The sequence below is a fragment of the Macaca fascicularis genome, chromosome 8 (assembly GCF_037993035.2).
Source record: "Macaca fascicularis isolate 582-1 chromosome 8, T2T-MFA8v1.1".
NCBI lineage: Eukaryota > Metazoa > Chordata > Mammalia > Primates > Cercopithecidae > Macaca > Macaca fascicularis.
Window position 1 is genome coordinate 46,696,487 of NC_088382.1, and position 71,478 is coordinate 46,767,964.

Below are 71,478 nucleotides of genomic sequence, written 5' to 3' on the forward strand. Positions count from 1 at the left end.
GGCTTCTAAGTCGTGCCTCTCCCTCTGGGTAATAAACGCCTTGGGGGCAGGGACTCTGCAGTCTTGCTTACTGAGGCGTTTTCCAAAACAGGGACCGAGGCTCTGACACCCGTGCGGAGAGTGGCTGGCTGGCGCGGGAGTTTGGCAGAATGCGACTGGGGAAGGTGGGGCGGGGGAGGAAGGCTCCTAGCCTGCAGGGGCCTCTCTTCCGGCCGTTTCTCCTCCCGAGGACAAACACTCCCAATGCAGGGGCGCAGAGCGTTGGCTTCTTTCTTGGCCAGCTCCCCCAGGGCAGGGCCTAGCATGGCCCGGCCCGGCCCAGCCCCTGGGTTCCCCCGCCCGCGGCTCCCGGGCGCCTCCGCCTCCCGCGGTGACTCAGGCGGCGGTGACGGCAGCGGAGGGGGCATGACGGGCGCGCGGGCGTCCGTGGCGGAGCAGCGCAGGGCGGGGCGCGGCGGGCAGGCAGGGGCGGCCGAGCGGTCGGCGGGCATGAGCGGTGCGGGCAGGGCGCTGGTCGTGCTGCTGCTGGCCGCGTCAGTGCTGAGCGCCGCACTGCTGGTCCCCGGCGGCTCTTCGGAGCGCGATGCCCAGGCCGCGCCGCCTCGAGGTGAGTGCACGCCTCCTACCGCCGCCCGGCCGGCTCCGAGCGCGGCGTCCCCTTCCCGCGGCGCCGCCCCTACCTCCGTGCGCGGCGCCGAGGGCTAGGCCGGGCCGGAACCGCCCCCACGGCCCAGGCTGTTTCTGCGACTTCGCGGTCCCACGCCCCAGACCGGAGGCGGGACTTCGGGCTGCTGCGGCCGGGCCCAGCGGAGGCGGGGGAGGGGGCGGTTCGGGCCGCGGCGGAGTGGCACCTGGGCGCCCAGGCGGCGCCCACCCCTGCAGAACCTGCGTCCCGGCGCCTTCGGTCTAAACAGAGGCCTCGGATCGGGACGCTGGGAACTCCCCACACTGGCAGCCAGGAGGCGGGCCAGCCAAGGACCGGGGCGGGGGGGGCTCGGACTCCCCCTGCACCCAGTCCACTGTTCGCAGGGACTTAGAGCAGGGTCACTTCCCCGAGGGCCTAGCCCCCGAGGACGTGGCGCCGGAGCCGTGCGACCCATTGGCTTCAGCGGGTGGGAAGCCTGGGGCCGGGACGCGCTTTTACCCCGCGCTGGGGTTGAACCCGCGTAGATGTGCGGCGGGTGAGGAACCGCGGAGAAGGCGGTGGGGGCGCGGCCTGCATGCAGCCTGGTCCCGGGCGAGCCCTTCGCGCGTCTCGCCTCGGCGCGTTTTCCCTCCAGGGTGACTGGGAAGCCGCCGCCTCCGAGTCGGGGTCGCGGCCTGGGAGGGGCTGGGCTGGGCGCTTTTGCCGGGGCCCCGGGCTCCTGTCCAGTGCTCTGGCTTAAGAGGCGCTCAGCTCAGCCTGTGATTGCACAACTGGCTACAATGACAAATACAGATTCCAGGCCTCCATCTAGACCCCTGGACCGGGGAGCCCCAGGCCTTAGGAGGTCCTTCGCACACGCCCCTCCCAGAGGGGTCGGGCAAGCACCGCAAACCCCTTTGGGTAGAAGGGTCCACACCTGGGACGGTGGGAATCACCTGCTTTTCTTTCCCCTTTCGCGCCCTTATCTTGGTCATAATACGAAGTTTTAGTGTCTGTGTATGGAGTTCAAACGACCCCTCCTCCCCAGGCAGAAGCTGGAGGAGAAATGCGTCGTGAATTTTGGAAAAGCGGCTCAGCGGATTACATTTTGTGTGCTCCTTGATTCACCCAACCTGGATCTCCAGCCCTCCCCTCCTTTAAAATTGCAAGGACCCCGGGGAGGTTATGTAATCTGCCTGATCACAATTGTCAGGGACTGATCCCGCTGAACGCTCTTTGCATTTTAGCACCAGTATTAGCTTATCAAAGGGCACTTACTTTAGGTAGAGGTGATTTGTAAATAGTAATCACTGGTAGTGAAGGGAAGCCGCGTTGAGACCGCAAGCTTTTCCTGCCGCGTGGAGCCCATGTTTGGGCTGACAGCTTTCCTACTAAAAACGTCATCCATCATCTTCCTTTTTGAAAATTCAGCATGTACTTGAAAAAAAAAAAAAAAAGTAGACTATGTCTTTAAAAATATGCCCAGCTAAGATAACTCACGAGAAGAGAGCTAGACCAGAAATTAAATACTTGGAAAGGAAATAAAAGTGTAATACACAAGCAGCACATTTATCCCCGCTCTATTGGAAGGTGGCTTTATTTGGTTATTTGCCCACCAAGACGATGTAGACCAGAGGAGAGAGAAGGAATTAATTGTTCTTTTGTCGGTAACGCTCTGTGGGTATTGCCCTGGAATTTCTTAGGTCAGCTGCTGTGTGGGAAGGTGACAGCTTTTTCTTGAAGCTGAACATCAAGCTCAGTTTCGAGGTCATATTTGATGGCTTAGTAATCGGGTCCTTTGGTCGTGTCTGTAAGTGATACAGACTGTTGTTATTATTTTAAAATACCACATTCAAATAATGCAAAGTAAAACAAAAAAGGTGTCAAAATCCGCTGGCTTTACTCTGACAGTCTCTAGCTGTGGTTCCCTAGCTGTGTTCCTCACCCTCCGCTGCACAGTCGAATCCCTTTGGGAGGTTCGTTGTTTTTTGTGGGAAATTTAAAAAATCATGCTGATTGGGTAGAGATTCTGATTTAATTAGTCTGGAATGGGGCCAGGGCATTGTTAACTTTTGTTGTTTTTTTAGAGCTTCCTGAGGTAATTCTGACATTCACTGAAAACTGAGCCCCTCTGCACATTCCCAAATAGCATAGTTAGTAACAATGACAATGAAGAGCTTTCAGCCTAAAATTCATGTGGATAATCTAAGTATATAAAACAAGTACCTTATTCCGCTCACCACCAGAGGCTTAGAGAAACATGAGTACACACAGTAGTTATTCCATCTACGACGGGATGATGGTATGTGGAGAAATTACGAAGGAAAAGCTCATGGCTTCATCGTCTATTGGCCATGATCAAGTGTAGGAAAAAGTCTACAGAGAGTGACTAGAAATTTGAAAATGGAAGCCATTAAAACTGAAGAAGGGAAATGAAAACTTTTAAAACAATGATGACAAATTGACAAAAGATTTAATATTTTTGTCTGTAATGTAGAGAAGTTATGCAAATACCTCAGAAGGTGTCAGGGATTAAATAAAAGTGGTTAAATAAATAATTCAAGAATTCATATGAAAGGCACATACTGATGGTAAACATTTGGAAAACATGTTCAAACTAGTTAATCACAAGTTCAAAACTAAAATAATTAGGACGTGCCATTTTCTATCCACCAGGCTAACAAATGAGGAAAACATGGAAAAGGCTAATCAGGCTGGGCTGATAGGGAGGGATCTGTTGAGGCTCAGGAGACTGGTTAGCGGTTAGGTGCACAGTTAGACTGACCTCAGCTTAAATCCTGGCTGATAGTAGGTGACCTTCAGATGCCTCATCCCAGAATGGAGACACCAGGAGCTATTTCTTTTTCTTTTTTCTTTATTTTTTTTTTTTTTGAGACAGAGTCTCGCTCTGTCCCCCAGGCTGGAGTGCAGTGGGGTGAACTCAGCTCACTGCAAACTCTGCCTCCCGGGTTCATGCCATTCTCCTGCCTCAGCCTCCCGAGTAGCTGGGACTACAGGCGCCTGCCACCACACCTGGCTAATTTTTTTTTTTTTATTTTTTTATTTTTTTAGTAGAGAGGGCGTTTCACCGTGTTAGCCAGGATGGTCTCGATCTCCTGACCTCATGATCCGCCCGCCTGGGCCTCTCAAAGTGCTGGGATTACAGGCGTGAGCCACCACGCCCGACTCACCAGGAGCTATTTCACAGAGCTGTTGGGGCCTGGTGATTCTTTGGTAAGTGTGGTTCTTTGTATTATCTGGGAGATCTCAACCATCACAGTTGTCGTTAGAAATCAGCACGCCTAAATTGGAGAGAAATGTTGTAAAGCATATCAGAAGCTATTCAAAAGCCTGTTTTTGGTTAAAGATTTTACTCTTGGGCCAGTGTGGTGGCTCACGCCTGTAGTTCTAACACTTTTGGGAGGTCGAGGTGGGTGAATTACTTGAGCCCAGGAGGTTGAGACCAGCCTAGGTAACATGGTGAAACCCTGTGTCTACAAAAAAATACCAAAAAAAAAAAAAAAAAAAAAATAGCTGGATGTGCCAGCATGTTCCTGTAGTCCCAACTACTTGGGAGGCTGATGTGGGAAGATTGCTTGAGCCCAGGAGGTTGAGGCTGCAGTGGGCCACTGCACTCCAGTCTGGGAGACAGAGCAAGACTCTGTCTCAAAAAAAAAAAAAAAAATTAACTGGATGTTCCGATCCTGAAGAGGCTCTGTTGACCTCTGCATTGGTTGGATGTGGCCTGGATCACTATAACGTCCATGTGTTGAGCACTTGTTTTATTTCTGTGCCAACCGTTTCGTAGGTGGTCAAGTTTAGCTTTCCCAACGGTCTCATGAAGCACATACTCTTATGACCCTTAATTTATTGGTGAGGAACCTGAGGCAGGTTGTGGTTCAGATTCAAGTTTAAATTGAATTTATCCCACTATGTCATACTCCAGGTCCCAAACCTTGCTTCCATTGAAAGCTTTCCAGGAGACCAAAGAACAGAAAAAATGATTGTGAAAGCTTTCTTTGGCCTAGAGAACAAAAAACTGTAGTGGATTATTAAGAGTTTTATACTGCAGGGCTTGTCTTCACTGAGAGCTAAATAAGGGTAAATTAAGATAAACTTAAAAATGAGGGATTGAGGCCCAACACAGTGGCTCACACCTATAATCCCAGCACTTTGGGAGGCTGAGGTGGGCAGATCACGAGGTCAAGAGATCGAGACCATCTTGGCCAACATGGTGAAACCCCATCTCTACTAAAAATACAAAAATTAGCTGGGTTTGGTGGTACGTGTCTGTAGTCCCAGCTACTCGGGAGGCTGAGGCAGAAGAATGGCTTGAACCCAGGTGGTAGAGGTTGCAGTGAGCCGAGATCGCGCCACTGCACTCCAGCCTGGGTGACAGAGCAAGAGGGATTGAGCTGGCTATGTGAAGAATTCCCGATTCTGCCATTCAAATGAGTGACTAGGGAGCCCAGAGGAAGCTTTCCCATTACAAAATAGAGAACCGAGTTCTTACCTTCCTCATTGTGTTATTAAGTAGTTCCCCATTTTTTTCTTTTGGGTAAATTTACTTAGAGGATAAATTAACTTCTCTTTTATATAATATCATATAAACGGCCAGTTGGTTGAAATGAACCACTTTGCTTTGACTTTTGACAAGAGCAGTTCACTCTATTTTTCCTACCAAATTGGCACACATGATTTTAGAATGTGTGTCATCTTTCTGTCATCCTCAGAACATCATCTAGTGAACTGGTGAGCTGTGTGATGAGTGAATCCAGGAAGCAGTGAGTTTCTCTGCCCTTCAGACTGAGGCTTGTCTTAAAACTATCTCCTTACCCCTCTCCGATCTGCCATGAAAATTAGGAGATTCCAAACTCCGAAACAAAGTGATAGAAAGCAGCACTTCTTAAACTTTCGAGGCACGTGCACCCCACCCCTGGGCCTTGCTAACCTGTCTGACTCAAGTGAGTTCTGCATTTCTAACAAGCTGCCTGGCTACAGTCGCAGCTGAGTAACATGGTAGGGGAGAAAGCTTGAACTTTAGAGTCATACAAATTGGGTTCATATCAGTGATTTCATTGAAAAACCGTGACCACAGACAGTTAGGTAATTCTTGAGAGGCTTAATTTATTCATCTGTAAAGGGGGGGGGGAAATACCTAGCTCATGAGATTGTCATTACTGTAGGGAAACTACTAAATTCAGTACATGTCACATCTTAGCACTTGATGAATATAAGTTCCTCACACGATCCTTTGATGCACTAGATGTGAGTGGTGTTGACTGAATCCTCTTTTGTAGTAGAGACATCTGTGCAAAAGGAGACCTGCGTGTGTGTGCACATGCATGCACGCACATATATCTGCACATACACAAAGTAATGTGTGGGAGACCACAGAAATCCCAGAGTGTAGGGTTTTGAGAAGCACTACTGGAAGCAACTGTTCACATGAATGTACTTTGTCTCTAACACATCTTTCGGTTACCTTCTTTTTTTTTTTTTTTTTTAACTTTTCCTAATTTTTACCAGACTTAGACAAAAAAAGACATGTAGAGCTGAAGATGGATCAGGCTTTGCTACTCATCCATAATGAACTTCTTGGGGCCAACTTGACTGTCTACTGGAAATCTGAATGCTGTTATCACGTATGTATCAGTTCACACTCAGTTCTGTTTGCTTTGGGGCTTGTTTGATATGATCCTTAATGCTTTCATATCTAAAGCCCCTCACAAGTTAATTTCAGTTTTGCACCTAAGGAAACAAAGAAGCTATATAAAGAATCAGAAGAAATACAGTCAGAGGAGGATGCCTAGGAATGCACAGCATCCATTTTTATCTTTTCATCTACCCATCCTTTAAAAAAGCAGTTCTCAGGGATGAACAACCTTGATAGACTATGTTTTATTTTCCTCCCCTCTAGTGCAAAACCCTCTTGCTGGACCAGAGAAGGAAGGAGTGGGACACCAGGGTATTCTCCAGGGGCCAGCAGAGTGGGCAGCCAGCAGGAAGGTGCAAGTTGAGGGAGTGGCAGTTATTCCGAGGCCCTGCCTCCCTGATGATAACAAATGCGTTTTCTCTGAAGGTTTTACTCCTATTCTAGACCTTGTTGCTTTTAAGGACAAGGCTATTCTTTTATGTAAAATAAAATACTCTACTATGTAACCATAAAAAAAGAACAAAATCATGTCCTTTGTAGCAACATGGATGCAGTTGGAGGCCAATATCCTAAGTGAATTAACACAGGAACAGAAAGCTAAATACTGTATGTTCTCACTTCTAAGAGGAGCTAAGCATTGGGTACTCATGAACATAAAGGTGGGAACAGGAGATACTAGGGACTATTTGAGCTGCAGTACCCAAGCAGTACTGAAAAACTTGGGTACTACAGCCGAGCAGTACCTATATGGCTGAAAAACTACCTACTGGGTACTGTGCTCACTGCCTGGGAGACAGGATCATTCAGGTCCCAAACTTTAGTATCATGCAATATACCCATGTAACAAACCTGCACATGTGCCCCTAAATCTAAAATAAAAATTGAAATGATAAAATGTTTTTACTGGGCACAGTGGCTCACGCCTGTAATTCCAGCACTTTGGGAGACCGAGGCGGGTGGATCACCTGAGGTCTAATACCAGCTACGTGGGAGGCTGAGGCAGGAGAATCACTTGAACCCGGGAGGTGGAGGTTGCAGTGAGCTGAGATTGCACCGTTGCACTCTAACCTGGGCAACAAAAGCAAAACTCTGTCTCAAAAAAAAAAAATTTTATTGCCAAATTGAGAGCTTTATTATACCTACCATCAGAGGATGAATTTTAATTTATATTGGGTGACTGTTTACTGTAAATGCTTTAAAAAACAAACTTAAAATCTCCAGTGTGGGCACCAGCTGAAAAGATGATGGAGCAATAGGTGATACCTTCTCTATTTGAATAAACCTACTGAAAGCTCTGTAAAGTAATATGAAACAAGCAAAAGTCTATTAAGAAAAAGTAGCTTAAGACAAAGAAAAAATTTATTGGCCCACAAGAAGAACCTAAAAGAATCTTGAAAATAATCAACAATAGCTGAAATTAAAAAGTGACAGGAATCAGATACTTCAGTGAATGGGCAAAATGTCTTCTAAAGACAATAAGGGTCTAAAATCCACAGAAAAACAAGTTGAGCAGGGAAAAGACTGTTGTCAAGGTGTTAGGTGTAGGGCAAGTAAGACCATTATTAGAATAAAACAAATAGGGTCACTGGAGTACAACAATGATGCTATGGACAAATTAAAGAATTAAAAAAGAGGCCGGGCACCACCGTAATCCCAGCACTTTGGGAGGCCAAGGAGGGTGGATCACCTGAGGTCTGGAGTTCAAGACCAGCCTGGCCAACATGATGAAACCCCATCTCTACTAAAAAATACAAAACATTAACTGGGCATGGTAACAGGTGCCTGTAATCCCAGCTACTTGGGAGGCTGAGGCTGGAGAATCACTTGAACCTGGTGGGGGCAGAGGTTGCAGTGAGCCGAGATCGTGCCCACTCTAACCTAGGCAACAAGAGTGAAACTCCATCTCAAGAAAAAAAAAAAAAAAGAAAGAATTAAAAAACAGGAAAACAGACCATGCATGGTGGCTCACTCTTATAATCCTAGCACTTTGGGAGGCCTAGGTGGGCAGATCATGAGGTGAGGAGTTTGAGACCAGCCTGGCCAGCATGGTGAAACCCCATCTCTACTAAAAATACAAACATTAGCTGGGCACAGTGGTGTGTGCCTGTAATCCCAGCTACTTGGGAGGCTGAGGCAGGAGAATCGTTTAACCCCGGGAAGCAGAGGTGGCAGTGAGCTGAGATTGAGCCACTGCACTCCAGCCTGGGTGTCAGGGTGAGACTCTGTCTTAAAATAAATAAATAAATAAACAAACAAACAGAAGAATTAACTGCATGAGACTGTTTTAAGAAAAAAATTGCCAATTTATTTAAAAGAATGGAGATAATTATGTCAGGAAAATGTATAAAGAAGTGACACAGGGTTTGTATTTAATCATAGTAGCAGAAAATATCCCATTATAGTAAAAAAGATTTTAGCCTGGAAACTGGAAAGACACTTATGACCCTTTTAAGATTAACCAGAGACTGATAAAATTTGTCTAGATAGAAACTTTGAACATAAATTTTGAACTTTAATGATAATTTTAAAAATTTTAAGCAGATGTAGGTTTTAGGAAACACAAGCATGTAAAAAAATGCAAATGATAATAACTTTGTATATCAGTATACCAGATAATAAAAATCTGGGGCTGATGGAAGGATATCTTTAAGATATTTAAGGTGAAGATATGCCCAAGAGGTCAGTTACTAGCTGAGTTGAAGAATTTCCTGTTCTGTTTCCTTCTTTATCTTACTTCCTTAAAGTAGAAAGACCATTTATTTTATTTATTTATTTATTTTAAGACGGAGTCTTGCTTTGTCGCCCAGGCTGGAGGGCAGTGGAACGATCTCGGCTCATGGCAACCTCCACCTCCTGGGTTCAAGTGATTCTCCTGCCTCAGCCCCCCGAGTAGCTGGGATTACAGGCACCCGTCACCGCGCCTGATAATTTTGTATTTTTAGTAGAGACAGGGTTTCACCGTTTTGGCCAGGCTGGTCCTGAACTCCTGACCTTGTGATCCGCCTGCTTTGGCCTCCCAAAGTGCTGGGATTACCGATGTGAGCCACCGTGCCTGGCCAGCATTTAGTTTTTATAAGTAAGACGTTCTCAGTATGGTAAACAGTTAATGTTTCTGTATCTTTAAAATATTACTAAAAAAAGAAGACTGAGCCATGTCAGGTAGTTCACACTTGTAATCCCAGCACTTTGGGAAGCCAAGGCGAGATGATCACTTGAGGTAGGAGTTTGAGACCAGCTTGGGCAACAAAGTAAGATCTCATCTCTTTTAAAAAAAAAAAAAAAGAAAAAAGAAAAAAGAAACAAGACTGTACAATGTGGAAAATACGTAAAAAGAAGATATTGTGAATATTTAAAATTGCTTTTGAAAAGAGAAGAGCTATACATACATACATTGGTAAATAAAGTATTAAAAACTAAAATATATTATTGCACTCATAAAGAATACAATGAAAACTTGTACTTTTTGATGAAGTAGATGTTAGAATAAAAGGGGCTAGTTAAGCATTTGCATAAATAGTAAATACTAATACTAAAATATGAACACCCTAAATAAAAATAAATTTATGTGGGTCCCCAAAGTACATCAGAAATAATGGTAGCAGCTAATAATACAAAGCAAAGTCATAGTAGAGACAAATGATAAGATACTCTTATCAGGGCAAACATTTGAAGGTTTCATCATAGAGCTGGTGAACTGAGCTGAACAATGTCAGGGAGTGAGGTGGTTAAGAGCTTGGATTCTGCAGTCCGAGTGTCTGGTTTAAATCCCACCTCTGTCACTTGTGTTACTTTGGGTATGGGAGTTCTTACCTTCTCTCTGCTTCTCTTCCCCTGTGAAGCTGGAAAAATAATGGAACCTGCCCCTGAGCTCCCTGGGAGCGTTTCGTGACTGAGTACCTATAAGCTGAAGCAGAGCGAGACCTCTCCATGTGTCAGTATTACTGGCAATAGACATAAGTAACATATGTGGCAGAAATTAAATGAAAAAAGTAGATAAATTCAAATTCAAAAATTCCTGTATGTATTTGTTTCACAAAACACTCATCCTATGTTAAGTCAAAAGAGACTGAATAAATTTTAAAAAGCAGGGATTATATATATATTCTACCTCATACCTCTGCACAACAAAGAAACAAACTAATAAGGGTTATAATATAAATACGAGCATTTCTTAGAAAATCTTTAAATCAGGCCAAAGCAATTCCTATGAAAAAACGCATGTAAATGTTCATAATAATAAAGATGATGGTAATAGAAATCGCAGCTACTGTTTTCCTGAGGACTTGTTCAGTGTTTTAGGTCTGTCTCATTTAACTTACAACACTCCAATAGAGAGATTCTATGCAGGAGAGAGGATTTGCTGGAGATACTGAAATTAAGAAAAATAAAGTGACTTTTTTTGGGTTACCTAGCTGTTAGGTGGCAGAGCTACAATTCACCCCTCCTTGTAGCTTTGGAGGTTGGTCTTTATGTTAATTGGAAAGAAAAGGGGAGGCTAGACGCAGTAGTTCATACCTGTAATCCCAGCACTTTGGGAGGCCCAGGTGGGCAGATCACTTGAAGGTTAGGAGTTTGAGACCAGCCTGACTAACATGGTGAAACCCCGTCTCTACTAAAAATACAGAAATTAGCTGGGCATGGTGGTGGGCGCTTGTAGTCCCAGTTACTCGGAGGCTGAGGCAGGAGAATCACTTGAACCTGGGAAGCGGAGGTTGTAGTGAGCTGAGAGCACGCCACTGCACTCCAGCCTGGGTGACAGAGTGAGAGTCTATCTCAAGAAAGAAAAGGGGAAATGCAAAGCTATTCAGTAGGGATCTCAAGGTTTTTGAAAGCAAACAGTGTAATCTTCGAAACAAAAAGGAAAAGAAGCAATAATATTAATAAATACATAAGCTAGAAATTGAGAGCTGAATCGAAGTAAGAACAAGCTGAGAAATGATTTTTTTGTTTTTGAGGCAGAGTCTTGCTCTGTAGCCCAGGTTGGAGTGCAGTGGTGTGTGATCATGACTCACTGCACTCTCAAACTCCTGGGCTCAAGAAATCCTTCTGCTTCAGCCTCCCAAGTAGCTAGGACTATAGGCATGGACCATGACACTTAGCTAATTTTTTATTTAAAAATCTTTTGTAGAGACAGGGTCTTGCTGTGTTGCTCAAACTGATTTGGAACTCCTGGCCTCAAGTGATTCTCCTGCCTTGGCCTCCCAAAGTGCTAGAATTACAGGCATGAACCACAGATCTGGCTGAAAATGATACATTTTAATGAGAAAAATACAGGTTAAATGGAGAGATAGCCAATAAGCATTGATATCAAGACTAAACAGGAAAAATGACAGTGTTTCCCAAGTTAATTCATATACTTAACACAATTGTTGTTAATTTGTAAATAGAATCCGTTATGTAGTCTATATAAATAATTTCAAAATTCATATGGAAAAGTAAATGAGTCAGAGGATCAAAAGATGGCCCAAATTGGTCCAAGTATTGTGGGCTATTGTTAAGCTGATTTGACATTGTCTCCCCCAACAACCATGCTTGACTAGCTTAAAAGAAAAAAAAAAATGGCCCAAAAGAAGATTGGGCAATGTGGAGACTTGCTGTATTAGGTAAGATATATTGTGAGGCCATAATTGTTTATGTAGCCAAAAAAGAGAAATGAAGACTAACAGACCAATGTAAGTGTGAGAAGCAGAATCTAATTCGTGTAAGAACCTAGAGTATTATAACTAAGACCATGGGGAAAGGTATTTAAAATTACTGTATACCATGTATCAAGTACTCCAAGAGGATTCAAGTTAAAACATAAATGCACAAACTGAAAAAAATTTTAAAAGGCAGAATAGATTTTTAAAAAGTTTTATTTTTTTAATTGACACAATAATTGTACATATTTATGGGGTACAGTATCTCGAACTGCTGAGCTCAAGTGATCCCCCTGTCTCCCAGAGTGCTAGGATTACAATCCTCCCAGAGTGCTAGGATTACAGGTGTGAGCCACCATGCCCAGCCAATGTACATGTTGGGTAATATCAAGTTAGGGTAGTTAACATTTCCATCACCAAAACACTTGTCATTTCTTTGTGGTGAGATGGTTCAAAATCATCTCTTCATCTATTTTGTAATATACATTACATTATTGTTAACTGTAGTCACCCTACTGTGCCATATGTCACCAGAACTGATCCCATTCTAACTGTGACTTTACACCTGTTGACTAACCTCCCCATCTCCTCTTCCCTACTAACCTCTATTTACTTTCTACTTCTGTGAGGTCACATTTTTAGCTTTTACATGCGAATGAGATCATGTGGTATTTGTCTTTCTTGTCTTTCTTTGTCTGGCTTATTTCACTTAACATAATGTCCATTAGGCTTATCCATGTTGCTGCAAATGAGAGGATTTTATTCTTTTTTATAGCTGAATATTATTCCTCTGTGAATATATAGCACATTTCTTTGTCCATTCATCAGTTGATGGATAGTTAGGTTGATTCCATTTCTTAGCTATTATGAATAGTGCTGTAGTAAACATGGGAGTACAAGTATCCCTTTGACAAACTGATTTTCTTTCTTTTGGATCTATACCCAGTAGTGAGATTGTTGGATGATGTGGTAGTTTTATTTTAATTTTTAGGAACCTTCATATTGTTTCCCATAATGGCTGTACTAATTTACATTCCCAGCAACAGTGTGTAAGAGTACCCCTTTCTCCACATCCTTGCCAGCATGTGTTATTTTTTGTCTTTTTGATTGTACCCAATCTAAATAACTGAGTTGAGGTGCTATCTTATTGTGGTTTTGATTTACATTTCCCTGATTATCAGTGATGTGCATTTTTCATGTACCTGTTGGGATTTTTGTATCTTCCTTTTTTCCCCGATATATATATATATAGTTATATATGTCTTTTGAGAAATACCTACTTTGATTTATTGTCCATTTAAAAAATGAGATTTTTTTTGCTATTGAGGTATTTGAGTTCCTTATACATCCTGTCAGGTGAGTAGTATGTGAGTATTTTCTCCCATTCTATAGCTTGTTTCTTCATTCTGTGGATTGCTTCTTTCACTGTGCAGAGGCTTTTTTACTTTAATCCCATTTGTCTAGATTTGCTTTTGTTACCTATGCACCAATGTCATGCAGTGTTTCCCCTATGTTTACTTATAGTAGTTTCATAGTTGCAGGTCTTACATTTAAGCTTTTAATCCATTTTGAGTTGGTTTGTGAAAGATATGAGAGATAGGGGTCTAGTTTCTTTCTTCTACATGTAAATATCCAGTTTCCCAGTACCATTTATTGAAGAGACTGTGCTTTCCTCAATGTGTACCCTTTTGGTTTTTTTTTGGAGATGGAGTTTTGCTCTTTTTGCCCAGGCTGGAGTGCAATGGCGTAATCTCCGCTTACTGCTTACTGCAGCCTCCGCCTTCTGGGTTCAAGTGATTCTCCTGCCTCAGCCTCCTGAGTAGCTGGGATCACAGACACCCACCGCCATGCCTGGCTACTTTTGTATTTTTAGTAGAGACGAGGTTTTACCACATTGGCCAGGCTGGTCTCGAATTCCTGACCTCAGGTGATTTGCCAGCCTTGGCCTCCTAAAGTGCTGGGGTTACAGGCGTGAGCCACTGTGCCTGGCCATCTACTTTTTTGATGTAGGCATTTATTGCCATAAACTTCCCACTTAGAACTGGTTTTGCTGTATTTCATAGGTTTTGGAATGTTGTGTTTCCATTTTCATATGGAAGCAACATTTTTAGTTTTAAATTTCTTTTTACATTTTCTCAAGAAAATTTTAAATTTCTTTTTAAATTTTTTCTTTTCTGAGACGGAGTCTTGCTCTTTCACCCAGGCTGGAGAAAGGTGGCGTCATCTCAACTCACTGCAACCTCCACTCCCTGGATTCAAGTGATTCTCCTGCCTCAGCCTCCCGAGCAACTGGGATTATAGGTGCCCACCACCATGCCCAGCTAATTTAAAAAATTTTTTCGTTGACCCCTTGGTTATTCAGGAATATGTTGTTTAATTTTCATGGATTTGTACAGTTTCCAAAGTTCCTCCTCTTACTGATTTTTAGTTTTATTCCATTGTGGTCAGAAAGATAATTGATATGATTTTGATTTTTAAAATTTGTTTAGACTTGTCTGCTCCCTTTAGGTCTATTAATAATTGCTTTATATATTTAGTTATTCCAATGTTGGGTGCATATATATTTATAACCGTTACATCTTCCTGCTGTATCGATCATTTTATAATATGGCCTTTTATTTAATGGCCTCCTTTTTCTCTTTTTACAGTTTTTGGCTTAAAGTCTATGTCTTTCGTATTAGTACAGCTACTCTTGCCCTTTTTTTGTTTCCGTTTGCATAGAATACCTTTTTCCACCCCTTTTCTTTGAGTCTGTGTGTTCTTACAATTGAAGGGAGTCTCTTGTAGGCAGCATATGGTTGGGTCTTTTTTTTTTTTTTTTAAATCCATTCAGCTATTCTATGTCAGCAGAATACATTTTTGAATTAATGAAGCAATGGAAGAAATAACAAGCCAGATTAGTATGGCTATATTAAAAATTTAAAATTTATAATTGAAAACATAGCAGGATGAGACAGAAAGCACTAGAATGGAGAAATATTTGAGAGGTTTAAAAGTTAATATTATAGTATATGAGGACATTTTCTAAGATTATGTCAAGGGAACTTAGTATGTAAACAATGGTTCACACCATAGGAAACAAAATAACAAAATTATTGAATTATTTAATTTATGATCATTTTAAAATATAATCTTAATGCTGTGATATAAATAGTAACTGAACAAAAAATGATTCTAAAATCCTAGTAAAGCTGGTGAGAAATAAATATATTGCTTTAATTAGATTTATTTAACTAATATTTGGTCATTTGTAAGGAACCTATTAAAATGACAATTTTTTTTTTTTTTTTTGAGACGGAGTACGGAGTCTCGCTCTGTCGCCCAGGCTGGAGTGCAGTGGCGCAATCTTAGCTCACTGCAAGCTCTGCCTCCCAGGTTTGCGCCATTCTCCTGCCTCAGCCTCCTGAGTAGCTGGGACTACAGGCACCCGCCACCACGCCCGGCTAATTTTTTTGTATTTTTAGTAGAGACGGGGTTTCACTGTGGTCTCGATCTCCTCACCTTGTGATCCACCCGCATCGGCCTCCCAAAGTGCTGGGATTACAGGCGTGAGCCACTGTACCCGGCCTAAAATGACTATTTTTTATCCAGTAATCTTACCCTTAGAAATTTACCTTAGAGAAATAATTGAAAAGAATAAGAACTTTGGCCAGGCGTCGTGGCTCATGCCTGTAATCCCAGCACTTTGGGAGGCTGAGGCAGGTGCATTGCCTGAGTTCAGGAGTTTGAGATGAGCCTGGGCAACATGGCAAAACCCCCATCTCCACCAAAAAGTACAAAAAATTAGCTGGGCGTAGTGATGCATGCCTGTGGTCCCAGCTTCTTGGGAGGCTGAGGTGGGAGAATTGCTTGAGCCTGGGAGGTGAAGGTTGCAGTGAGCTGAGATCATGCCACTGCACTCCAACCTGGGTGACAGAGTGAGACCCCATCTCAAAACAAAAACAAAACAAAACAAAAAAGTAAAAAGAACCTGATATGTAGGTCTTTTAAAACACATAATTTATATAGCAAAAACAATAAATAGATTTAAAAGGCTTTGAAGCCAGCCTAAATACTCAAAAGTATTTGATGGACTATAATACATATATTAAGTTACAAATATGCAAATTAGATAAAATCATGGAAACTTAATATTAAATAAAACAACAGAATGCAAGACTTAATGTATGCTCTACTTATTCATTTGTGAAGTTTACCTGTGAAGATTGTACAATTCCATAGTGACACAGTGATTTTTTTTTTTTTTTGAGACGGAGTCTTGCTCTGTTGCCACGCTGGAGTGCAGTAGTACGATCTCGGCTCACTGCAACCTCCAACTCCCTGGTTCAAGCAATTCTCCTGCCTCAGCCTCCCGAGTAGCTGGGATTACAGGCATGTGCCACCACGTCCAGCTAATTTTTGTATTTTTTAGTAGAGACGGAGTTTCACTATGTTGGCCAGGGTGGTCTTGATTTCCTTGACCTCCTGATCCACCTGCTTCGGCCTCCCCAAAGTGCTGGGGTTACAGACATGAGCCACGGCACCCAGCCCAGTCATTGTTTTAATACAAAATAATAGATAAATTTAAAGTATTGAAATTTAGAGGTTTGTTTTACATGTATGAAGGAAAAGTCATGCCAGGATCTCCAGTTGGATATTTGTGTCCTCCAACAATCAACAGATGTTGAAAAACCCCTGGCAGTTGACCTGTTGTGCTTTTATTTACAGTGCTTGTTTCAGGTGCTGGTAAACGTTCCTCAGAGTCCAAAAGCCGGGAAGCCTAGCGTTGCAGCCGCCTCTGTCAGCACCCAGCACGGAGCTATCCTGCAGCTGAACGACACCTTGGAAGAGAAAGAAGTTTGTAGGTTTGTGCCTACTTTGTTGTGATCTAAGTGAAGTCTGAATTTTTTCTTTTTCTATTTTGGATTTAGCTTTTTTTCTCTTTACAATATTTTTCTTTATCTTTTCTGGTCTCTACCCAGGAACATGTATTATTCTGCCTTCATGACATTAGCAAAATCCAACTTCTTATTTTCTAATTTAACCACTTGTGTTAATTTTACCTAATCTTTGTAGACTGGAATACAGATTTGGAGAATTTGGAAACTATTCTCTCTTGGTAAAGAATATCCATAATGGAGTTAGTGAAATTGCCTGTGACCTGGCTGTGAACGAGGATCCAGTTGATAGTAACCTTCGTACGTATATGTTCTCTGCTGATTTTCACATTTGCATTTTCAGAGGTTTCAGTTTTTGAGTACTGTTTGTAAAGCAAAGCAGTCCGTGACACTTTCTGTAATTGAAAACCTAAATCTTAGATCATTGATGAGCATCTCTCCCCCGCAAAAAATCCATGTAAATTATAGGTTATTTATCCCGCTTAGATATGGTATATTTATAATATGTTTATTGTATTATTTGTATATAATAATAAAATTATGTGACATTAAAAATTATTTATTGGCCTGGCATGGTGGCTCATGCTTGTAATCCCAGCACTTTGGGGGCCAAGGCAGGCAGCTCACTCAAGCTCACAAGTTTGAGACAAGCCTGGGTGACGTGGTGAAACCCCATCTCTATAAAAAATACAAAAATTAGCTGGGCCTGGTGGTGCATGCCTGTAGTTCCAGCTATTTGGGAGGCTGAGGTGGGAGGATGACTTGATCCTGGGAGGTGGAGGTTGCAATGAGTGAAGATTGTACCACTGCACTCCAGCCTGGGTGATAGAGCCAGACCTTGTCTCAAAAAAAAATTATATAATATATCAATATATTCTCATAGTTTTTAGTTTAATTATGAAGCATTAATAAGCCAAAAAAGTTAATGCAGTGGAAAGAAACTAGAAATAGGGTAATCGACTATCAAATATCTCTCCTTGTTTTAGGAGCAAGGGTATAGTGTTTCCTGTATGTCTTCCGCTGACAGTCCAGAGGTCCTCTTAGGTTAAGGAGGGACCGTTCATTGTCTAATAACCCCGATGAAGAAAATCTGCCATTCGGCGCTCCCCATTAGGTAACAATGTATGTGCTGCCTTTCAAAAGGCAGTGACAAATCCCTGTGGCATGAACAAGTACTGTTCACAGGGAAGCTATTAAAGACTGTGAGGTTATATCAAAAGAATGCAGGGACCAATATGAAAGGGCCAATGTAGGACAATTTAAGCATTAAGAAGAGTAATATATGTAATTGAAGAAAAATAATGTATAAAAACCATGAGGTCATATGAAACTAAAATGAGCAAGGCCTGCCTTCCCAAACAAAACAAAAACAATGCTTTGTCTTTGTAGGTAACCAGAGCATCTGATGTTAACTAGGGTGATTTAAAACTCAGTTGAAAGGAGAGATTTAAGCATTTATTTTGCCCATTTTTTTTTTTTTTTTTTGAGACGGAGTCTCGCTCTGCCGCCCAGGCTGGAGTGCAGTGGCCGGATCTCAGCTCACTGCAAGCTCCGCCTCCCGGGTTTACGCCATTCTCCTGCCTCAGCCTCCCGAGTAGCTGGGACTACAGGCGCCCGCCACCTCGCCCGGCTAGTTTTTTGTATTTTTTTAGTAGAGACGGGGTTTCACCGTGTTAGCCAGGATGGTCTCGATCTCCTGACCTCGTGATCCGCCCGTCTCGGCCTCCCAAAGTGCTGGGATTACAGGCTTGAGCCACCGCGCCCGGCCTATTTTGCCCATTTTTAACTGTAATTCAGGGTAACAAAATAGTCCCTGTTGAGGGAAAATTCTGTGGAGAAGAATTCCAGGTAATAAATACAGCAAAAGGGCAGGATATATTGCAACCCCTAATGAAGTAAGTGATTCAGGCATATACCATATGAGTGGATGAAACCACAAGGTGAAGAGGAATTTTTACCAGCTAAGCACATCCACCAGTTATGGGGCAACTGCAGCAGGTGCACTTTCAGTGTTGGCCAGGAAGTTATTGTTAATTTCATATGACATTGTGGTTATATAACAAAAGGCCCCTTTCAAAGATATTTTTAGTTTTGAAATAGTTTTAGATTTGTAAGAAGTGTTGCAAAAAGAGTTCCCAAATATCCCTCACCTAGCTTCCCCTGAACTGTAAAATCACAGCATAATTATCCCACATACAATTACCGAAACCAGGAACTTAACATTGTTCTTAACATTGAACTTAATATTGATACAGTACTGATCGGGATTATTTTAATTTCTCTAAATGTTCTTTTCAATATCCTTCTCCAGTGCTGAATTTGATGTAGGATCCCACACTGCATTTAGCTTTCAGATCTCCTTCGTCTCCTCTAGTCTAGGACAGTTCCTCAGTCTTTCTTTGTCTTTCATGACCTTGATGGTTTGAAGGGTAATGTCTGGTTATTTTGTCAATTGTCCTTGATTTGGATTTGCTTGATGTTTGGTGTTTTCTCATGAATAAGTGGAGGTTTTGCATTTTTTAGTGGAATACGGGAAAAGCGAGCCTGGGTCCTTCTCAGTGCCTTGTGTCAGAAGGCGTACAGTGTCAGGCTGTCTTTACAAGGGCTTTAGAGACACATTCTGAAGTATGTAGGGATGAAATAACATGATATCTTGGATTCTTAAAGAAATACTTTAGCCAGAAAAAGCAGGACAAGGGGGTGGGTGGGTAGTTATAGATGAAGCAACAGGGACAATATCTTGACAATTCTAGGATCTGGGTGATGGGTTATATATAGGTTGATGGTACCATTCTTTGTGCTTTTGTTTATGTTGGATACTTTTTGTAATGACAGTTATTACTCCCTTCACGGTGAGCATTCTCAATTATTTATAGGAAATTCAGCATGAGAATATAGGCTTCCCTCATTGGTTTTCCTTTATAGATTAAATATAATGATGTGATGTCTTTGATGTTCATGATGACCTTTTTGGGGGCTAATGTGTTTTCTTCTCTTTTCTAGCTGTGAGCATTGCATTCCTTATTGGTCTTGCTGTCATCATTGTGATATCCTTTCTGAGGCTCTTGTTGAGGTAAGATATTTGGGGAGGATGCCACTGGAAAGGCAGAGCATAGAAATAACACATTCAGAAGGCGCAGCTGTCACCTTCAAGCGCCCATCATTCTTTGATGATATGAACATTTCTGTGTCCCCTATGTTCAACCAGTGCTAGGCTTCAGGGACTCATGTAGACTAAGACGTAGTCTCTGACTTTAGGGAAGTGATAATAAAGGTGATTATGGATTTTTGCCTTCTGTCCTCCCACATGGGTGAAGAGGAAGAAAATGCTTGAGAAATCATTATTTCCTAAAGCATCTGGCTTTTTAGCGAGCAGAAGTGGCTCGTGACAATTTTAGGAGGAGGTTGCTGCACTGGACTCCCCTCCCCTTCTCTGGCGCTGAGGCGCCTTCTAGTCCAGTTGCCCAACCTCTGCCAGCCCAGGCATCTGGTGGCACAGATGTGTGCCTGGTGGCTGTTCCTCTGGACCTTGCATGGACTCCCTGTCCCTTGGTTAGTTTGTTAGCCAACATGGAGAAGGGACTGGTCCTGCTCCGCATGGTGAACAGTGATTCTGGTAAGAGTGAATTAGTAGACTAGAAAAAGAAAGTAAAATGGATTTTAGTTAACTTCCAAGGGAAAGTTTTTTTCATGTTTTAAAAAGAATATGAGTGAATTTTCTCATGCTTATCTTGTTACGGTGTCAAGAAGAACCACAAGATTTTAGAATTAGAAGAATGAAAACCTAAACTCTAAGTTGACTCGTGGGAAACCCTGAAGCTTTGGGGAATTTCTGAACTGTGATACTGTAGCTTTGTACATCTTAGAAATAGTATAATTCTATGTATGAGGACCCCGACTGTGTATAGGGTAAAAGAACCACTTGTTGCCCAGAAGCCAGTGTGTAACCTAACTGTTTTTTAGGGATAGAGGAAGATTCTAGCAGTGGAGTTTCATTTCTTTGAGTTAAGGTATTATCTCATCAACCTTTTGATAAAATGCGAATGCTATTTCAGTGTATCAGGATGCTTTTCACATGAATGGATCTATTATGGATTTTTTTTTTTTTGAGACAGCCTCACTCTTGTCATCCAGGCTGGAGTGCAGTGGTGCCATTATGGCTCACTGCAGCCTCGACTCCCTGGGCTCAGGTGCTTCTCCCACCTTAGCCTCCTAAGTAATGGGGACTACAGGCATGCATCACTATGCCCAGATAATGGTTTTTGTTTTTGTTTTTTTTTTTTTGTATTTTTAGTGGAGATGGGGTCTTGCTATGTTGCCCAGGCTGGTCCTGAACTCCTGGACTCAAGTGTTACATCTGTCTCTGACCCCCAGAGTACAGGGATTATAGGCATGAGTCACCACACCTGGTCATGTTACATGACTTTTTGAAGTAATTGATAGCTAGGCCGGGAGCGGTGGCTCATGCCTGTAATCCTAGCACTTTTGAGAGGCCAAGGAAGGTGGATCACTTGAGGCCAGGAGTTTGAGACCAGCCTGGTCAACATGATAAAACCCCATCTCTACTAAAAATATAAAAAGTAGCTAAGTGTGGTGACGGGTGCCTGTAGTCCCAGCTACTCGGGAGGCTGAGGTACAAAAATTGCTCGAACCTGGGAGGCGGAGGTTGCAGTGATCTGAGATTGCGCCACTGCACTCCAGCTGGGGAGTCTCAAGAAAAAAAAGTAATTGATAGCTGAGATCAAGCATTTTCAAAGGGAAGAAATTCCACCTTGCCCCATGTGGAACTGAAACTACTCAGCACATGATGCTGCCCTTCCAGCCTGCGGGCAGAATACTCTTCTTGATAAAGCAGGAGTCCCTTATTCCTCACCCCCTGGTTTTCCAACACAACCAGGGAGGTTCAGATGACTGTGAGCCAAAAAACAACCAGAAAAAGTCAAGAGAATAAAGAGCCTCCCTCCTTTTCACTTAGGCAACAGGCATGAACAAGAAAATTATGTTTTTTTGTTTTATTTTTAAAACTGTTAACTTTTCCCTTTCACCCTTCTTTATTTTTTTATTATTATTATTTTTTGAGATGGAGTCTCACTGTTGCCCAGGCTGGAGTGCAGTGGCGCGATCTCTGCTCACTGCAACCTCTGCCTCTGTGTTTCAAGAAATTCTCTGCCTTAGCCTCCCGAATAGCTGGGATTACAGGCGTGTGCCACCACGCCCAGCTAATCTTTTTGTTTGTATTTTTAGTAGAGATGAGTTTTCAGCATCTTGGCCAAGCTGGTCTTGAACTCCTGACCTCCTGATCCACCTGTCTCGGCCTCCTGAAGTGCTGGGATTATAGTTAATGAGCCACCATGCCTGGCCACACTTCTTTAGATGTGTCTGTTTTAACATTTTGCATGTGATGGTGATGTTATCCATGTTGAATAAACTAGAAATGAGAGTTGAGTTGTGAGGGAAAAAGAGTAATTGCAAATGTATGCCTTGGATGTATGGATTATGTTTGGATACTGAATCGAACCACTGAACTGTAAAAACATGTATGAGACAGGGAAACTGAACTGATGATATTAAGGAATTACTGCTAACATTTAAAAATGTGATAAGGGTATTGTGGTTATGTTTAGAAATAAAAATAGTCCATATCTATTAGAGATACATACTAAAGTGTTTATGCCTGAAATTATATGATGTCTAGGATTTTCTGAAAAACAATCTAAGGCAGGAATGAGGGACAGTGGGTGAGAGGACAGATGAAGTAAGACTGGCCATGTGTAGGTACTTGTGGAAGCTGGATGATGGAGGTCCATTATTCAGGCAAACCCTTTGTTACTGTGCTTTGCTTTATTGCACTTCACAGATGTTGCATGTTTTACAAATTAAAGGTTCGTGGCAACCCTGCATCCAGCAATTCCTTTTTTTTTTTCTGAGACATGGTCTCATTCTGTCTCCCAAGTTGGAGGGCAGTGGTGCCATCACAGCTCACTGCAGCCTTGACCTCCCACACTGCAGCCCTTTTGATTTAAAGTGAGAGACATGCAGCCGGGCATGGTTTCTCATTCCTGTAATCCCAGCACTTTGAGTGGCCAAGGCTGTCGGATCGCTTGAGCTCAGGAGTTCGAGACCAGCCTGGCCAACATGGTGAAATCCCATTTCTACTAAAAATAGAAAAATTAGCTGGGTGTGGTGGCGCACGCCTGTAATCCCAGGTACTCGGGAGGCTGAGGCACGAGAATTGCTTGAACCCAGGAAGTGGAGGTTTGCAGTGAGCTGAGATTGCGCCACTGTGCTCCAGCCTGGGTGACAGAGTGAGACTCCATGTCAAAAAATAAAAAAGTGAGAGACGTGCAACTCTTTCTTTTACTCACTTAGAAGCCATTGTAGGGTAATTAATTGGCCTAATTTCAATATTGTTGTATCTGAACGAATAGAGAGGCCCAAAGAGAGGGAGGGAGATGGGGAAACAGTCAGAACATACTCAACACTTATTGACCTTATTGACCTCCCAGGTGCAAGCAATCCTCCCACCTCAGCCTCCCAAGTAGCTGGGACTAGAGGCATGTACCACCACTATAATTTTTTTTTTTTTTTTAGTAGAAATGAGGTTCTCACTGTGTTGCCCAGGCTTGCGTTGAGTAACTCTGTTGGCACCATTTTTCCAACAGCATGTGCTCACTTCTTGTCTTTGCATTACATTTTGGTAATCATTATAATATTTCAAACTTTTTCATTAATATTATATCTGTTATGGTAATCTGTGATCAATGATCTTTGATGTTCCTACTGTAATAGTTTTGGGATGCCATCAACCCCACCTATATAAGATGGTGAACTTAATTGGTAAGTGTTGTGTGTATTCTGACTGCTCCACGCACTGACTGTTCCCCCATTTCTCTCCCTTTCTTTGGGCTTCTCTATTCTTTCAGATACAACAGTATTGAAATTAGGCGAATTAGTTACCCTACAATGGCTTCTAAGTGTTTGAGTAAAAGAAAGAGTTGCGTGTCTCTTATTTTAAATCAAAAGCTAGAAATGATTAAGCTTAGTGAGGAAGGCATATGGAGGGCCATGACAGGCTGAAAGCTGGGCCTCTTGTACCAAACAGTTAGCCAAGTTGTGAGAGTTATTGAAGAAAATTAAATGTGCTACTCCAGGGAACACACAAATGATAAGAAAGTGAAACAGGCTGGGCTTAGTGGCTCAGACCTGTAATCCCAGCATATTGGGAGGCTGAGACCAGACGATTGCTTGAAGTCAGGAGTTTGAGATCAGCCTGGCCAACATGGCAAAATCCCATCTCTACTAAAAAGACAAAAGTTAGCTGGGCATGATGGTGTGCGCCTGTAGTCCCAGCTTCTCTGGAGGCTGAGGCCAGAGAATCGCTTCAACCTGGGAGTTGGAGGTTGCAGTGAGCTGAGATTGCTCCACTGTACTCTAGCCTGGGCAAAGGAGCTAGACTCTGTATCAAATAAATAAATAAATAGAAAAAAAAGGAAAATGAAACAGCCTTACTGCTGATACGGAGAAAGTTTGAGTGGTCTCGATAGAGGATCAAACTATTCCCTTAAGCCAAAGCCTGATCGAGAGCAAGGCTCTCGCTCTTTTCAGTTCTGTGGAGACTAAGAGAAGTGAGGAATCTGCCGAAGAAAAGTTGTAAACTAGCAGAGGTTGGTGCAGGAGGTTTAAGGAAGGAAGCCGTCTTCATAACATAAAAATGCAAGGTGAAGCAGCAAGTGCTGATGGAGAAGCTGCAGGAAGTTATCCAGAAGATCCAGCTGAGATCATTGATGAAAGTGGCTACACTAACAACACAGTTTCAATGCAGATCAAACAGCCTTCTATTGGAAGAGGATGCCATCTAGGACTTTTAAAAGCCAGGAGGGAGAATTCAGAGCTTCACAAGATAGGCTGACTCTCTTGTTTAGGAGCTAATGCAACTGGTGACTTTAAGTTGAAGCCAATGCTCATTTACCCCTTCTGGAAATCCTAGGGCACAAGAATTATGCTAAGTCTCCTCTGCCTGTGCTTAATAAATGGAACAGCAAAGCCTGGATGACAGCACGTCTGTTTACAGCATGGCTTACTGACTATTTTAAGCCCACTGTCGAGACCTACTTATCAGAAAAAAATATTTCTTTCAAAATATTATTGGTCATTGACAATGCAGCAAGTCCAATGGAAATGTACAGGCAGATGAATGTTGTTTTCATGCCTGCTAACACAATATCCATTCTGCAGCCCATGGATCAAGGAGTAATTTTGATTTTCAAGTCTTACTATTTAAAAAATAGGTTTTATAAAGCTATATAGCTGCCATAGATAGTGATTCCTCCAATGAATCTGGGCAAAGTCCATTGAAAACCTTCTGGAAAGGATTCACCATTGTAGATGCCATTAAGAAATTTGTGATTCATGGGAGGAAGTAAAATTATCAACATTAGCAGGAGTTTGGAGGAAGTTGATTCCAGCCTTCATGGATGACTCGGGGGTTTAAGACTTCAGTGGAGGAAATAACTGCAGCTGTGGTAGAAATAAAGAAAACTAGAATTAGAAGTGAAGCCTGAAGATGTGACTGAATTGCTGCAATCTTATGACAATACTTGACAGATGAGGAGTTGCTTCTTACAGATGAGCAGAGGAAGTGGTTTCTCAAGATGGGATCTATTCCTGGTAACCATGTTGTGAACATTGTTGAGATAACAAGAAAGGATTTAGAATATCACGTAAATGTAGTTGATAGAGCAGAGGCAGAGTTTGAGAGAATTGACTCTAATTTTGAAAGAAGGTCTAACTGTGGGTAAAATTCTATCAAACAGCATTGCATGCTACAGAGAAATCTGTGAAAGGAAAAGTTAATGTGGCAAACTGTATTGTCTTGATTGCGGAAATTGCCACAGCCACCTCAACCTTTGGCAGCCACCACCCTGACCACTCAGCAGCCATCAACATGGAGGCCAGATCCTCTACCAGCAAAAAGATTAGGACTTGCTGAAGGCTCAAATAATCATTAACTTTTTATTAGAAATATATTTTTAAATTAAGGTGTGTAAACTGTCTTTTTGTACATAATGGTATTGCACACTTAATAGACTAGAATATAGTGTAATATATAGCTTTTATGTACACTGGGTCACAGAAAATTTGTGTGAATCACTGTATTGTGATATTGGGCTTATTGTGGTGGTCTGGGACCAAGCCTGCAGTGTCTCGAGCTATGCCTATACTGGTTTCTCTGCTTCTGTATATGCTGAACTGTTCATGACCAAAAAATAAAAGGGGAAAAAATCCTATGCCCTGAATAATTTGTTTATGCCAGGATAGGGTATACTTTTCAAACGATTTTTTTGCAGGTAGAAATCTCATTTTTAAGAAAAACCAGTTAATATATTTATCTTTTGTTAGTCATGTGAAAAAATTTAATGTCATCTGGATTTCTTTCTTTTTTTTTTTTTTTTTGTGGAGACAGAGTCTCTCTGTGTCGCCCAGGCTGGAGTGCAGTGGTGCCATCTTGGCTCACTCCACGCTCTGCCTCCCGGGTTCCTGCCATTCTCCTAACTCAGCCTCCCAAGTAGCTGGGACTACATGTGCCTGCCACCACGCCTGGCTAATTTTTTTGTATTTTTAGTAGAGATGGGGTTTCACCCTGTTAGCCAGGATGGTCTTCATCTCCTGACCTCGTGATCTGCCCATCTCGGCCTCCCAAAGTGCTGGGATTATAGGCATGAGCCACCGCGCCCGGCCTGGATTTCTTTTTGAATTAAAGCAACCATATTAAAAAAGAACCCAGTACATTAACTATTTGAATAGGTTTTTGCTTTTTGTATTTAATAGTTTATCTTTTTTTTTTTTTTTGAGACAGAGTCTCACTGGCTGGAGTCCAGTGATGTGATCTTGGCTCACTTCAACCTCCCTCCACCTCCTGGATTCAAGCGATTCTCCTGCCTCAGCCTCCTGAGTAGCTGGGAATCCAGGCGTGTACCACCACGCCTGGCTAATTTTCGTATTTTTAGTAGAGACACGGTTTCACCATGTTGGCCAGGCTGGTCCCGAACTCCTGACCTCAAGTGATCCACCCACCTCGGCCCCTCAAAATGCTGGGATTATAGGCATGAGCCACCATGCCTGGCCTAATAGTTTATATCTTCATCTTCATGTTTCTTTGTGTGAGCAGAGCCCACATTCTTTTACTTTCATGGCTCTATCACATCCTATCACACAGCTGTCATAGTCTGTGTTTAGTCATCCTTGTTTTGAGTAAATTTGATTGTTTCCAACTTTTTGCTATTTTAATTTTAATAGTATTATTAGTGAGAATCCCAGCCATGGGAAACAGTTACCTCATTTACCTTCTCAAGTCTTTAATGAAAGCTCTGTCGTCATTCCTGTTTTATTGATGAGGAAACTATGCTGTCAGGGTTGAGCATTTATAAGTAGAGCTGCTGAAAACTGTGATTTCTATTTTTATATTGTTAAAAAATGTTTAGAATGTTTAATTAGTAATATAGAATATGAACTTTAATTTTATTTCAATATAATATCTGATCATTTAAAAAATTCTGCCAATGAAAATAAAATAATTGACCCTTTAATTTATTTTCAGTTTGGATGACTTTAACAGTTGGATTTCTAAAGCCATAAGTTCTCGAGAAACTGATCGCCTCATCAATTCTGTAAGTTATGAGATGCATAGTGTGTTGCCCAGGTGGTTTTCTGAACTTGGAATTTATAGTTTCCTATTTAATCATTATTGTCCAGTTTTATATTTACATTGAGGAAGGCCAGGTTATAGGTCCTGTATTCCTAATAGAGAGCAGCCCTCTCTTCAGCTGCTGGGAAGGGCTCCATCCCTTCTCTTGCTTCAGTGACGCTGGAACATTCTGCTCTATCTGGATACCCAAGGTAGAGACATTTTTCACTCTGCAGGCAGCATTTTTGAATCAATCTAGTTAAGTAGAGAGTGTCAAGGTTAAAACAAAGAAATAAGAGACAACAATATTAAATCTATGAATCAATGGCCTCCTCTGATGATTTAAAAATGTCATTTAATTTTTGTTAATAAATTCAGGCTCATATATGGAGATGTTGGCTTCTGTGCTTGTGCTAGATGCACTTATGGACTAGTTTTTTTGGTACCATTTATCAACGTGGCCACTGGCAAACTCAGTAAAAGGCAGGAAAAGCTGATAAAGTAGAAAACCAGACCTCTAGATGGGATCTTTACAAAAGGAAATCCAAGTATTGTTTAGAAAACTTTTTTATTTTTTGAGACCAGATTTTACTCTATTGCCCAGGCTGGAGTGCAGTGCCACGGTCTCAGCTCACTGCAGCCTCAACCTCCTGGGCTCTTCCCACCTCAGCCTCCCAAGTAGCTGGGACTACAGGTGCGTGCCACCACACCTGGCTAATTTTTGTATTTTTTTGTAGAGACAGGGTTTCACCATGTTGCCCAGGCTGGTCTCAAACTCTTGGGCTCAAGGGATTTGCCCTCCTCTGCCTCCCAAAGTGCTGAAATCACAGGTATGAGCCACTGCGCCTGCAGAAAAACTATTTTTTAGCTTTCTACACTATTTTTAGATTTCTACTATATCACATTCTTTCCTAAAGAAATAAAAAAATGATGCCGGTTGTGGTGGCTCATGCCTGTAATCCCAGCACTTTGGGATGCTGAGGTGGGCAGATCATGAGGTCAGGAGTTTGAGACCAGCCTGACCAACATGATGAAACCCCATCTCTACTAAAAATACAAAAATTAGCTGCACGTGGTGGTGCATGCCTGTAATTCCAGCCACGCAGGAGGCTGAGGCAGGAGAATCGCTTGACCCCGGGAGGTGGAGGTTGCAGTAAGCCAAGATCATGCCATTGCACTCCAGGCTGGGCGACAAAGTGAGACTCTGTCTCAAAAAAACAAAACAAAACAAAACAAAACAAAAAATAAATAAAAAAATGACGAAATTTACTCCTTAGCATTATGAATTGTCATCTTTCTCTCTTTTTTTCTGAAGGAGCTGGGATCTCCCAGCAGGACAGACCCTCTAGATGGTGATGTCCAGCCAGCAGTGTGGCATCTGTCTGTCCCGCCGCCCCGCCTCCGCAGCGTGGACACCTTCAGAGGGTATGTGGGCATCCCTATAGCACAGTGGGTGCAGGTAGTCACAGGACTACATAATTACACCTATACACACTTTTAGCTTTTAAGGACTTTTACATATCTTTTACTTTCTAGGCTAGGAAGGATTTCTTGGATGTAAAAGTAAAGTCTGTAGCCTCTCTAGTCTGGAAGACCATCATGATCCTCAGTGTCTGTGTTGACAGAGGAGTAGTAGATGAGGCTAGAGCCAGTGTCCACTTGGATATGCGGTCTGCTGAGTGAAGCGCATTTTTATTTGGGCAAGTGGCTGTTACTTGGGGCTACAGACTGTACCCCATGTCCAGTCAGTAGCTTGATGGCTCAGAAGATGCACTAGTCTAGTGAGGAAACACCAGCATGTGGCAGAGGGAGGGCTGATCCTGTGCTGCTAGCAGAGCGACTCGAGTATCAGGCCCTCATGCTAGCAAACCCATAGCCCTGGGAGAAGAACAAAGGCCAGGACTGAAATCTGAAAATAAAGTTTAAAAACTATATAGCTAAGAATAAATATACAGGTATCAGCTCTTTTATTTCTACATACTGAAGCCTTCTGAACTCTAGTGACAACCCTATAACTTTGCCCCAGTCGCACCAGAGCCCTGAGTGCCCTGGCAGGTAGATTGGAAGCAGGTAGTAAGAACAATATGATCATAATGAAACTTGCTAACAATTTTGGAGTTCTCATAATGTTCCAGTCACTGTTCTAAGTCGCCTTAATTTATTTAATATCTTAGTAATCCTATGAGATATATACTTTTAATATGCCCAATTCACATTAAAAGGAAAAGAAATTGTGCTGCCGAGTGAAGCAACTTGCCCACGGTCACTCAGGTATCAAATAGGAAAGCCAGGGTTTGATTGCGGGCGCTTGGGTTACAGAGTCTCCCAAATTAGCCTGTTGACACCTAAGGTCAGCACCCTCAGCATTCTGCACAGTTAGCCTCAAACAGTAGCACATCCGGGATCTATTACTCTGTCTTTCAGATTTCCATTGCTACTTTTGGAGATAAGATGGTCACAGATAGACAGGAACTAACATTTATTAAGTGTCTAAAATATGCTGGGCACTGGTTAGCTGCTGTAAAATAAGTCATTCTCCTTAAAATTAACATGTGGTTAGGGCACTTTCTTTTACAGATGAGCACACTCAGTTTACTGATGAGAACGTTGCCCAGGGTCTTATGGCTAATGACAGAAAAGGATCCAAGATTGGAATTCTGAGCTCGCTGACTCAGCTGGCTGTGTGCCTCCTACTAGAGTTCTTTAACCTGAGACATCTAAATAATTAGCTCAAAATTGAGTTATTGGAAATATTTTGCTATGTTTTCAGGTTACATAGTTTAAGACAGCAGTATAAACTGGTTGAGACATCATGTTGGCAATGTTGGCAATGAAGAACTCTAGTGCATGGTCCTAATTGCAATGATTAGAAAATAATCGCTTTTTGGCCTTGATGTCTCATCTTGTGTAACAAAATGCTCAGTAGAATTGCATTGTTGCATGATTGCACCTTGTGAGTATAAATGTGTCTTCAGTTCAGCCCTTCCTTTTCACATAGCAAACCCTGAAAGGCTTCTCTTTGTTGGCTTCTTCTAGGATTGCTCTCATACTCATGGTCTTTGTCAATTATGGAGGAGGAAAATATTGGTACTTCAAACACGCAAGCTGGAATGGTAAGATATTTCCTAAAAGTAATGTTGCTTACATACATCCTTCACAGAGCTTCAGGGCAGGAGAATCACTCAGCATTCTCCCCAGAAACTCCAGAAATGAGCCCCAGCAGCCTCTTCTGAGCCACTGAACTCCTGCTCTCTAGGGTGACCTGTAGATGATGATTCTGTGAGCCCTTTAGTTTTGTTCTTCCTTTTGTGTGCTGTGGATCTGTAAAGCTTCACTGTAATAACAGATTCTAGAAGTTTCTGCTGTGGGACTGAGGGACTCTGCAGAATATGTTATGGATTTGGTTGTAAATGATCATGGTCATATTCTAGATATGCCTTTTATTACAGCCACAATGCTCTTGGGGGCTCTGTCTTCTAGGACTTATGGTCCTTTTTGAGATGGTGTTGAACTAGGATTGGTCTGAGTGGTGGTGAATAATAGCTGTAAGTCTGGCTTGGTAGTTGCTTTAAGAATGGTTTAGTGCAGCTGGGTGCAGTGGCTCACACCTGTAATCCCAGCACTTTGGAAGGCCGAGGAGGGCGGATCACAAGGTCAGGAGATCGAGACCATCCTGGCTAACACGGTGAAACCCCGTCTCTACTAAAAATACAAAAAAATTAGCCAGGCGTGGTGGCGGGCGCCTGTAGTCCCAGCTACTCAGGAGGCTGAGGCAGGAGAATGGCGTGAACCCAGGAGGCGGAGCTTGCAGTGAGCTGAGATCGCACCACTGCACTCCAGCCTGGGCCGCAGAGCAAGACTCCGTCTCAAAAAAAAAAAAAAAAAAAGAAAAGAATGGATTAGTGCTTCTTAAAGATAACAAACTTGTCTACATATTTCTAGTTTGGTTCTCCTGTGTTTAGTTATGTTCATAGGAAGTGTCCTAGCCAGGCCCAGTGCTTGGTTGCAGAGTCTCAAGGAAGAGTTTGTGAGTTTAGTTTCTTTTTTTTAAGGCAGAGTCTTGCTTTGTAGCCCAGGCTAGTTTGCAGTGGTGTGATAACAGCCGACCACAGCCTCAACCTCCTGGGCTCAAGCAATCCTACCACCTCAGCCTCCTGAGTAGCTGGGACTACAGCTGTGTGCCACCATACGTGGCTAGTTTTTTAAAACAATTTTTAGTAGAGATGGTGTCTCTTTCTGTCGCCCAGGCTGCTCTCAGACTCCTGGGCTCAAGTGATCCTCCCACCTCAGCCTCGCAAAGTGCTGGGATTACAGGTGTGAGCCACACCACACCTGACCTATGAGTTTACTTTCTTTCTTTCTCTTTTCTTTTTTGTTTGAGATGGAGTTTTACTCTTGTCACCCAGGCTGGAGTGCAATGGCATGATCTTGGCTTATTGCAACCTCTTCCTCCCATGTTCAAGCGATTCTCCTGTCTCAGCCTCCCAAGTAGCTGGAATTACAGGCACCTGCCACCACGCTCGGCTAATTTTTGTATTTTTAGTAGAGATGGGGTTTGACCATGTTGGCCAGGCTAGTCTTGAACTCCTGACCTCAGGTGATATGCCCGCCTTGGCCCCGCAAAGTGTTGGGATTACAGGCATGAGCCACCGCGCCTGGCCCTGAGTTTGTTTTCTATACCAGTGTGTAATGAAGTCCACACTAGATTTAGGAGGTATTTGTATTCTAGAGTCCTTTTGCTTATGCTTTGTACTTGTTCTGCAGGGCTGACGGTGGCTGACCTCGTGTTCCCGTGGTGAGTTGGCAGTCTGCCCTCTTCTCTTCCACAGATTGACTCCAATCTCCTGTTTTACAGATGATGCTGGAGCCTTTCTCTGAGGCGGGCATGTGTTATGTGGTTAGGAATCCTTCCAAAAGTCCTGTTACTGGATAGTTCTTATACTTGACACAGTGCCTACACATGTGTGTATAAAAGAGTGATTTTGGGCCAGGCGCAGTGGCTCACGCCTGTAATCCTAGCACTTTGGGAGGCCGAGGCGAGCGGATTACCTGAGGTCAGGAGTTCAAGACCAGCCTGGCCAACATGGTAAAACTCTGTCTCTACTAAAAATACAAAAAATTAGCTGGGTGCAGTGGCACGCGCCTGTAATCCCAGCTCCTCGGGAGGCTGAGGCAGGAGAATCGCTTGAACCCAGGAGGCGGAGGTTGTGGTGAGCAGAGATTGCACCACTGCACTCCAGCCTGGGTGACAGAGTGAGACTTCATCTCAAAAAAAAAAGTGATTTTGTAGGGAATATTTTGTTAGTGTAGATATGATATACCAGATCCTGAAATCTTGTAGGAAATTATAAATTCTGAACATATAGTTCAGTTCCATTAATCCCGAAAATAATTATAAAATCCTATTTCCTAAAGAATTACAGCATATTGATTTCAGTGAATGCTAATACATTTGTAGGTGGGCAATGATAGTCATAAACTAAAATTTAAAATAACAGCTGAGTAATTCAATTCTGTCTCTGATCATTCATGGCTTCTTACTCTTGTGAAGGGACGTTGCCTATGCAATGTGGAATTTGTATCTTTGCTATGATGTATTGAGTGACATTGCTCCCTCATTAGCAGGTAGTATCAGCCTTATTATTGTTATTTTTTATTTCAAATTTTAAATTTTTGTGGGTATACAAAGTATATACTATGGTATACATGAGATATTTTGATGCAGGCATACAATACATAATAATCACATCAGGGTAAATGGGGTATCCACCTCCTCAGGCATTTACCATTTTGTGTTATAAACAATCCAATTATAATTTTTTAGGTATTTTAAAATGTACAGTAAATTATTGTTGACTGTAGTCACCCTGTTGTGCTATGAAATACTTGATCTTATTCATTCCATCCAGCTGTATTTTTGTACTCATTAACCATCCCCCCTCCTTCCCTCCCCACTACCCTTCCCTTCTGGTATCCATCCTTCTACTGTCTATCACCCTGAGTTCAGTGTTTTTAATTTTTAGCTCCAAAAATAAGTGGAACATGTGAAGTTTGTCTTCACATGGCTTATTTCACTTAACATAGTGTCCTCCAGTTCCATACATGCTGTTGCAAATGACAGGATCTCATTCTTTTTTATGGCTGAATAGTACTCCATTGTGTATATGCACCACATTTTTTTTCTAAGTGTCTGTTGATGGATGCTTAGTTTGCTTCCAGATCTTGGCTATTGTGAATAGTGCTGGAATAACGATGGGAGTATCTCTTCAATATACTGATTTCGTTTCTTTTCCATATATTCCCAGCAGTGGGATTGCTGGATCATACGGTACCTCTATTTTTAGTTTTTGAGGAACCTCTAACCTATTGTCCATGGTGATTGTACTAACTTACATTCCCACCAACAGTGTACAAGGGTTCCCTTTTCCCCATATCCTCACTAGCATTGGTTATTGCTGTCTTTTGGATAAAAGCCATTTTAAGTGGGGTAAGATGATATCTCATTGTAACTTTGACTTGCATTTCTCTGATGATCAATGATGTTGAGCACCATTTCATATTCCTGTTTGCCATTTGTATGTCTTCTTTTGAGAAATGTCTGTTCAGATCTTTTGTCTTTTTTTTTTTTTTTTTTTTGAGACTAAGTCTTGCTCTGTAGCCCAGGTAGGAGTGCAGTGGCGTGATGTTGGCTCATCGCAACCTCCGCCTCCTGGGTTCCAGAGATTCTCCTGCCCTAGCCTCCCGAGTAGCTGGGATTACAGGTGCGCACCACCACACCTGGCTTTTTTTGTGTACTTTTAATAGAGACAAAGTTTCACCATGTTGGTCAGGCTGGTCTTGAACTCCTGACCTCAGGTAATCTGCCCACCTTGGCCTCCCAAAGTGCTAAGATTACAAGTGTAAGCCACCGAGCCCGGCCTTTTAATCCATTTTTAATTGGATTATTATACTTTTTTTCCTGTAGAGGTGTTTGAGCTCCTTATATGTTCTGGCTGTTAATCGCTTGTTTGCAAATATTTTCTCCCATTCCATGGGTTGTCTCTTCACTTTGTTGATTGTCTTCTTTTCTGTGCGGAAGCTTTTTACTTGATACGATCCCATTTGTCCATTTTTGCTTTGGTTACTTGTGCTTGTGTGGAGTGTTAATCAAGAAGTCTTTGCTTAGTCCAGTGTCCTGGAGTGTTTCCCAAATGTTTTCTCTTAGTTTCATAGTTTGAGGTCTCAAGTTTAAGTCTTTAATCCATTTTGATATGATTTTTTTTTTAATATGCTGAGCAATAGGGGTCTAGGTTCATTCTTCTGCATATGAATATCCAGTTTTCCAGCATCATTTTTTTGAAGAGACTGTCCTTTCTCCAATGTGTATTCTTGGCACTTTTGTCGAAAATGAGTTCACTAGATATATGGATTTAGCTCTGAGTTATCTGTTCTGTCCCACTATCTATGTGTCTAATTTTATGCCACTACCATGCTGTTTCTGTTTCTATAGCTCTGTGGTATAATTTAAAGTCAGGTAATGTGATTCCTCCAGTTTTGTTCTTCTTGCTCAGGATAACTTTGACTACACTGGGTCTTTTGTGGTTCCATATAAATTTCAGCATTATTTTTTTCTATTTCAGTGAAGAATGTTACTGATATTTTGATAGGGATCGCATTGAATCTGTAGATTGCTTTAGGTAGTGTGAACATTTTAACAATATTAATTTTTCTAATTTATGAACATGGAATTTCTTTCCATTTTTTGGTGCCCTCTTCAATTTCTTTCATCAGTGGTTTATAGTTTTCATTGTAGAAATCCTTCTCTTCTTTGGTTAAGTTAATTTTGAGGCACTTTATTTTATTTGTGGCTATTGGAAATGGAATTACTTTCTTGATTTCTTTTTCAGGTTGTTTTCTGTTGGCATATAGAAATACTACTGAGTTTTGTATGTTGATTTTGTATCCTGCAACTTTACTGAATTTGTTGATCAGTTCTAATAGTTTTCTGGTGGAATCTAGGTTTTTCCAAATATAAGATCATGTTATCTGCAAACAAGGATACTTTGACTTCCTCCTTTCCAACTTGGATGCCCTTTGTTTCTTTTGTCTGATTGTTCTAGCTAGGACTTCCAGTGCCATGTTGAATAACAGTGGTGAAAAGCAGGCATCTTTGTCATATTCCAGATCTTGGAGGAAAGGCTTTCAGTTTTTCCCAGAGACACCAAGGAATGCAGCAAGAACAAATTTTCATCTCTGTGATCTGTTGCCAAGCAATTAGAAAAATCAGTATTCTAACTTTTTTTTTTTTAAAATATAATTTAGTGTGGTCAAAGAAAAGAAAGGAAAAATGTGTATGACTCAGACTAAATGGAGAGAAAAAAGTAAGCTTTCATTTTTCTTTCAGGCGCAGAAGTGTGTATAGAAATGATTGAAATGTCTGTTTGTTTTTCAAGGGCTTTCAGGGTGTGCTAGTGAATGTCTAGTTACTTGGAGACATTATTGTGGCATCGAATCATCATTTCTTTTTGATAACGAAATGGGAGGGTTGTCCTTGGAAATTCCATTTACTATTAAAGAAATGTTCTCCTAAGACAGGACTTGAAAGTGCACTGTCAAAAACCTTCCAGCCCCATGGGGCTATATTCTGAGCTCTTCCTCTACTGTTAGCTCAGTATTATTTCAGTAATTATCTACTTTAAACAAATTATGGTTGCTTCTCTTTTGTAGCATATTATAAAATGTTACTGATATATAGACAAAAAAAATTGGAAATGGCCACCTATTAATAACTGGATTCTTTTTAGGTTTGTATTTATTATGGGATCTTCCATTTTTCTATCAATGACTTCTATACTGCAACGGGGATGTTCAAAATTCAGATTGCTGGGGAAGATTGCATGGAGGAGTTTCCTGTTAATCTGCATAGGAATTATCATTGTGAATCCCAATTATTGCCTTGGTCCATGTAAGTACTTTTTCCCTCTGTTATATATATTCAGGTTGAAATATGGAAACTATATGTTGTAATTTGAGAGAAATGCAATTCCTCCATCTCAGGTGCCTGCAAATAGGGTAATTATTAGGAAAGTATATACGATGGTTGTCTAACTGTGAGCGTTATTATTATTATTTTTGAATTTTAGACTTGGGAGGAGCCTCTGAGACTACTCACACTCTTCTCTTGTACAAAGGAAAAGTCTGAGGCCAAGAGCGATTGAAGGTTTTCTCTGGATCATCTGAGTGTAGTGAGAGGCTAGCAGGGACCAGACCAGGCTGCCTTGGTCTCCAACTTTGCCCCCTGCTAATGTGATTTCATCAGCTTTCAATAGTGTGCGGCAGTTCACGAATCCACCTTCACTGGCACTTGTATGGCAGCTGGGTTTCTGGAAGGAGTGATATCTTTGTCATTAGTTTAGTGGTGCGCAGGGACAGCAGAGCTGAGGGAAGGCATGTGAACCCTCTGCTTTCAACAAGTATCAGAGTCGGGAGGGCACTAGTCACTGTCCTCAAGGGCCTTGCACTGTCATTAGCAGAAGAGGACACAAGCGTCTAGACAATGGCCAAATGGAGCCCTCAGGCAATACATACTTTTATAGGCACTGGCAAGAGGTGGAGGTCACTTCCAGATGGTGTTTCATATGAATGTGGACTTGGTGGAACTCCAAAAAGGGAACCACTGTGTCCAGTAGGATTCATTTTAGGGTTTGTTATCAGGTCTGTTCTTCTGGTCATATGGTCGGGTAGCAGGTAGGGCAGGGAGTGTTAGTCAGTGGCGTTCTTGTGGTGATACAGCTGGGTAGCAGGTAGGGCAAGGAGAGTGGCTTGTGTTGGGCCTGCAAGGTCCTGGCGGACGTGCAGGTTGATTGCAAATTCCTAATAGGAAAGAACCAGGGTCAGGCGCAAGCCTGGCTTTACCACCACACCTGAGTAAGACGCTTTGGTTCTTATCCTAGTCTGCCACCAGGGCAGCTTCCTGTTTTGAGTTTGAGCCATGTCCCTGACTGACCCTCCCTGTATTAAGAGAGATTGGCCTGTTTTTGGAAGCTGGGCTGAGCCCATGTCTCTTGACCATATGTATTTCCATGTCCAAGAGCTTAAAAAAGACTTACTTAGATGCAATATAGGTATGTCTTCCCTTTTAGGAAACAAATAATGTTGTTCTGGGATGAGACAAGAAGTCTTGGCTAACACTCGACCTAACTTGTGTCTTCCACAGTGTCTTGGGACAAGGTGCGCATTCCTGGTGTGCTGCAGCGCTTGGGAGTGACATACTTTGTGGTTGCTGTGTTGGAGCTCCTCTTTGCTAAACCTGTGCCTGAACATTGTGCCTCGGTGAGAAACCATGTTTTAATTAAGAAAAACTTTTTAAAAATTAAATAAATGTATTGTGTAGTGATACGGTCACACTATGTTGTCCAGACTGGTCTCTAACTCCTGGCTTGAAGTGATCCTCCTGCCTTGGCCACCCAAAGCACGAGGATTACAGGTGTGAGCCACCATGCCTGGCCAGAAACTGTGTTCTTGTTGTTGATACAGGGTCTTGCTGTGTTGCCCAGCCTGGAGTGCAGTGGTGTGATCTTGGCTCACTGAAGCCTCAGCATCCCAGGCTCAAGCGATCCTCCCTCCTCAGTCTCCTAATTAGCTGGGACTACAGGAGCGCACCACCATGCCTGGCTAATTTAGTCTTTTTTTTTGTAGAGACAAGGTCTCACCATGTTGCCCAGACTGGCTTCAAACTCCTGGACTCAGGTGATCTTCCTGCCTCGGCCTCCCAAATTGCTGGGATTACAGGTGTGAGCCACCATGCCCAGCTAAAACAGTGTTTTTTTTAAAAAAGGGAGAACAAAGGGGGATATGGTTTTTAGAACTTCTAAAATTTCTGCGTGCAATACTGTACATCTGCTAATCAAATACATTCTGATTTTCACTTTCATTATTTTATTTAATATATCAATTTTTTAATTGTAAAATACACATGACATGAGATCTAGCCTCTTAACAAATTTGTCAGCAGACAGTAATCACATGCATTCTTTTTTCCTCTTATTTTTAGTTGATACATAATAATTGTACAGATTTATGAGGCTCAGAGTAATATTTTGATACCTGTGTATCATACAATGTATAATGATCAAATTCTTCACCTCAGTTATCATTTCTTTGGGTCAGGAACATGCACAGTCCTTTCTGCTAGTTTCAAATGCATTATTTTTTATTTACTTCTTGGAAACAGGGTCTCACTCTGTCACCCAGGCTGGAGTGCAGGGGCATGATCTCAACTCACTGTTGCCTCGACCTCCCAGGCTCAAGCGATTCTCCTGCCTCAGCCTCCTGAGTAGCTGGGACTATAGGCATGCACTACCATGCCCAGCTAATGATTGTATTTATTGTAGAAACGACGTTTCAACGTGTTGCCCAGGCTAGTCTTGAACTCTTGGGCTCAAGCAATTTACCTGCTTCAGCCTCCCAAAATGCTGGGACTACAGGTGTGAGTCACCATGCCTGGCCCCGTTCTTTTTTTTTTTTTTTTGAGACAGAATCTCACTCTGTCCCCTAGGCTGGAGAGCAGTGGCACAATCTCGGCTCACTGCAAGCACCTCCCAGATTCACGCCATTCTCCTGCCTCAGCCTCCCGAGTAGCTGGGTCTACATGCGCCCGCCACCACGCCTGGCTAATTTCTTGTATTTTTTAGTAGAGATGGGATTTCACCGTGTTAGCCGGGATGGTCTCGATCTCCTGACCTCGTGATCTGCCTGCCTCAGCCTCCCAAAGTGCTGGGATTACAGGCGTGAGCCACCGTGCCTGGCCACCTGTCCCCATTGTTGATGGTATTAAGTAATACCACCGGCATCCAGTTTGCTGGTTCAGTCTCATGGGACATTCCTGTGATTTTTTCAATTTCATTGTAGCATAACATATATATATGTAAAATTCATGTAACGTTTTGGTATCTATTCAAATGCTGTAAAATTCAATTTTGAGGATGATCCCCAGGTAGGGCATGGGAGAGTGATGGTATTGTGTGCTTGGCTATTTGCATTGCTTCTTTATCAGAAGTGTGTCAGAGTCCCATCTCATTTGTGATTACTTCCTCTCTTACTATAAATTGCTAGGTGGAGTTTACCCAGGTGACAGTTACTTCTTTCCCCCACCCACCATTAGTGACAAAAATTCTGATGGAAATGTTTGAAATCTTCCATTTGGGGTCCTATTCAACAATCAGTTAATAAAACTGTGTTGTCTTCTAGCTTCTTTCAGGATATGTAACTAGCAAGTTCATCACTGAATCCCATGTTCTCTGGGTGCTTCCTGTAATGTTCATTATCTACTTTGCGGGGCGTTTTAGTCATTGTTGCTCTTTCCCCCTCTGCCCTTGTCATTAATGTGTCCTCTGGCTGTGTCCTTAAGGTGAAGGAGAGGCGAGATATGCATGAGTGGGCACGGAGCTTGGTCTGCCATGGATATCAAAGCTGCCATTTTCCGCCCTTCTGTGGGACCTGAGGGTCCACAGAGGCACATCCCAGGACATCACCATAGGGTGAGGGGTTCAGTGGGACACTAAGAACAGGTGGGCTGCACCCTTTCTTCTTTCAACCACACAGATCCAAAAGTTTGAATTTCATTTTCTTTCTTAAAAATTTTATTTTTAATTTTTAAATCACAGATATATTGATGTATAATTCATGTACCATAAAAATCCCATGTTGAAAGTGTACAATATGATGATATTTGCTCTATTCAGAGTTGTGCAGCTGTCACCAGTCTGTAATTCTGGAAGGTTTTCTTTACCCCATGAAGAACCCTGCACTCACCGCCAGTCACTCCCCACGTCACAACTCACCCGGCCCCAGGCAACCCCAACCTACTTTCTGTCTCTACACATGTACCTGCTCTAAGACAGTCCCTATACACAAAGTCATATAACATGTGGCCTTTTGTGTCTGACTGCTTCCATTTTGCATGTTTTTTGAGGTTCATCCATGTTGCATGTGTCAGCACTTCTTTCCAAAATTGCTGAATTAGATTCTGCTTTAGGGATACACCACATTTTGCTCACCCATTTATCAGTTGGTGGACATTTGACTTGTTTCCCCTTTTTTGCTGTTGTGAACAATGTTCCTGTGTGTATGTGTACAAGTTTTTGTGTGAACATGTTTTCAGTTCTCTTGGGTGTAGGAATAGAATTGCCTGCTGATTTCTTTTGAATGGGTATTTTGCTGTGAGATTTCATGGAGAGGGAACATCTGGAGAACGTAACGCATAATCAGTAAGTTTTTGTATTACTGCCAAAATGGCCAAGAAAAGAGTCACTGGGAATTTCCCAAAGACATGCTTAGTCCCCTTCTATTTGCATTTACTACATGCATGTTTTATTTTTCTGCCCCCACTCAGGAGAGGAGCTGCCTTTCTCTTCGAGACATCACATCCAGCTGGCCTCAGTGGCTGCTCATCCTGGCACTGGAAGGCCTGTGGCTGGGCTTGACATTCCTCCTGCCAGTCCCTGGGTGCCCTACGTAAGCGAACCCCTGGGAGTCATCCCTTGTGCATGTCCTGTTCTGCCCAGTCAGAGGTTCTGGGCTTTCACAAGTCTCAAGTCAGAGGAATTCTCTTTCCCTCTTCCTTCTTCTTTGAGGCCTGCTTTGCATGGGGAGAGGAGATTGGCACGTGTCCGGAGTGATTTCCCTGTGGGTGGTGTGAGGGTCAGCTTGAATAGAAATCGGGCTTCCCACCTTCACAGTGTGGGAGCAGTTTATTAGTGAGTGTGCATGAGCCAGAGGGACGTTTTAGCTGGCGCATGTTGGGGCTCTCTGAATTGGGCTGCATACATAGCCAATATACACCATGGTCGGGTTTTTTTTTTTTTTTTTGGGAGATGGAGTCTCGCTCTGTTGCCCAGGCTGGAGCGCAGTGGCATGAACTCGGCTCACTGCAACCCCCACCTCCCAGCTTCAAGCAATTCTGCATTAGCCTCCCAAGTAGCTGGGATTGCAGGTGCACACCACCATGCCCGGCTAATTTTTGTATTTTAGTAGAGACAGGGTTTCACCATGTTGGCCAGGCTGATCTTGAACTCCTAACCTCAGGTGATCCACCCGCCTTGGCCTCCCAAAGTGATGGGATTACAGGCGTGAGCCACTATGCCCAGCCTGAGGTTTTTTTCATTCTCATCCCTCTGTTTGCCCTTCTGAGGTCTTGTCATTTACATGGTTTTGCCTTCCTAGTGGTTATCTTGGTCCTGGGGGCATTGGAGATTTTGGCAAGTATCCCAATTGCACTGGAGGAGCTGCGGGCTACATCGACCGCCTGTTGCTGGGAGACGATCACCTTTACCAGCACCCATCTTCTACTGTGAGTTCGCTTAGAACTGGGAGCTCAGGCTTTCAGAAGTGAAGGAAAGTAGAACAAGCCAGCCAACTTTAAACCATGCCCATTTAAGAAAATGCACTGAGAACTGATGTTTATTTGAAAAGTCTGATAACTTAATGACTTTAGGGTTCACTGTATGGCAGTGTGTACAATTATTTTGGATTTTAAAGTGAGAATGTGGAGCTGGGCACAGTGGCTCACACCTGCATTCCCAGCTACTCGGGAGGCCGAGGAGAGAGGATTGCTTGAGCCCAGGAGTCCGAGACCAGCCTGTGCAATAGTGAGACCCCGTCTCTCTAAGGAAAAAAAAAAGTGAGAATGCATTGTGTAAATGATCATAGCACAGTGCTTTTCTGTACGTCTCAGGTCAGATTTCCTGGCAGCAGACCCTGAGACAGAGGGTCACATGCAGGAAGTTGATCAGGCAGTCCTTGCAGGGGAATGAAGGAGGCAGGACTGCGCAGAGGGAGAAGTTGACTTGCACTGCAGCCCCAACAAAGGACCCAGGGGCACCAGGGAGGAGCTGCAGAGTTGTTCTGAATTGAGGCGAGGGATTGGGCCCTTCCTACCCCCGGATGGTGCGGAAGACCCCCTGCAAAAGGCTGATCCCTGGAGAGGCAGCTGTCTTCAGTCAAGGGCAGATCCAGAAGAGGCCCCTGGCTGAGAGCTGTGGTCATGAATACTTCCAGCAGCTGGAGGAATGAAGGCTTCCGTCCTGAAAGGGTTGGAGGGCTCTGGGGGTGCATGACAGCACCTATTACACTGTTCATTTCCAGATTTCTACAATTTCTGCAGTAACATTTATTTTATAATAAGAAAGAAACATATTTAAAAATGTTATTTGCCTTAAAAGAAGATAGGAAGCTGTTGATGCTACAGTAGGGTTGACTAAAAAGAATAAATCTGGAAATTAGGAAGGTACGTGCATTGCATTTGAAGCTGGTCAGGGAGGCGTCATGTCACAAGGCCTGGGGCCAGTGCTGTTTGCTGCCCCTGCTGCAATCACGGTGGCTGCTGGACCATGGCTTGTCCCTGGGCATCTCTGTTCCCTGCTGAGTGTCCACACCGCACACTTTCTTAGCCAGAAGCATTGTGCCTGTTATACCTATAAGTTAGCAATGAATTTCTGCAGTAAAAACAGAAAACCATGGTGTACTGGAGTGTATTCAGGTTTGTATTTGGTCTAGGAGCTATTTGTGTGTGTTTTTGGGTCAGTGAATGAGTGCTGCCTTCTGCTTCTGTTTGTTAAGGTGCTTTACCACACCGAGGTGGCCTATGACCCTGAGGGCATCCTGGGCACCATCAACTCCATCGTGATGGCCTTTTTAGGAGTTCAGGTATTTGTTCATTTCATTAGGTTACTTTTTCTGACAGTTTATGATGTTTTATTCACTCATTTAAAAACCATTTCATTAAAATAATTGGAAGCATATTCTGTCCTGTGCTATGGGTCTAATATATTTTGTTATCTTTGACAGATTGTGCAGAAACAAAAGTTACTGAAATTCAGCACATTCAAGTAATTAGATATGATTCTTATATTCCCCCCAAAAATCTTATTTATGTGACTTATCTTAGCATGGCAGTTTCTGGATAAAATGTTTCTCTTGCCAAACTGCAGTGGCTCATGCCTATAACTCCAACACTTTGGGAAGCCAAGGCAGGAGGATCACTTGAGTCCAGGAGTTTGAGACCAGCCTGGGCAACGTAGTGAGACCCTGTCTCTACAAAAAATTAAAAATATTAGCCAGGCATGACGGCACACGCCTGTAGTCCCAGCTACTTGGGAGCTGAGGTAGGAGTATGGCTTGAGCCCAGGAGGTTGAGACTGCAGCGAGCCTTGATTGCACCACTGCACTCCTGCCAGGGCAACAGAGTGAGACCCTGTCTCAAAAAATAAAAAAGGGTTTTCCTGATGGAGTATGCAGAATATGTGGGTGTTGGTAACATTGGGAAGTCACTGTGTCATTTGTCACAATTCTTTCATGTACCCTTGTATTAGTCTGTGTGTCCTGACCTAACAAAATACCCGAGACTGGGTAATTCATAAAGAACAGTAACATTGCAGGTTCATTTGTCTGGTGAGGGTCTGGTCTCTCCTCCCAAGGTGGCAACTTGATTGGGGCATGTCGTTCAGAGGGGACAAATACCATGTCCTCACAGGGTGTCCCCACCTGCTGGTAAAAGGGCGGAGACGGGACTTACTGCCTCAAGCCCTTTTCTAGGCCATTCATGAGGGTGGAGCCCTCACGCTGCAGTTACCTCCCGAGGCCACACCTTCTCATACTGTCACCTTGGTGATTAGGTTTCAACATAGGAAATTTGGAGGGACAGACATTCAAACCACAGCACACTGTCATGGCTTCAGAGCATGAGAATTTATACCAAAGTCAATACAGATTATTCTTGGTTTGTCTCACTTGCCTTTTGTTAAAGTTCTGAGCAGTCTAGATTTCAAGTCCCCAAAGTTCTCCTTGTTGGTGTTTGAAACTACTGTTTGAGGGGAGCTAACCGGGAGGGGAAAAGACTTTTGGAAAGCATTGCCGGCAGAACTTTCTGTGGGGATAAAAATATTTCTTCTCCTTGCTATCTAGTGGGGCAGTCCCTAGCCAGGGTTGCTGTTGAGCATTTGAGATGTGGTGAGTGTGACTGAAGAACTGAATTTTAAATTTTACTTGATGTAATTTTAAATTTAGATGGTCACTTGTGGCTAGTGGTTTGGCTGTTGGGTAGTGCAGATCTGAAGCCTACACAGGTGACCCTGGAACACCTCGGGGCATGGGGACACTGTCCCCCCATGCAGTGGAAAATCCACAGAGGACTTTTGACTCCCCCAAAACTTAAACACTAATAGCCTGCTATTGACCCAAAGCCTTACCAATAACATCAACAGTTGATTCACACATATTTTATAAAAATATTGTGTACTGTATTTTTATAATAAAGTAAGCTCAAGAAAAGAAAATGTTATTAAAGCCATAAGGAAGAGAAAATCTATGTCCTATTCACTAAGTGGGAGTGGATCATCATGAAGGTCTGCATCTTCATCATCATGTTAAGTAGGAGAAGGAGGAAGAGAAGGAGGAGGAGGGAGTGGAGGAGGAGGAGGAGGATGAGGGTGTGGATGAGGAGGAAGAGGAGGAGGGTGTGGAGGAGGAGGATAAGGGGGTATAGGAAGAGGAGGAAGAGGAGGGTGTGGATGAAGAGGAGGAGGGTGTGGAGGAGGAGGAAGAGGAGGAGGGTGTGGAGGAGGATGAGGGGGTGTAGGAAGAGGAGGAGGAGGGAGTGGAGGAAGAGGAGGAGGAGGGGTGGAGGAAGGGGAGGGGGTGGAGGAGGAGGAAGAGGAGGGAGTGGAGGAGGAGGAAGAGGAGGGGTGGAGGAGGAGGAAGAGGAGGGGTGGAGGAGGAGGAGGGGTGGAGGAGGAGGGGTCAGTCTTGCTGTCTCAGGGGTAGCAGAGGTGGAAGAGAATCCGCGTATAAGCAGACCTACACAGTTCAAACCTGTGTTGTCCAAGGGCCAGCTGTACATTTTGGTGATGAAATAATTTTGTATTTAGAAATACTGCCTTTATCTCTGTAGCACTTTCTGGTTGATATTGTGCTTTTCCATACATCCATGTAATCCCTACATATGCTTTCTAGGTAGATCTGTGTCCCTGGAGTGGTCAGTCCACTGGGGGGGCTAGGAGTGCAGACCTGGAGCCACACTACCTGGGTTTGTGTCCAGCTCTGCCACTTCCCAGCTGGGTGACCTTGGGCGTGTGGCTGACCCACTCTGTGCTTCAACAGCACCTACTTCAGAAAGGTGTTGCAAGGATTGAATAAGTTAATTCATGTAAAGTTCCAAGAACTGGCACATAAAAACATTGATTAATATTAGCTATTACTATAAATTATTTTTAAAGCTTCTTAACCTTTGATATTTTCAAAAATGAATTCCTAATTTCAGAAGGATTGTATGTAAAGTCCATATTTCACTGTTTTTAAATGTTTCCCTGCCTCCCCCACCCTGCCTCTGGTTCCACCCTGTTCCGGTCCCTCTTCCTAGTGCTGCTCAGACTGGGTCACCGAACAGGCCTGTCTAAGGGGACCCTTGTCACTTTTGTGGAGAATTCTCCTTGGGCCCTGCCTGGAAGTGAGAGCCACGGAGCCTGCCCAGGCGCCTCTTCTCCTCCTTTCCCTACACCCTGGGCTTCTGCATTCCCTGCAGCACTGGAGATGTGGTGTGGCTCTCACGCTTCCCCCGAGCTCTGTGCCTGCTGCCCCATTCTGCCCAGGAGCCTCTTCCTACCGGGACCCTCTGGTGCTCTGGCCTCACCTCTGTGGCTCCTCTCTGATGCCTCCTCCTCTCTGATGTCTCCTCCTTCCCAGAGAGGGTGTTCATCTCTGGTCCTCCTTCAGCCTCCACTAGTCAAAGGCAGGGGTGATGTTTCCCCCCTCCCTGTAATTCCAGCACCTAGTAGCATGCCCAGCAAGTGAATCTCTTTGTCGCGTAGTTAAGACAGTGGATGAATATGAAATAAAAATATCCCTTTGGCGATTCTTTTGGTCACACTGTGTTATCTCCTCCAGGCAGGAAAAATACTATTGTATTACAAGGCTCAGACCAAAGACATCCTGATTCGATTCACTGCTTGGTGTTGTATTCTTGTAAGTAAGCAGCGTTCCTCACTGAAATTCCTTTCCTTCACATGTATATTTAAAAGGAATAAAATGTTCAGCAACACTGAGATAGCCATTGTCACCACATGGCAGCAGGTACCATTTTCTTCACTTGAATAGCAGAGAGGAACAAATCTTTCCACCTAAATGTACAGATTTATTTTCTTAGGAAAATGTCTTTATCAATAAGACAGTGTTTGCCATCAGACAGCCAGGAATGCCTGAAGAAATGTGAAGCATGGGCTCTATGTGGAGTGGTGTATCAGAGAGACTGGGCAAATCAGACCAGGTTGCAGACATCAACTTCCAGATTACAGAAAGAGAGTTGCAAGGTTGACTGTCTGTGTATTTCATCCTGACTGCAGTCATGCCTCTTCTCTGGAGTCACTGTCATTTAATCAGTAAGCTTACCCTCTTCAACTCAGTAGAATGGTGATGAGATTTTGGGAGAATATTTTTTAGTTCATACATTTAAAAAATGTGTTTCCAGTTAAAAGAGAAAAATTTCAGCTTTTTCTACGTGATTAAATAACTAATATATATTGATGTTGAAAGCAAATGTTTTCTGAGATAATAATATAAAATGTTAACATCCTTCTCTTCCCTATTATAGGGGCTCATTTCTGTTGTTCTGACGAAAGTTTCTGAAAATGAAGGCTTTATTCCAGTAAACAAAAACCTCTGGTATGTATGGAAAAAGCATGATTTTATGGATGATTGTTCATGTTGAAATTGGATTCGTTCTGCACAAGCACTGAAACGCCTCCTCCACCCCTCCCAGGTCCCTTTCGTATGTCACCACGCTCAGTTCTTTTGCCTTCTTCATCCTGTTGGTCCTGTACCCGGTTGTGGATGTGAAGGGGCTGTGGACAGGAACCCCATTCTTTTATCCAGGTAAGTCACCTCCAACCCCAAACATAGCTGGGGTGGTGACCAGGGGGGCGGGCCCAGGGACCGCTGGAGCATCCTCGGTGCTGGGGTCTTGAGCCACTGCCCTAGTGGCAGGTGTCCAAAAGCCAGGCTGAGGGAGGAAGCAGCAGGGGCCACATTGTCCCAGGTCACACCAGGTGTCACTGGCCTGCTCTGAAGCAGTCCACCCCATTTTCACCCATGTAGGTTGTGGAGTCCTTGTATGACAGTTTGTGACTCCACCCGTTTCTTCAGGCTATACCAAATTGTGGAGGAGCAGAAATGATTTGGGGCACATTATCCAGTTTCTGGTTCTTAATAATGGGACTATGCTTGCTTTCTTAATATAAATCCACTACCGTAGAGATTGTGCATTAGAAGAAATACCAAGAGGTGATATCAAGGGATAAATGGAATGATTTGGATGCAGTTCCACCCAAGGACTTAGAAACACACCAGATCATTTCAATGCCTCATTTCAGCTGTTTGATTCGAGGAATAGTTACATTTCTAGGCAGATTTTCTGCCTAGAAAATATAAGTTATAACAATTTTAGCTTTCCTTTGAGATTTAGTATTCAAGAATTACGCTGTTATAAAATGAATATTTTCTAATATCCTTTTTATTTTTTTGAGACAGAGTCTTGCTCTGTTGCCCAGGCTGGAGTGCAGTGGTGTGATTTAGGCTCACTGCAACCTCTGCCTCCCAGGTTCAAGTGATTCTTGTGCCTCAGCCTCCCAAGAAGCTGGGATTACAGGCGCACCCCACCACACCCAGCCAATTTTGTATTTTTAGTAGAGACGGGGTTTCACCATGTTGGCCAGGCTGGTCTCGAACTCCTGGCCTTAAGCGATCTACCCACTTTGGCCTCCCAAAGTGCTGGGATTATAGGCATGAGCCACTGCACCAGGCCTTTCAATAATTTTTTATATGGTTTATACTTAAATACCTAAGATATGCATTACTTATTTTTGGCAGTAGCCAGCAATGGAAGTGCACACTTTTTGTTTTTTCATTGAACTGGTTTCAAGAATTAAATAGATGGTCAGATATGACTCATCTGTGAGAAACATGATCTTCTGTATGTCTCTCTTCTTAAGGAATGAATTCTATTCTGGTGTACGTTGGCCACGAGGTGTTTGAGAACTACTTCCCCTTTCAGTGGAAGCTGAAAGACAACCAGTCCCACAAGGAGCACCTGACTCAGAACCTCGTTGCCACTGCCCTCTGGGTGCTCATTGCCTACATCCTCTATAGAAAGAAGATTTTTTGGAAAATCTGATGGTTGCCACTGAGATGTGCTGCTGGAAGACTCTAGCAGGCCTGCAGGGTGGACTGAAGCGGCCTTCGTTAAAGGGAAGCATTCATTAGGAAATTGACTAGCTGTGTGTTTACAGACTTTGGGGGAAGACGCTGATGTCCTCAAACTAGTTAACTGTGACACGGCTCGCCAGAACTCTGCCTGTCTATTTGTGACTTACAGATTTGAAATGTAATTGTCTTTTTTCCTCCATCTTCTGTGGAAATGGATGTATTTGGAACTTCATTCCAAGGAGATCAGCTTTAACTTTCCAAAAGGGAATTGCCATGGGTGTTTTTCTTCTGTGTTGGGTGAAACAATCTGAGGTCTGGTTCTTGCTGACCTTATTTCCCTGCAAACTTCCTTTCCACGCTTATGCGGACACCAACATGAAATGCCGTCACTCCTACTGCGGCTGCTATGAAGCTTACTGGATGTGATGTGTCATAATTTAGTCTATTTTTTGATTAAATGCAGTGTAGTGTTTCCAGAAAGCCAAAGTAATTTTCTTTTCAGATATGCAAGGCTTTGGTGGGTCCAAAAAATGTCTATCACGAGCCATTTTTTCCTTTTCCTCTCTTGAAAAGTTAAAATATCTATGTGTTATTCCCATTCCCTCTTGCCTATGTATCTGTCTGTCTGTCTGTCATCTTCCTTCCTCCCCATCTCTCTGTGCATCTGAATGGCAGCCACTGCCCAGGGGAGTGACTTGGGGAGGGCAGGCACTGTCCTTGCTCATGGGTCCAGCTGAGCCATCCCTGCTGGGTGAGATGCTGGGCAAGACCCTTGGCCCGCCTGGGCCTTGGCTTCCTCACTTGTGAAATGAGCGGGAAGATGACTTTCAGTTCCCTTCCACCTCTTAGACATGGTGAGGTGACAGACATCGAAAGCTTTTCTGAAATCTTCAGAAGAAACAGTTTCATTACAGAAAACTCTTCAAAATAAATAATAATGAAAAATTTAAAAACTCTCATTGGAGAGATGACCCTCCATAATGGAGGCAGTGTTCCTACTTGTTATCACACAGCTGAAGACATTGTTTCTTAGGTGTGAAATCGGGGACGCAGAGACACACGGCACTGTTCATGGGAGGCATCGTCCCCGTTCTCAGTGTTCTGTGGGAATTTCCTATGTGAGGAAAACGTGGCCACAGGGTTGTGCTGTACCCACCCTTCTCCGGCAAGACAGCCCTCGGCCTGTGCCACTGCTTCCAGCCTCGCCACTGCATGGCAGCTTTTGGTCTGTTTCCAGCTCTGCCCTCTGCCCTGAATTCTCATCCAGCTTGTACCTGCCTGCTTGAGCCCTCCACCTGGAGGCCAGCCATGTCTCAGACTCAGCCCTACCCTCCTGTCCTCAAATTCAGAGTGTTTCCTGTTTAGGTTTCCCTGGCTTTGTGAATGGATCATGCGTCTCTAGGTACAAACCTGCCATCATCTTTCTGCCTGCCTCACCTCCACCGGATCTCCCCAGTTCTGTCTCCATCTTCCACCTGCAACTGCTCTGTTCTCATGGTCACTGCCGCATCACTCGAGTCCAGACCCTTGTTACCATTTTCAAACCGGCCTCCTTCCCTTGTTCCCCCATTCTTAAAGCCACTGCCACCAGATTAAGCTTTCTCCAGCCAGATCACCTCTCTTTGAGAAACCTCCATTGAAATGGAAACGCCATTGCCTGGCACACATACTCACATACTCACCTTCCCGTCTTGATCCCCATGCATCTTTCCAGCCTCCCCTCCCACTCTACTCCCTCCTGCCCCTCCCCTCCCCTCCCCTCTGAATCCAACCCAGCGGGCTTCTTCTGCCTCCATCATATCACAGAAGTACCTCCTGCTTCTGGTTTCAATTAGAGCCTTCCCTGATTACATTTTCCTCTGAATTTTTTCCTATCTACATTTGATCTGTCATGTTTAAACCCCCTACTTCTAAGGGACCTTCTCTAATCTCATTCTCATCCCCAAATAGTGTTTTCTTCCTCTGGGTTCTTGTAATGTTGGTATCAATCTCAGCATTTAGTGCTTCCTGCCTGGTGTGACAGTTACCTGTGTGCATGTGCAATTTCTAATTTCCCACGCTAGACTGTGAGCTTCCTAAGGCAAGAATCATGCCTTGTTGGTTTCTGTATTCCTCATGGCGCCAAACACAGTGCCTTGTACATTGCAGGCGCTAAATAAACATTTTTAAAGCAAAGTGATGTGGATTTTTAAAATAAATATTTAAGTGCTGGTGAGATGAGCATGTGTCCGGGGTGCCCATGAAATGTTCATGAGGCTGTGTGGGGACAGTCGTTATTCCTCCTCCTGCCACCCTTTTCTTGCAGTGAGTCACTGTGGATGGTCCCAGCTGTGTCATCCCAAAGTTCAGCAGGGAAAGCTGAGCTGGGCCTCTCCAGGTGAATTTTCTAGAAGTGTTTCTCAAACTGTGGGTTACATCAACTTGGGTGTCTTGAGCTGTAAGGAAGGAACTCTGGAGTCAGCTGGCCTACAGGGGAGCTTCTCTAAGTCCCGCAGGAGGCAAGACCCAGCCCGAGCTTGCTGTCAGCTAGTGGAGGCAGCTGCCGCTGGCCCAGGTGCTGGACATCAGGCATCCCCTCTCCTCCCACGAAGGGTGTGCCATAATTCCCTTCAACAGGAAATGCTTCCCAGAAGCCTCTCAGCAGCCTCCCCTCCTGTCCCATCCGCTAGAAGCGCCTTGCTTGTCCCAAGACCAGCAGGGACAGGGAAGTGTCCGAGCCTGTGGCTGTGTGGAGGAAGGCAACCCCCTGCACAAGACTGGGTTCCTTTGGGAAGGGAAGAGGGAGTGTGTTGGGGTAAGGGGTAGAGCAGGGGAATGGTCATGGGGCAACAACTGCTGGCAGCTGCAACAGGTGCATGGCATCTCACAGGGAGGCAGGGAAGTGCGAGCTCCTATGTAATGGAGCAAAAAAATTCTATTCTGTAGAATGGGAAGAGAAAATGTGACTTTTTTTTTTTTGCATTTATATTCCTAATTCCTACTTACAATAAAGTGAATATACTGCTGCTATAGGTCATAAAATGTATCTTGAAAGATTAAGCCAAGTATGAACGGGTATTTGAGAGAGGAGAGTAACTCTTTGGAGACAGGTGCCCAGTTAACCATCCTTTGTGGTCCCCTGGGGTGCGTGGGGAGCTCTAGGTGCAGGGTAGGTGGAAATGCAGAGGACTGTAGGGTCTAGAGTGGTGGCAAACAGGCAGAAAGGAGTAAGTTCCAGATCCTGGGTGCTCTCCAAAAGCTGGGATGCCCACAGGGGAGAAGGCAGCACAACCCTTAGAGAAAAATCCCACCACTGAAACCGTCTCCCCACCCCAGCCCCTTCTGGCCCCTTGTGCCCCCACATCCCTGCACAGGGGATGGTGCAATCTTATGTCAGCCCCTGACTCAGACAGGTGTGAATCACCATGGTCTGTGCTTACTGAGCTAATGCTTAGGGTGCTTCATGGCTTTCTATAGTAAATCCAAAATTTGTTTGGGTGACATATGACCAGTGAAAGTTCTCTAAGTATGGGTATTAATGAACATTATGTGACAATGAAGGCTTTTGTATTATAGAAGCACAAATTCAATGAATTCTAAGCACAATCCCAGTAGTATTTATCTCATTCTTAGGTTGTCTTTGCAAAGCAGGCAAAACCAAGCCAGGTCCTGCTGCCTTGACTGATGGTGGGAAGAGGTGGAGTGTATGGGTCACCAGGCAGTGGGGAAGAGAGGAAATCAGCGTGGATTGCACTTCACTCTCCCAGCTCCGTCCTCCTGCTCTGATTGGTGCTCTACAAAGCTCTGTAGGGTGTGGTTTCATAGCCTGGGACGCAATAATCCAGGAATTACATGAGGACCCAGCCCAGGTGCATCTTTGGGAGGCACACGTGAGTATCTGGAGTATACAGCAGACAGATGCACTGTTTACTCAAGGCACACTGTGCCAAGCCCTGTGCTAACAGCAGGTTACAGGCTCCAAGTGACTTATTCTTTGGGCTAACTCAACAATGGAGGAACTCATTATCCTTATTTTATATGAGGAAACTGCCACTTAGATGGAATACATAAATAGATAGGATTGCATGGCTGGTAAGTGGTAAACTGATGTCTCAAAGACAGTACATCTGATTGTACTTCAGGTGAGTTAGGCAGCCTCTTGCCAGCTCTTTATGAAAAGGCCACAGGTAGCAGAGCATGTCGTTTGAGCTTTTGATGAACAGGAGAAAACCTCAAATGTTGCTACTCATGAGAATGAGGTTAAGATTGTTGCATTTGATGGGACACCCATTTTTAACTTTTTTTTTTACTTCACTGGGAAGGAGGGAGACACCCATTTTTATCTTAATGCAGTCCATGAAAGTGCTTGCAAGGCTTACATGGGTTTAGGCCAGGCATGGTGGCTCACACCTGTAATTCCAGCACTTTGGGAGGCCGAGGCAGGTGGATCACCTGAGATCAGGAGTTCGAGACCAGCCTGGCCAACGTGGTGAAACCCTGTCTCTACTAAAAATACAAAAATTAGCCAGATGTGGTGGTGGGTGCCTGTAATCCCAGTTACTCGGGCGGCTGAGGCAGGAGAATCATTTGAACCTGGGGGCTGGAGGTTTCAGTGAGCGGAGATTGTACCACTTCACTTCCGCCTGGGCGAAAGATTGAAACTCCATCTCAAAAAAAAAAAAAAAAAAAAAAAGAAAAAAAAAAGAAAAAAGACAAGGGTTTTGAGTCTATCTCTTGGATAAGACTTTATGTGGAATATATTTTACCTCGAAAAGCATTTATTCAGCCACTGATAACTCTATGAAGCTCTGTAAAGTGTGTAATCATTAGACAGATTAGGCGTTTCATCTGAGATGGGTAATTGTGTTTGTAATAAAATGTATTTATAAATAAGTCTGATCATGAATATTTAATAACTAGTAACCACTTGAATACATGTCTTTGGCCAGAATATTTATATATATATGTGCCTACACTCTATAATGCCTATTATGTATAATTTTTATATATACACTTTATATTATCTTACAATATAGTTGCACCTTTTGTGGCTGTTGTGGGCTTCATTACCCACCAGGGTATCAGCCATCAGATCCTCAACAGTGGCAGTGAGGAAATCAGGTGCTCATGGGGCAAGCCACTGGCCACAGTGGATCTCCCACAGGAGGGGTCCACAGGGTTCGGGGGAATGGCAGCTCTGCTCCTGCTGAGGGTGCCAGGCAGCTTCCTAAGCCTATAGGAGCTCTAAAAGTCTCCTTTTTCTAGACACGAGGTTTAGTGAATGGTGTAGCTTGGATGTGATTTGTCCCCAACAAAATTCATGTTGAGCTGGGTGCAGTGGCTCACACCTATAATCGCAGCACTTTCGGAGACTGAGGTGGGGGGATCACTTGAGGTCAGGAGTGTGACACCACCCTGGACAACATGGCAAAACCCCGTCTCTACTAAAAATAAAAAATTAGCCCGGGGTTGTGTTGCACACCTGTAGTCCCAGCTACTTGGGAGGGTGAGGCAGGAGAATCGCTTGAACCCGCGAGGTGGAGGTTGCAGTGAGCCAAGATCGCGCCACTGCATTCCAGCCTGGGCGACAGAGCGAGACTCCCTGTCAGAAAAACAAAAATCAAAAATCTCATGTGAAATTTGATGCCAATGTGGCAGGGCTGGGAGATGGAGCCTGGTGGGGGATTTTAGGTCATGGGTGTGGACCCTTATAAAGAATGCCCTCTTCCGGGGGTGAGTTCTCACTCTCATTATTTTCTGCAAGGGCACGTTGTTAGAAAGAGTCTGGCTCTCTTGGTTTCTCTCTTGATTCCCCTCTTGCCATGTGATCTCTTTGCACACACCCACTCCCCTCCCACTCTCCACCATGAGTGGAGGCAGCATGAGGCCCTCTCTAGAAGCGGAGCAGATGCCAGCCCCATGCCTCTTACAGTTCACAGCCTGCAGAACCCTGAGCTAAATAAACCTCTTTTCTTTATAGATTATCCATTCTTAGGTTGTGTGACAGCAACACAAAAAGGATGAAGACAGGGAGCTTTGCTCCGATTGGCCCAGCTTGATCCTGCCCCTGGCCTGGGCCATTCAAGATGCCAGTGCTCAGTTCCACTGCTGTGTTCCTGTGGGCCAGCCCCTCACTGGGATGCCATTGGTGTACACTTGGCCTAGAAGTGCCCGTGTTAGGACCTTGTTGCCCTAGTGACCAAACCTAACTTTTCATTTGACTATTTATTATAGAAAGAAATGCGCTCTGGCTGGTGGTGGTGGCGGCTCATGCCTGTAATCCCAACGCTTCGGGAGGCTGAGGCAGGTGGATCACTTGAGCTCAGGAGTTTGAGACCAGCCTGGGGAACATGACAAAAACCCATCTCTAGCAAAAATACAAAAAATTAGCTGGGTGCGGTGGCATCGCTTATGGTCACAGTTACTTGGGAGGCTGAGGTGGGAGGATTGCTTGAGCCCAGCAGGTAGAGGTTGCAGTGAGCTGAGATTGCACCATTGCCCTCTAGCCTGGGTGACAGAGTGAGACTCTATCTCAAAAAAAAAAAAAAAAAAAAAAAAAAGAAAAAAGAAAAAAATGTGTTCTTCAGTGGAAAACTTTACCCTGTTTAGAAGATACCACACCAGGTTATCTGACTCTAGCCTGCACTCTATGTGAGTCTTTTTGCAACCCTTTGTAAGTTATAGGTCACTGATAGACACGCACAATGCCTTGTCCAGTCCAGGGTCAATTTTCTCTCCTCTCACATAGTAAGGAAATGAGCTTTCTTCCCATTTACATACTCATTTAAATACTCCTGGTTAATATTCCTCTAGCTGTTTGTTGGATTCTTTTTTTCTACTGGTTATCGTATCTGCTAATCTCTTATAAGTTAAATAAAATATTTTAACATGTGTTATAACATCTTTATGAATGCCAGACTTAATTTTTAAAAAAAGATATATTGTAAGCATTTTTAAGGTCACATCAATATGCCCAATCGATTCAACTACTAGGACTAGATAAATTTCTATGACAGAAAATTGCATCAAATGCATAACTAAAGCCTGGGTGTGTCTTTTCTTGGCTCTCCTGAGTGACTGCAAAACATCAATGGGAATTTGTTGACTCTACTTTTCTCATTTCAATTTTCCATTCTGTTAATTTCATGTTGATGAGTTTTTTGCCACATTTATAGATGAAAAGCTATTTCCACTTTTGACGCAATGGTTTGGAGTTTATTTAATTCTTTTTATTAAGATAAAATTTATATAACATTTAATATATTAATCATGTTAGAATTTACAACTCAGTGTAATCCCAGCACTTTGGGAGGCCGAGACGGGCAGATCACGAGGTCAGGAGATCGAGACCGTTCTGGCTAACACGGTGAAACCCCATCTACTAAAAAAATACAAAAAATTAGCCAGGCGAGGTGGCGGGCGCCTGTAGTCCCAGCTACTTGGGAGGCTGAGGTGGGAGAATGTCGTGAACCCGGGAGGTGGAGCTTACAGTGAGCTGAGATCGAGCCACTGTACTCCAGCCTGGGCGACAGAGCAAGACTCCGTCTCAAAAAAAAAAAAAAGAATTTACAACTCAGTGCTTTTTGTTGTGTTCACAAGATTTTTACAATCATCACTACATAGTTCCAGAACAGTATGACACCCCCAAAAGGAACCCCACACCCATTAAGCGCTCACTTCCTTTGCTCCTCCTCACTCCCTAAGGCCCTGGCAACCACTAACCCACTTTCTGTTCCTGTGGATTTGCCTGTTCTGGGCATTTTTGTCATTGATCGTGTTGTTTTCAATAACCGTCACTGATATGTAGAGGCACATATCAGTGTTTCTTTCCTTTGTACGGCTGAGTACATATCCATTGTATGAATATGCCTCAGCTGTGTATCTAGTCTTCCATTGATGGATATTTGGGTGGTTTCCACTATTTGGCTATAATTAATAACCCTCATATGAAAAGCATATGAAGTCTTTGTGTGGGCATATGTTTTCATTTCTGTTGGGTATATCTTCAGGAGTGGAATTGCCGGGCCATATGATAGCCCTATGTTAACCTTGGGAGAAACTTCCAGAATGTTTTCCAAGATGGCTACCTCATTTCACCACCCCCCAGCATTGCATGGGGTTCTAGTTTCCCCACGTTTTCACCCACACTTATCTGTCTTCTAAACTATACCCATGCTAACAGGGGTGAAGTTGGTGTTAAGAATGTCTTCTGTGCTCATTGCCCTCTTGTATCATTTCTTTCTTTATCCTGATGTGTCATCACTAATAATTGAAATGTCCTCAGAATATTTGTCATAAGTTAATTTACATATAAAAGACATTTACAAGGGTATAAAATGATTTCCTCAGTGAATGGAGTTGTCTCATTTATTTGCAATGTACTGGATGATAGATTTGATTTTCTTATTAGCATACTCTATTTCTGAAATAAACCATCTGTCATCATTTTGTATACTTAGCTAGTAATTTTATGTCAAAATCCATAATTCTTCCTGGCCTATTTTAAAAGTTTGGGTATAGTGGATTTAATAGCACACACAATGTTTCCATGGCTTTTCTTTTTTTTCATGATTAATGAAATAAATTTGAAAGATGAATACCTAAACTTGAAAAATATGGGAAAAAGTGTCATTGAAAACAATGACCATTTTTGGTGAATGCTTCCAAATATTAAAAAAAAAAAATTTTGTTTTAGTTTCTAATTATTCCCAGTTGAGTTGAGTTGACACCTCCTAGGAGGGCAGAGGCTCTCTGTCATGTGACTGCTCACAGTGGTGCTTCAACCTCGGCGTGGGGAGAGTAAATAACTGCACCGCATAGAAGCAGTCAAGGCAGCCCACATAAGCTAGAGCTATCTGACTAGCTTAGGAGATTGTCTAGTCCTTTCACAGCAGGCAGACTTAAGCCTGGATGCCCTGGGAATGGCCCATGAGGACAAAGGGGCTGACTGTGGGAAAATAGGCAGTGATCAGTGCAGCCATAGAATGGAGAATATATTATATAGAAATCATTTTTCTCTGTTTTCTAATTTATTACCATAAGGTTGTTTATATTAGTCTCTAGGGGTTTAAAAACTACCAATTGTTTCAATTGTGTTTATTAATATTTAAGTTAGTCTCTTCATCTTTTCCTCAACATTGCACTAGGTCTGTGTATTTTATCATAATTTTATTCATTTTTGTTATATTCTATGTAATAATTGTTCCATATTTTATTATCTACCTTATGATTTATTGTTACACATTATGGCATTTAGCCTTATATATGCTTCTATATATAAGTTCCAGAGACTGACATCTAGCACACATATTGTCGGCATCCTCTATTCTATTAACTGAATTTGCAGTTATCTTATTTTGCCTAAAACTCTTCAATCAAATAGAGTGCACAACTTGGATTTGGAGGAGTTATATTGTCTTTCAGTCCAAAAAATAATATTTATTAGGAATATTGCCTAGTTTTAATCTTTAAAATTTAAAATTCTTTAATATATTATTTAAAAATATTATTGCATTATGGGTAACAAAGCTAATCTCTTTGATTAAAATATTTTATATTTGTTAAAACTTTCTTTGAGGCCAGGCACAGTGGCTCACACCTGTAATCCCAGCACTTTGGGAGGCCGAGGTGGGTGGATCACGAGGTCAGGAGATCGAGACCATCCTGGCTACAATGACACTTTGTCTCTACTAAAAATACAAAAAAATTAGCTGGGCATGGTGGCGGGAGCCTGTAGTTACTCAGCTACTCAGGAGGTTGAGGCAGGAGAATGGTGTTAATCCGGGAGGTGGAGCTTGCTGTGAGCAGAGATCGTGCCACTGCACTCCAGCCTGGGCGACAGTGGGAGACTCTGTCTCAAAAACAAAAATAAAACAAAAAAAAAAACTTTCTTTGAGAGCAAAATATTTCAATGGTTTCGTTGTGCTGAAAAATGTGATATAAAGCTCAGGTTCAACATATGTCAATTAGGACAAGCGTGTGTGTCGTATTGTTGAAATTTTTGAATCATCAATAAATGTTATCTGTGTTAGCACCAATATAATCACAAAGGGTCTGTTGAAATTTTTCACTGTGGTCAAAGAATTGTACATTTTATCTTATGATTCTGTCAAAAGTTCCTCCTTATTATTTCAAACCAGCAATTATCTTCCCTAAAAAATGAAGCCATGGGCATTTTTCCCATATACCTTGTCTTCAGTTCCTCCATGGACGGTGGACGGTTCCACCATAGATTCCTTCCCAAAGTTCAGAATGTGTGGTTCATCCCACTTCTTTTTTAGAGCAGGCTAATTGAGATTATCGCTTGAGAGATAAGCATACAGAATATTCTACCTTCAAAGTGTTCCAAAAACCAGTTGGTTTTCTCTATGATACTCTCCCTCTTTTTTTTTTTTTTTTTTTTTGAGATCGAGTCTCGTTCTGTCACCCATGCTGGAGTGCAATGGCACAATCTCGGCTCACTGCAGCCCCTTGACTCCTGGTTCAACCGATCCTCCCACCTCAGCCTCCCAAGTAGCTGGGATTACAGGCATGCACCACCACACCTGGCTAATTTTTGTAATTTTTAGTACAGACGGGGTTTCACCATGTTGGTCAGGCTGGTCTCCAACTCCTGACCTCAGGTGATCCACCTATCTTGGCCTCCCAAAGTACTGGGCTTACAGACATGAGCCACCATGCCCAGCCACAATTCTCATATTTATTAACTGTGAATCAAATTCTAATTAAAACTTCTTGATAAGATTCTTGACTGGGCGCGGTGACTCAGGCCTGTAATCTCAGCTTTTTGGGAGGCTGAGGTAGGCGGATCACCTGAGGTCAGGAGTTTGAGACCCGCCTGGCCAACATGGTGAAACCCTGTCTTTACTAAAACATATGAAAATTAGCTGAGTTTGGTGGTGGGCGCCTGTAATCCCAGCTAGTCGGGAGGCTGAGGCAGGAGAATCGCTTGAACCCAGGAGGCAGAGGTTGTAGTGAGCTGAGATCACGCCATTGCACTCCAGCCTGGGAAACAAAGTGAGACTCCATCTCAAAAAAAAAAAAAAAAAAGATTCTTGTGCTCACTTTGCCCCACCCAGGCCATTCTGTTTACTTTTACCTGAAAATATTTGAAAAATATGCTACTCTCTTCCCACAAAAAAATCACATATCTCAAATGATTAACTTTCTTTTCAGGATTTAAGGTAAAATGACAAAACTGGTCTTTGATGTCTCGCAGTATCTGATACACTGTTTTCCCTCATGTTTCATTCCAGGTCACTTGCTGTGGTGTTCCTGCTCTTCCTTTTCACTTTCTTGATAAGTAATTACTCAGTCTTTTCCATCTTATTAAACTCTTCTTATATTTCTGTGTCCAGTTAATTTCAGGATATTTTTAATTAATCGGTTTTACATTACATACTCACATAAGCTTTCCATTGTCTCCAAGTTATTAGAGGCCCATTTAAAAAAGAGAAAATAGTTTTTAACCTCTAAACTTCTTCACTAAAATGTTTAATAAATGAAAGTTATATCAGCACTTTGGGAAACTGAGGCAGGTGGATCACCTGAGGTCAGGAGTTCGTGACCAGCCTGGCCAACATGGTGAAACCCCATCTGTACTAAAAATACAAAAAATTAGCCGGGCGTGGCGGCAGGTGCTTGTAATCCCAGCTACTTGGGAGGCTGAGGTAGCAGAATCGCTTGAACCTGGGAGGTGGAGGTTGCAGTGAATTGAGATGGCACCACTGAACTCCAGCCTGGGTGACAAGAGTGAAACAATCTCATTAAAAAAAATTAATAAAATCATTTTCAAAACATTTTAGTCTACACCTGCCATTCTCACCCCATGACAATCCTACGAAGGCAGAGGCTCTGTTTCCAGATCACACTCTCTGTCATGTGACTGCTCACAGTGGTGCTTCAACCTTGGCACAGGGAGAGTAAATGACTGCACAGTATAGAAACAATCAAGACAGCCCACATAAACTAGAGCTATCCGACTAGCTTAGGAGATTGTCTAGTCCTTCCACAGCAGGCAGAGCTGAACCTGAATGCCCTGGGCATTGCCCATGAGGACAAAGGGGCTGACTGTGGGGAAACAGGCAGTGGTCAGTGCAGACGTGTTCATCAGCTACCAGCTGGGGTTAGGGTACTTAGCCAATAATGGTGTGAAGGCAGAGGAGAGGGTACACAATGATGCAAAAGTGCTCACTAGAACAAGAATGCTTTGGGTCACTCTGAACTCAGGGGAGGACCTGGGGGGGAGGTTAGTCCTGTGAAGGTGTTGAACCCACTGCCTGTGCCTGTGCAGAATAAAGACCATGGAGCTGCTGGCCCAGGTGGTGAGGCCCAAACACAAAACATCGTAGGATCATGACAACATTATATGTACTAATCCTGTAATTCTGTTATTACCTACTGCACAACAATATCCCAAATCTCTTTTCCATGTGTTATTTTTGTTACTCCACTTGTCAGTCATACTCCTAAGAAAAACGATATTTACCAGCATGTTCAGTGCCCAGCACAGGAGGGTGAAGGCCCCAGTGTATCTGGGAGCTTGTAGTTTCAGCTCTGCCCACCTGGACTTTGTGGGGCCGATCGTGATGGCCTGGAAGATACTCAGGAGGCAGGTGGTGCCCATGCACACACCCCGCCCACTCTGTGAAAACAAAACAAATTTGCACCCAATGTCACTGAGGAAATGTTTCAGCCCCAAAGTGGCCGTTGCTTGTGGGACTCCTTTAGAGAGAATGACCAACGAGTTGGCTATAGTCAGGTGCTGGAGAATCAGATCTGTGGACTTTAACATGCATCTGGTGAAATAAAGGAAACTATAATGATAAAGAAGAAAGCAATTGCCCAGGAATCCTACTGTGGCTTGAGATAATAAGATCACTCCTATTGTCACATCCCTGGTGGCCATTTGCCATTTTTCAATGACTTATCATCCTATTCAGAGTGAGAGGATCCTGTGTGAAAACAGGAGGCCTGTTGTACCATGGCAACTGAAATCCACTCTTGTGGACCATAGTTTTCAAACCATTAATTTCCCTTTTTCTGAGAGTTTTGCTATAAAAATATATATGTAGGCCGGGCGTGGTGGCTCAAGCCTGTAATCCCAGCACTTTGGGAGGCCGAGACGGGCGGATCACGAGGTCAGGAGATCGAGACCATCCTGGCTACCACAGTGAAACCCCATCTCTACTAAAAAATACAAAAAACTAGCCGGGCGAGGTCACGGGCGCCTGTAGTCCCAGCTGCTCAGGAGGCTGAGGCAGGAGAATGGTGTAAACCCAGGAGGCGGAGCTTGCAGTGAGCTGAGATCCGGCCACTGCACTCTAGCCTGGGCGACAGAGCGAGACTCCGTCTCAAAAAAAAAAAAAAAAAAAAAAAATATATATATATATATATATATATATATGTATATATAGATACACATTCCTAGCATAAGAGTGTTATAACAGTGTTTTATGTATAACTGTTACAACAATTCTCTGAAGTGCTTTATTGTTCCCATTTGACAGGTGAGGCAATCTCGGGCACAGGAAAGCTGAATGACACTCCCAAAGTCACTTCCTTGTAAGAGGCAGTGTCAGAAGTTGCTAGTGTACTATGCTGGCTTAGCAGCAGACATATTTATTTATTTATTTATTCTGAGATGGAGTAGAGTGCAGTGGTACGATCTCGGCTCACTGCAACCTCTGCCTCCCAGGTTCAAGTGATTCTCCCACCTTAGCCTCCCGAGTAGCTGGGATTACAGGCGCCCGCCACCTCACCTGGCTAATTTTTGTATGTTTAATAGAGACAGGGTTTCACCATGTTGGCCAGGCTGGTCACAAACTCCCGACCTCAGGTGATCTGCCCTCCACGGCCTCCCAAAGTGCTGGGATTACAGGCATGAGCCACTGCGCCCAGCCCAGATACATTTATTTTTTAAAACAATCCACATACTTAAAAAAATATTTTGTATCTCATGAGTCTTTTAAAGAATGGTTGTGAGTCTTGTTTTTCTTTTCAATTGTGATTGAAAACAACATTGCTTGTTTTCTAGGCAAGCATTACAGTGATTAGAGATCTAAGTAAAATATAGATGGGCTGATTTTAGTATAACCTTAGAAGAACAATTATAGAAACCAAATGGAATTTATTGAATGCACAAATGGAATTAAAAGAGGAGATTCTTTCCATGTTAACCAAGAAGGAGCTCACAATAGAATGAGCGTGTGCTAAGCAAGGGAGCAGGAAAACGAGTGGGAGGGAAAACACTGCAGAGGAGTAACTAAATTACCATGAGTGTAGAAAGAAAATGAGTATTCGTGAATGCAAAAATATCAAATACAGTATTTCAGTGTCAGACTGGTTTACTATATTAAAACACAAGTCCATTATGCAAAAGAAAAACTAGAGGTAAAGATTGTACATTGACTCAAAATAGTACTAAGATGAGCACTGAGCCTGGGAATGGCATGAAAACATTTTTAAACCAGAGGAAAGATGACAAAACAATGCAATTCTGAAAACTGCTAAAGAGTGTAACTTTTTTTTCTAACACAAAAACCTAAGATCAGTTACCTTTCTTTGCTGACTTCATGAAGGAAAACAATCTCACCATAATAAAGAGACAACAGATTTTTTTTTTCTGTCACGACACAAGTTATGGTCTCCATTTGGTATATTCTATGCAGAGAGTTGGTGAAAACACTGTATTTCCTATTTCTGAACATAATAAAGTAATTCAATCAGCTACATCTTATACATGATCACAGGCATGGAGGTGTCATGGAAACAAGTCTACAAATCTTAGAAATGTTCATGTAGGCCGGGCACGGTGGCTCAAGTCTGTAATCCCAGCACTTTGGGAGGCCGAGATGGGCGGATCACGAGGTCAGGAGATCGAGACCATCCTGGCTAACACGGTGAAACCCCGTCTCTACTAAAAAAAAAAAAAAAAAATACAAAAAACTAGCCGGGCGAGGTGGCGGGCGCCTGTAGTCCCAGCTACTCGGGAGGCTGAGGCAGGAGAATGGCGTGAACCCGGGAGGCGGAGCTTGCAGTGAGCCCAGATTGCGCCACTGCACTCCAGCCTGGGTGACAGAGCAAGACTCCGTCTCAAAAAAAAATAAAAATAAAAAATAAATGTTCATGTAGATAAGACAGAGCAGCTGGCAAATTAATTTCCAAATTATATTAGAGAACTTAAAAATAGGCTAGGTGTGATGACTCATGCCTGTAACCCCAACAGTTTTGGAAGTTGAGGCAAGAGGATTGCTTGAGGCCAGGAGACCAGCCTGAGCAACATAGGGAGAGCCCGTCTCTACAAAATTTTTTAAAAAATTTGCTGAGTGTGGTGGCACATGCCTGTGGTCCCAGTTACTCAGAAGGCTGAGGTGGGAGATCATTTGAGTCAAGGCTGCAGTGAACCACAATTGTACTCTGGCCTGAGCAACAGAAAGAGACCCTGTCTCAAACAAACAGAAAAGATTTCATGACTTTATTGAAACCAACAATGATGAACAGTGAGGATTACATTAAATGAGAAGCAGTTAGGGGCTGGTTTATGGTCTTGACCTCCATTCCTTCTCCATGAGTCCAGCCCATGACTCAGTGATTATTTCCCTTTCCCTGCATTGCATTGGCACTGACTTAGTTTCTAGCCCAGAAGAATACTGTTTCCCAGACAAAAGTCCTTGCTCCATCTCCCAGTACACTTCCTTCTGGTGCAGGCTATGCCTTCTAGACTGAAATAGAAAATACTCACCTGATTTTTCCCTAGCTGCTGGGACAATGGGTGCAGGGTTATGCTCAGGACAGCCAGCAGATGAGTGTGTGGAGGGAGGCAGCCAGCTCTCATATCTATGTGTCCTGTGACCTCACCATTTCTCAGCACTTCAATGAGCATTTCACCTGTGGCAACAATGACAGTGCACACTTGGGGAGCTAAAGCTATTTTAAAGAAACTTTGTCCCAGTTACCAATGACCAGAAACAAGTACAATTTTCTAGTGGGCATCTCCAGAGAGATAAGAGTGTTTGGCAGAGGCTCTTGCTTTCCACAATTCCTGGAGGCAGCAGGAAGGGGCACCCAAAGAGGGAGCAGGAAGGGCTGAGTCCAGACTGAGGGGCTGGCAGCAGAGCATCTTACTGGAGTCTGTGCTTTCCTGAGATGGTCCGCTATGGAAAACCCAATTTTCTGTTAATCCTCAGATTCCTGAGCCAAACTATTATTTGATTATGAACAGAGAAATGAGATCATGCCAAGAACTTGAGAAGGATGTGTCAGCAGGTTACAGTGCAGACAGCAACTTGAAATCCAATACTGATAGGAAAAACAAATGGAAACAAATTTGGGCAATTCAATGTAAATTATGCAAATGTAGATGTTATATATTCTATAAATACATATTTTATCAACATTTACCCCAGAGAGATAGAAGTTCTAAATTGTACAATATTTATAAAAGAAACAAACGTTTATCAGAGTCCCTCACATACGCAAAAGCACCAAGTTCATATGATCCAGAGAGAAATTCTACTAATGAACTAATTGGTAAACTGATGCTACCTAAACTATTCAAGTCTTAAAGTAGTCTATCTTTCCAACAGTTTTTAGGAAAGGTGCATAAAGGTGACATGAAAACTTACCATGGTTTGAGCCATATGTTACAAAAATATAGGACATATGAAAATAACTGTAAAAAATTTAAATATTAGAAGCAATTGGCTAGGTGCTGTGGCTCACGCCTGTAATCCCAGTACTTTGGGAGGCCGAGACAGGTCACCTGAGGTCAGAATTTTGACACAAACCTGGCCAATAAGGCGAAACCCTGTCTCTACTAACAATACAAAAGTTAGCTGGGCATGGTGGTGCACACCTGTAATCACAGCTACTTGGGAGGCGGAGGCAGGAGAATCTCTTGAACTCAGTAGGCGGAGGTTTTAGTGAGCCGAGATCGCGCCATTGCACTCTAACCTGGGCGACAGAGCAAGACTCTGTCTAAAATAAAATAAAATAAAATAAAATAAAATAAAATAAAATAGCTATTAGGGCAGTCACCAATGTTCCATGAGGGGTGTGTCTTGGAAGAAAAAGTCTCTTCTGTAAGAATTACTTAACTGGTACATGGGCAGGCAAGGTGACCCCTACTGGCCTGCCAGTCTTAAGAAAAATTTTATGCATCTAGGGAAAAATTGGTCACAACCAGTCGATTAGGTCACAGCCTCCCCACCAAGTAAAAAAAAATTCTGTATTAAGCACATGTAAAACAAAACACCAGTACAAACCCCAAACATTTTCTCATAGGCAAGGTAGAGTTTTTTGTTTGTTCTGTTTTTGCTTTTGAAATATTAATAAGCAGAACAGGACCCTAAAATTTCAAAGCATGCCATAATGGTCCCCCTACTCCTGGGACCCCTGCCAGGTGTATGTTTAAAAATTAATTAACAACTGATTTTGGCCAGGTGTGGTGGCTCACGCCTGTAATCCCAGCACTTTGAGGACCAAGGCGGGCAGATCTCCTGAAGTCAGAAGTTTGAGACCAGCCTGGCCAATATGGTGAAACCCCGTCTCTATTAAAAATACAAAAATTAGCTGGGCGCGGTGATGTACCCCTGTAATCCCAGTTATTCTAGAGGCTGAGGCAGGAGACCTGCCTGAACCCGGGAGGCAGAGGTTGCTGTGAACTAAGATTGTGCCATTGTAATCCAGCCTGGGCGAAAAGAGCAAAGTGAAGCACCATCTCAAAAAAACAAACAAAAAACACCCAAACAAACAAAAAAAGGAAACAAGAAAAATTTCTCCTTCTATGCCCAATTCCTGCTGTAACCTTTCCAGATTCCGTTCAAAGGTGTCCACATTGCCAATATTAAACTAAATGTGTTGCCCATCAACAGGAGTTTTTCCTGGTGTAAAGGTCACTCGAACAAAATGCTTGTTGACAACTTTCAGTCTGTCTACTATTCCTTTTGAAAGAAAGTTATTGACAAAGTCCTTCCAAGTGATTTCTCTCCCGTATCTCTTGAGCAGGAAGTGAAACATGACTCTACCCCAGAATAGAGCAGTCCAGAGGAAGAACATCCTGAAATCCTTGTCGTCCTGTGGAAAGTCACCCTTCTTAAGCCTGGACCACCGGTGAGAATCATCTTTCTTGCCACTTCGTTTTCCACTGCCACCACCTCCTCCTCCAGAAGTGTGTGTGGTAGCAGCTGGCTTTGATTCTTTTTTCTCTCCCATAACTTCTTTAGGTTCGCTAGCTTCCCCCCCCCCCTCCATTAGGAAAGTATTTTTCAAATCTTTTGGGGGGTCGAGAACAGAATCTTTGATAAGCAGCAATTACATCTGTCACAAGAGAATTTCTGCTGGCCCTCGCTTGAGTTGTGCGAAGGCAGGGCTGCTAGCCAGGGCTCACGCCACCAGGCACAAAATGCTGCTCTAGGCCTGGGGGCAGGGCAGCAGCCGCCCCGGCCCCACGGCCGGCAGTAAGCAGCGGTGAGCCATGGCTGCCGCAGTTGCTCTCTCGGCCAGGGACGTTGCGCAGCTGCGGGCAGGCGACAGCGGGCTGCCTTGGGAAGCGGGCTCGCTCCGGGAGAAGCCGCCAGGCCGCGCAGCGCCCCCAGAGCTCACGGCAGAGCCCAAGCTCTCGACCAGGTATCTCTATAGTAATATTCCACTTCTCTGGTACCAATTTTCTGTATTTTTCTGTTCTTATATTGCTAAAAGAGCTACCTAAGACTGGGTAATTTATAAAGAAAAAAGGTTTACTTGACTCACAGTTCTGCAGTCTGTACAGGAAGCATGACTGGGGAGCCCTCAGGAAACTTACATTCACTGTGGAAAGTGAAGGAGAAGCAAACACATCTTACATGGTGGGATCAGAAGAAAGAGAGAGAAGAAGGAGGGGATACACACTTTTAAACAACTAGAAGATATTGTGAGAACTCATTATTGTGAGAACAGCAAGGGGGGAAATGTGCCCCGTTGATCCCACCACGACCCTCCTCCAACACTGGGGATTACAATTCAACATGAGATTTGGGCAGGGACACAGACCCTAATCATATTACCATGGATATCGCCTTGGAGAAAAACAAAGGTTAATCAAAAAACAATTCTTTTCAGGGTATTTTTATTTGTGCTTCAAATAGTTGTCAGACAAATGTTGAATTAGAAATCAGGCAAATTTTGACTTTTTTTTTTTAAGTTTAATTCCTATAAATATGTATTAAAAATATCTAGACATCTTCGAAATTGCATGGTGGAAAGAAGCAATGCCTGAGTGGTTCACTCGTCATTTTCTGGCCAAATTGAAGTTAAGGTTGTGAGTAATCAATTACTATGCTCTTCCTTAGGAGAAAAAAAAAATGCAGCTTGAGTAAAGCCTCTGATCTCAGTAGGCTAATAGCCTCCATCACTCTGTTCTTGGGTGATTCATGGCTTCAACTCCCTGGGTTCTTACTTGAAAAACTTTGGGTTTCCCTTATGCCCACCCATGGCTCAAATCATTTTATCTCCCCTCTCTGACACCTCCTTCAATGACTAACTTTAGAAAATATATTTAGCTTATTTTAAACAAAATATTATTTTTATTGAATTGGAACTCTGAACTTAATTTGATAAATAGAACTTAATAGGGCATATAAATTGGATATATAATATAAATGAAAATTCAACAAATATGCAGAGAGGCGATTCATTATTTTAAAAAAACTGCTTCCAGCATGAGAAGGGTAAAGCCATGATATTCTTTAACTTGTCTGTTTCTTTAACTCATTTGTCACGTCCAAAAACGGAAGGAGGGTTTTTTTTCTATTACAGTTAATATTATGTTTATCAGTAAAGAATTCAAAATACATATGCTACATGCTTTGGATGTCTTCTAGGCAATCACTAATTAGCAACTAACACAGAAAAGATGTCATGTGTTTTGGTGACATTGTTGTGTTTGATAAAGGATTTTTCTTCTTTTTCTGCAGCTCCTAAGCCCATGACTGTTCTGTCTCCTTACCCTAGTTCCTCATTGTGACAGGCAGAACAAGTAAGACACTGTGCAGGGAATGGAAAGGACACTGGGTGGTTGTAAAATGTTATCTCCATTCCCCTCTGTGTTAAAAAAAAACCTGAACATTAAGTGCTGCATTTAAATGCACACACACAGCTATACTGCTTGAAACAGGTTAAAAATGTGGCGTGCATTGTGACAATTTCGTCCAGATTTTCTCAGAAGTACATTAACACGCCAATGTACTCTCATTTTTCTTATATATACCAATTATAAGATAAAGTGTTAAAATAATTCTGAAAGATGTAACTGTAATGAATTAGAATAATTAGAATAAAAGACCCTGGTGACCCTATCCTTCTGAAAACTTCAAAATCTGTAGAAAATATACAAAAAAGTACACCCAGCTTATCAAAAATTACTAAATCCTCATAGCAATTTCCATTGATCTTGGACTTCCCAGCCTGTAGAACTGCTCGGAAATACTTTCTTTTCTTCACTTGTTTTTAAAGAGCTTCATGGTGTGGGTGGAGTGTCTGAGGAGTAGTGCCTCCCAGCTCCTGCCTGGGCTCTCACCTGAGCTGAGGTGCTCACTTGAGCAGAGGTGCAGCTTGGGCCACTGTGGGAAAACCCTCCCTGGGAAGCACCTCTCTCCCAGCAGTGGCCCTGCAGCCTCTCACCAACCTTGCCTAGTGGGGGCCTGGGCCATCCTGCAGGACAGATGCTGCTGCCTCCCCTGCAGGTCTGCACCTCTGTGTTCAGGGTTCACAGTTGGAAGCAGAGCCTCTATATGCTGGGTGGCCTCTATACGTTGGGTGGAGGGCAAACAGGCTCCAGGGCTGTGCACAACAGCGCAACCAGGCGGCCCCTGCCGGGTCTCCTGGCCTTTGTAAACAGACCTCGGCCTCAGTCACACCCCTGAGAAATACTGGAGACTGGCAGCTCTGCCGAGAGGATCAGGTTGTCTACCTAAGGCCCAGCTAGCCCATCCCTCCCTGCACAGCAGGCTTATGCCCAGCCTGGAGGCCTGGCACATACAGCAGCAAAGGGCAAACAGAGCAGCCAGTAGGACTGCCAGCAAAGGCAAGGGTGGACTCAGTGGCAGAAGCCTCCCTGGTCAGCGACAGGCAAGCTTCTCCCTCCTTCCCCTAGAGTGGCCAGCTACCGTCACAGATCTAGACCTCCCTTAGTCATCCCCCCGGGTGTGGCAGCTGCCTGGGGATTGGTTCCCTAGCAAGGGCCCCTGATCTTGGCTGCCTTCCTCTCCCTGCTGCACAGAGGCTGCCTCCTCCTCCCCCTCGGATCCTCCTGACCCTCCTCCTCTGCCTCGTCCTCCTCCTCTTGCTCCTCCTTCTTCTCCTTGCCCTCCTCCTCTCCTCCTCCTCATCCTCATTTCCTCCTTGGCCTCCGCCTCCCTCCTCCTCCTTCTCCTCCCCCTCCTCCTTCCCTCCTCCTCCTCCTTCCTCTGTCCCTCCTCCTCCCCTTCCTCCTCTCCCTTCCTCCTTCCCCCTCCTCCTCCCTTCCTCCTCCTACCCCTGTCCGTCCTCCTCCTTCCCCTTCTCCTCCCCCTTTCCTCTTCCTCCTTCTCCTCTCTCTCATCCTCCCCCTCTTTCTCCTCCTTCCCCTCCTCCTCCTCTGCTTTTCCTTGCCCTCCTCCTTGTCCTTGCTCTTGCATTTGCTCTTCTTTTTCACAGCTTTTCCTTCCTCTTTGCTTTTTCCTTGGCCTGGTCCTTGGAGGGAATTTGCCTTCCTTATCTTCCTTGCTGCTCTCCTTGGGGTCCACCTCCTCCAGCCCCAGCCCTGAGGTCTGAGCAGCTTTGGTCTGAAGGCGGGGACGTAGGGCTGAGTTGCGGGGGCTGCTGGGCAGGGCCCTCCTCCTCCTATCACATCAGAGATGTTGTCTGGCATGGGAAACATCTACCTTCTGCTGTGTGTGCAATGCTTCGCTGTGTGTCCCACGCTTCCCTCTCAAAGTCGGGGTCTTTCATGAAGAAGGACAGCATTTAGCAGCGATGCGCCCCTCAGGGTCACTGATAGCGATGCCTGCTCCTTCTTCCCTCCTAGTGTCAGAGAGAGGAGCCCTCGGCAGGGGTCTGGGCCTGCCCCGCTTCTGAGAGTGCCTGGGAGCCCAGGTGCAGCCCTCGTGGGAGCTGCCCGCTCCTCGGCCTCCAGGCCTTTGTGGAGGACATGTGGTCTCTGGCTCTGCGCACTGCTGGGTAGCCTGGACAGCGCCTTTTGGGGAACCTGCCACTTACCCTGTTCCTTCTCCCTGGAAAGAGTGATGTTTTGATTGGGGTTGGGGCCCGAGGGTGCCAGAGGCTTCCCTTGGTGCTGGACTCTCAGGCCCATGTCGTCCTGGAGACCTGCCAGGGTTTCTGGGTGTGTGGCTTTTGCCCAGGGCCTCCCCAGACTGTGGCTGTTCTGCTGAGGCCTTGGCTCCCACTCTCTTCGTGTCCCTGGGAAGTGGGTGGGTGGCTGTTTCTTCCAGGAAGATGGAGTCCAGGTGAGTGCAGGGAACCAAGTTCTCCACATTCTGGACTTTTGCTGAGGCTTCTGCATTTGGGGCCAACTCTGGACGTGGAGGGGCCGCATTGGCTGCGTGATGTCCAAGACAACGTGGAGGTGATGCTGTGCGGTGGGGCGGGGTGACCAGGCGGGCCCCAGCGGCATGTGGGCGCGGGCAGGGTCTCCGACTGTGGGATGTTGAGGACGCAGAAGACGGTGGCGGACGGGGGACAGGCTGATGGGGCGTTAAGGGGCTTCTGTGGGGCGGGCGGGGTGAGGGGGTCTGGAGCTCCGGGTGGACACT

General features: G+C 43.6%; 1 protein-coding gene and 2 pseudogenes across 31 annotated transcripts; 2 read left to right on the plus strand and 1 right to left on the minus strand.

The window, feature by feature from the left end:
• The first annotated feature begins 431 nt into the window (after positions 1-431).
• On the plus strand, positions 432-50,887 carry HGSNAT (heparan-alpha-glucosaminide N-acetyltransferase). Of its 31 annotated transcripts, none has more exons than XM_073998750.1 (21): positions 432-607; positions 3,698-3,859; positions 5,359-5,589; positions 6,155-6,270; positions 16,628-16,764; positions 16,976-17,097; positions 19,801-19,870; positions 27,395-27,464; positions 28,797-28,906; positions 30,518-30,594; positions 32,246-32,276; positions 36,265-36,425; positions 37,677-37,792; positions 38,159-38,251; positions 40,854-40,975; positions 41,684-41,810; positions 43,079-43,165; positions 46,400-46,477; positions 47,103-47,173; positions 47,271-47,383; positions 48,499-50,887. In XM_073998750.1, the coding sequence occupies exons 3-21, from the start codon at positions 5,478-5,480 to the stop codon at positions 48,678-48,680; spliced, it is 1,995 nt and encodes a 664-aa protein (XP_073854851.1). In that variant the 5' UTR covers positions 432-607; positions 3,698-3,859; positions 5,359-5,477; the 3' UTR covers positions 48,681-50,887. The 31 variants fall into 31 exon arrangements, with proteins under 31 accessions (XP_073854851.1, XP_073854852.1, XP_065375248.1 ...); XM_073998751.1 differs by having other exon boundaries at positions 5,359-5,544; XM_065519176.2 differs by having other exon boundaries at positions 5,359-5,409.
• Positions 49,835-50,477, plus strand: LOC102147214 (uncharacterized; annotated as a pseudogene).
• Positions 50,888-60,664: 9,777 nt separating the features above from the next.
• Positions 60,665-61,598, minus strand: LOC123575124 (vomeronasal type-1 receptor 3-like; annotated as a pseudogene).
• Between the last annotated feature and the right edge of the window lie 9,880 nt (positions 61,599-71,478).

Bases quoted from the DNA above. Each gene is read 5' to 3' on its own strand.
- HGSNAT (XM_065519173.2), top strand. From the start codon at position 490: ATGAGCGGTGCGGGCAGGGCGCTGGTCGTGCTGCTGCTGGCCGCGTCA. The intron at 608-6,154 runs GTGAGTGCACGC...AATTTTTACCAG, and splicing joins CCAGGCCGCGCCGCCTCGAG to ACTTAGACAAAAAAAGACAT. The intron at 36,426-37,676 runs GTAAGTACTTTT...TGTCTTCCACAG, and splicing joins CAATTATTGCCTTGGTCCAT to TGTCTTGGGACAAGGTGCGC.